At 35.0% G+C, this 72,089-nt stretch overlaps 3 protein-coding genes across 10 annotated transcripts; all 3 read left to right on the forward strand.

Moving 5' to 3' along the window:
• Positions 1-16,674: 16,674 nt before the first annotated feature.
• Positions 16,675-30,425, forward strand: LOC111914802 (uncharacterized). Of its 5 annotated transcripts, none has more exons than XR_008230082.1 (8): positions 16,675-16,830; positions 17,509-20,236; positions 20,312-20,851; positions 21,396-22,037; positions 25,246-25,941; positions 27,601-28,380; positions 28,489-28,562; positions 29,216-30,425. XR_008230082.1 is itself a non-coding variant. In XM_052768225.1 (7 exons), the coding sequence occupies exons 2-7, from the start codon at positions 17,537-17,539 to the stop codon at positions 28,501-28,503; spliced, it is 5,373 nt and encodes a 1,790-aa protein (XP_052624185.1). In that variant the 5' UTR covers positions 16,675-16,830; positions 17,509-17,536; the 3' UTR covers positions 28,504-28,846. The 5 variants fall into 5 exon arrangements, 2 of the variants coding, with proteins under 2 accessions (XP_052624185.1, XP_052624186.1); XR_008230081.1 differs by having other exon boundaries at positions 29,221-30,425; XR_008230080.1 differs by lacking the exon at positions 29,216-30,425 and adding an exon at positions 28,658-28,846.
• A 5,366-nt stretch (positions 30,426-35,791) lies between these two features.
• LOC128132144 (uncharacterized) lies at positions 35,792-49,563 on the forward strand. 4 transcript variants are annotated; one of them, XR_008230085.1, is made up of 8 exons: positions 35,792-35,969; positions 36,648-39,375; positions 39,451-39,990; positions 40,535-41,176; positions 44,385-45,080; positions 46,740-47,519; positions 47,628-47,701; positions 48,355-49,563. XR_008230085.1 is itself a non-coding variant. In XM_052768228.1 (7 exons), exons 2-7 carry the CDS (start codon positions 36,676-36,678, stop codon positions 47,640-47,642), a joined length of 5,373 nt encoding a protein of 1,790 aa, XP_052624188.1. In that variant the 5' UTR covers positions 35,792-35,969; positions 36,648-36,675; the 3' UTR covers positions 47,643-47,985. The 4 variants fall into 4 exon arrangements, 1 of the variants encoding a protein (XP_052624188.1); XR_008230084.1 differs by having other exon boundaries at positions 48,360-49,563; XR_008230083.1 differs by lacking the exon at positions 48,355-49,563 and adding an exon at positions 47,797-47,985.
• Positions 49,564-54,932: 5,369 nt separating this feature from the next.
• On the forward strand, positions 54,933-67,731 carry LOC111914800 (uncharacterized). Its single transcript, XM_052768227.1, has 9 exons — positions 54,933-55,108; positions 55,786-58,510; positions 58,586-59,125; positions 60,053-60,697; positions 63,397-64,107; positions 65,789-66,559; positions 66,664-66,726; positions 66,853-66,873; positions 67,399-67,731. Exons 2-7 carry the CDS (start codon positions 55,814-55,816, stop codon positions 66,676-66,678), a joined length of 5,379 nt encoding a protein of 1,792 aa, XP_052624187.1. The 5' UTR covers positions 54,933-55,108; positions 55,786-55,813; the 3' UTR covers positions 66,679-66,726; positions 66,853-66,873; positions 67,399-67,731.
• Positions 67,732-72,089: the final 4,358 nt, after the last annotated feature.

Below are 72,089 nucleotides of genomic sequence, written 5' to 3' on the forward strand. Positions count from 1 at the left end.
TTAGACACTATTCCAATAGTTACTTCGTTCAGAGAACCAAGTTCGATGTAGCATCTGACTTAAACCAAAAGATTAAAATGAAAGCTAAGGCGATCAGTAGAAGTACCGTGATGATTGTTAAAGAGGTTGGTAGCTTGAAACGATACATATTGAAATGTGATTGTATCACATTAGAACATGAAGGAAGGTATACTCTGTTTTGGAATTTGACTCTAAGAGACCTGAGTCTGAGCGTTGCAACATATGATGAGAGGTCATTAGAATATGACACATCGATCCATTATAGTAATAAGAGAACTTATCTTAAGTTAGTATCCAGTGAGGATCAAGATTGTGACTTGAAGATCATAATCTGAAGTCTAACGTGGGATATGGAGCAAATGCAAGATCGAGCACCGTCTGTAGTCAAGGAGTTTAAGAGTTGGATACTCGTTCGAAGAAACATCGAAGTTATGACTTAGGATGAATAGATAACGAATGGAGTCATCATGTGAGCCCTGTTTTGTTGATGACTCCGGGATGTAATCATCCTAAGGGGGAGATAATTGTGACGCCCGTAGATCCGAGCTAGTCAATTTAGAGGCAATAAGGGTCGAAAACGACTTTTCAACAAAAGATTATTTAGAATAAATAATCTTAACCAAGTCGTAGAATATTAAACAAGGTTTCCGTACATATAAAGAACGCCGAAATCCGAGTTATAACGAAGAAGTTATGGCCCGTCGAAGTTTTACGACAAAACCGGCACGACACCGGGAAACGTAAAAAGTGAATTTATGATAGAACGATATTTAGCCTTAGTTATCTAAACGAAAGTCATAGAGTATGTTAAAACAAGAAAATGCATAAAAAGAACACCCAAATCTGACTTCGTATGAGGAAGTTATGATTTTTCAAAGATTCGGCTTAGCAGTACACGGCCCGAAACTCGAATTTTAGTTCAAGCGGTTTTTGGCTTACGCGACCTAAATGAGAGTTGAAGATCTCATTAATAGGAACTCAACGGTAAAAAGATGGATGAAAACGGAGTCCGTATGAAGAAGTTACGAATTCTTCGCGGTCATTTAACAGTCTAAATGCCTCCTACTGTTAAATTTGAGATCGGTCGGGAACTAGCCGATGGAGTCTAAATGAAAGTTGTAGATCTTGTTTTTACCTATGCGTGGATATAAAGAACGTCAAAAATGGAGCTCGTATGCGAAAGTTACGGGGTTTAGAAGTCAGCAGGGTGCTGCTGCAAAAAAGGGTGACGTATGCTGAATATGGGCCAAAGCTTTCTCCCTAAGGAAAGCCATCAGGTGATGGCACGTGGCACTGACTCGGCGAGTCAGTATACCGAATCGGCGAGTCCGTCAGGATTTCACCCGATAAATAGAGGTGTCGGGTTCCCTCATTTCCTCACCCCTCATCCTTCTTCTTTCTCTCTCTAAACTCTCTCTCTCTCTCTCTCTCTAAGCCTCCCTAACCCCCAAAGCCTAGGGCCTAGCACGAGGCGGAAGCCCTGGAGCGCCCGAAGGCCCCAAGAAAAGAGGCTTTCGGCTCGGGAACGCTGCTCCAGCGAAGCCCGGTTTTCAAGAAAACCCGTTGTAAGTGAGCTATGCCTACCCTATCTTTAGTATAACTTATGTTTTAATATAGTAACGTTATTAGGAACTTATAATAAGTATCTGGGCTATTATTATGAGTTATATTGAGTGTTATTTAACGCTTATATAATAATAATAATAATAGTTAGACCATTAATTTGTCGCGGTTATCGTTAGACTAAACCCTAGTGGTATTGGTATTAGGTTTTATCGAAGGAAAATTGTTTTGAGAGTATCGAAGCACTGTCCGAGTGCTGAGTCACCACCTTTCAAGTGATTGCATAGTCCCTTTCATCTTACACATAGATATGAAGTATTTTAATATAAATTACGTGCTATGTGTGCATATTGTCTGAATACTTGCTGTCTATGCTGGGTGAAAGATTTTTATACATGTTTTAAATGATTTAAACTGTATATGTATTTTATATCTACAAAATGTGTTGGGTAGAACATGGGTAGATGAAATAGTTGTTGTGTGACAACACGATGAAAGACATCAATGTTGACAGTGATTCAGTCATCTAGTGGAGTATAGATGACGACCATGGACGATACTAGACAGTGCAGTGGAACGCTAGCAGGCTCGTAACCTGTGGGTGTTTTTGAACTAGGTGCTCATTAGATATTTTTGAACTGAGTGTGTTCACTAGGCATTTTGAACTAAGTGTGTTCACTAGCTACTTTTGAACTAAGTGTTTACCAGATGTTTTGGACTACGTGTTCACCACTTATAATCTATAAGCCTTAGTAACGATGGACTTCGTTCCGATTCCTTAGGATGATCCTTAGGAATAAATAAACGAGGAATACCTGATTTTTAGGGTAGATCCTTAAGACTAAAGAAGATAATGGGGATGGGTAATTGGGTTGATTGTTTGATTAATTAAACGTAATAATTATATTATTGTGGGTTGAAAACCCTATGTACTCACCAGGTTTCCCAACCTGACCCACTTAGTTTATTTATATCACAGGTGTTGATACGAAGTCACATTACACTGAGAGATTTAAAGAGATGTAGATCACTAGTATAAATAAATGTAAGTTCTGTTTATGCTTATGTTTCTGTATTAACGAATGACATCCCAAACGTTTTAAAATGAATAAAATACGTTTCTTCGAAAATGTTTTAATAACGTATTTATCGTGTTTTTCTGGGAACGAATTCCGCAACATTTTTATTAAAAGAAGAACTCTGATTTTTATAAAGGATAAACAAAAATCGGTCTTTTCTGGCCGTGAAAATGGCGATGTCACAGTTGATAGTTTATCAAGAGCATTAGTTTAAGCGAACTAGGAATTTGTAGGAAATTTCTAGACTTAAACTTAGAATGCTAAGCGATGATTGTGAGGTGTGAGCACTAGCTTATTTTAGGAAAGATGCCTAAAATGTTTTATGTGCTAAATGATTTATGTTATAGCTATAAATATGTCTTATATGCTGTTATTTGTTCGGATCTATGGTATGTTGCCGACCGGATCTGGAAACCTTATGTGTTCAGGATTCTAAGCGTATGATTACGATATTAGAACTAGCATGTAACGTTTCAGTGTGACAAAGAGATTTACACGTCGATCGTAAATAAAATCTTTCCTATCTTAAATTCTCGTCTCGGTATACCGAACGTCTGCTTAGGTGTACAAAACAAGAGGAAGATGACAACTTGAGCCTAAGAATGTGATGGGTCATGCATCGGTCGTCGCGCCTGCACCCGAACTTATCACAATGGCAGAAGTTCTGGAAGTGATGTGAATCATGATAAACTGAGAAAATAGAGGAAAATAAACGACTTATGATACTAAATAATACCTATCAGAAGATATAATAAGAGAGGTATCTTGCCTTTAGAACACGTCTGATAAAATAGGAGTACGTCTATAGAAGTAGGGTACATCTGAATGTACACATTTGATTGGCGGGATGATAGAACGATTGATGTAATTCCTAAAGTTTTCCTATCATCTGGAATGTCCATCACCAACCAAGTAGAAGCAGAATTGATGATTGAAGATATGCATGGAAGAAGTCCTTGTAGAGTCTAGGGAAATTTTTATGATTATTTGAACACAGTCGTATGTGTTAAATTGTTTCGTGATTTTAGGACTTGGGGACTGCGAGACAATACGTGGGCCGAGTATGAGTAGGTGTGAAAGGTAGTAGATGCATATACTACCGGAAGCACAGGACTCACGCTTGGATCAGGGAAAGTCACAAGGTTACCAAGAAACTAGTAAATGATTTCGTTTTATTCAAGCATATCGTTACCATCGTTTCGGTAATGACTAAGAAGATTGTTGTTAATCCGACCCTAGTGGTTATATCAAATTAAGTCCAACTATGATGAGTATGTTACGTCGTTCAGAGAACCAAGTTCGATGTAGCATCTGACTTAAACCAAAAGATTAAAATGAAAGCTAAGGCGATCAGTAGAAGTACCATGATGATTGTTAAAGAAGTTGGTAGCTTGAAATGCTACATATTGAAATGTGATTGTATCACATTAGAACATGAAGGAAGGCATACTCTGTTTTGGAATATGACTCTAAGAGACCTGAGTCTGAGCGTTGTAACATACGATGAGAGGTCATTAGAATATGACAAATCGGTCCATTGTAGTAATAAGAGAACTTGTCTTAAGTTCGTATCCAGTGAGGATCGAGATTGTGACTTGAAGATCATAATCTGAAGTCTAACGTGGGATATGGAGCAAATGCAAGATCGAGCACCGTCTGTAGTCAAGGAGTTTAAGAGTTGGATACTCGTTCGAAGAAACATCGAAGTTATGACTTAGGATGAATAGATAACGAATGGAGTCATCATGTGAGCCCTGTTTTATTGATGATTCCGGGACGTAATCATCCTAAGGGGAGATAATTGTAACGCGCGTAGATCCGGGCTAGTCAATTTAGAGGCAACAAGGGTCGAAAACGACTTTTCAACAAAAGATTATTTAGAATAAATAATTTTAACCAAGTTTTAGAATATTTCACAAGGTTTCCGTACATATAAAGAACGCCGAAATCCGAGTTATAACGAAGAAATTATGGCCCGTCGAAGTTTTACGGCAAAACCGGCACGGCACCGGGAAGCGTAAAAAGTGAATTTACGATAGAGCGAGATTTAGCCTTAGTGATCTAAATGAAAGTCATAGAGTATGTTAAAACAAGAAAATCCATAAAAAGAACGCCCAAATCTGACTTCGTATGAGGAAGTTATGATTTTTCAAAGATTCGGCTTAACAGTGCACGACCCGAAACTCGAATTTTAGTTCGAGCGGTTTTTGGCTTACGCGACCTAAATGAGAGTTGAAGATCTCATTAATAGGAACTCAACGGTAAGAAGATGGATGAAAACGGAGTCCGTATGAAGAAGTTACGAATTCTTCGCGGTCATTTAACAATCTAAGCGCCTCCTACTGTTAAATTTGAGATCGGTCGAGAATTAGCCGACGGAGTCTAAATGAAAATTGTAGATCTTGCTTTTACCTACGCGTGGATATAAAGAACGTCAAAAATGGAGCTCGTATGCGAAAGTTACGGGGTTTAGAAGTCAGCAGGGTGCTGCTGCAAAAAAGGGTGACGTGGCTGAATATGGGCCAAGGCTTTCTTCCCAAGGAAAGCCATCAGGTGATAGCTCGTGGCACTGACTCGGCGAGTCAGTAAACCGACTCGGCGAGTCTGTCAGGATTTCACCCTATAAATAGAGGTGTCGGGTTCCCTCATTTCCTCACCCCTCAACCTTCTTCTTTCTCTCTCTAAACTCTCTCTCTAAGCCTCCCTAACCCCCCCAAAGCCTAGGGTAACTCCCTAGCACGAGCCTGAAGCCTCGGAGCGCCCGACGGCCCTGAGAAAAGAGCCTTTCGGCTCGGGAACGCTGCTCCAGCGAAGCCCGGTTTTCAAGAAAACTGTTTTGAGAGTATCGAAGCGTTGTCCGAGTGCTGAGTCACCACCTTTCTAGTGAGTGCATAGTCCCTTTCATCTTACACATAGATATGAAGTATTTTAATATAAATTACGTGTTATGTGTGCATATTGTCTGAATACTTGCTGTCTATGCTGGGTGAAAGATTTTTATACATGTTTTAAATGATTTAAACTGTATATGTATTTTATATCTACAAAATGTGTTGGGTAGAACATGGGTAGATGAAATAGTTGTTGTGTGACAACACGATGAAAGACATCAATGTTGACAGTGATTCAGTCATCTAGTGGAGTATAGATGACGACCATGGACGATACTAGACAGTCCAACGGAACGCTAGCAGGCTCGTAACCTGTGGATGTTTTTGAACTAGGTGCTCATTAGATATTTTTGAACTGAGTGTGTTCACTAGGCATTTTGAACTAAGTGTGTTCACTAGCTACTTTTGAACTAAGTGTTTACCAGATGTTTTGGACTACGTGTTCACCACTTATAATCTATAAGCCTTGGTAACGATGGACTTCGTGCTGATTCCTTAGGATGATCCTTAGGAATAAATAAACGAGGAATACCTGATTTTTAGGGTAGATCCTTAAGACTAAAGAAGATAATGCGGATGGGTAATTGGGTTTATTGTTTGATTAATTAAACATAATAATTATATTATTGTGGGTTGAAAACCCTATGTACTCACCAAGTTTCCCAACCTAACCCACTCAGTTTATTTATATCACAGGTGTTGATACGAAGTCACATTACACTGAGAGATTTAAAGAGATGTAGATCACTAGTGTAAATAAATGTAGGTTCTGTTTATGCTTATGTTTCTGTATTAACGAATGCCATCCCAAACGTTTTAAAATGAATAAAATACGTTTCTTCGAAAATGTTTTAATAACGTATTTATCGTGTTTTTCTGGGAACAAATTCCGCAACATTTTTATTAAAAGAAGAACTCTGATTTTTATAAAGCATAAACAAAAACCGGTCTTTTCTGGCCGTGAAAATGGGGATGTCACAGTTGATAGTTTATCAGGAGCATTCAAGTCATAGGCTGTGGGCCTAGTGATCCTAGTAGTTTATTCTTCTGTTGGAGCGCTTTCGGAATGGAAACATTGTTGAGGTTCGGGCGAGCCGTAATCGGCTGCAAGGAATCACAAGATTTGTGCGAAATACAAGGGTAGGTCATTGAGCTTCAAGTTATGAGTTTCGACCAGAATTTCATATATAATGGTATTATGATCTCGAGGAAATGGTCCAGACATGCTGAAGGTTCTGAGAGTGGTCCAGGAAGGCTGAAGACCTGGAAAGGCGGTTCAGTCATGGTAAAGACTCGGTATGTGTTAGTGGATCAATATGTGGAGAATGAGTGAATATCTCGCCATGCAATGGTAATCGAGATGGTCTGGTCCCAAGTATTGATCATAATGATGGTGTTGGCTGGAGGTCGTGCATGGGCCTAGTTAGTATGTGATCGGATTCGGAGTATATGGGAGCTCAGGAATAATAGTTGCTCTACATAGATAGTGTATAGTGGAGTTTAGCTCAGTGGCACTTATAAGTGTGGTAAGGGTTGGGGAGTAGATTTCCTGGAAAGGGAAGGTATGTAGCTCCGGAAGGAGTGTGGTCCTCTGAAAGGAAAGCAATAATGTAAATGGATGATCGAAAGTACTTCAGTTATTGATAGTAAGCATTGAGGTTGGACCAGATATATGGAAGCACTTATGGGTAGGATGCCCGTTGAGGTTGTGGCAATGTTGGATGATACGCAAGCATGTTTTTAGTCTTCTTGGAAGAGGAGGAGTATAGTGGTCCCAGATTGGGGATTGGGACAGAGGAAGGTAAGACAGCAGGTTAAGGCCACTCGGCATGAGGACTTCCCAAGGGGTCACCCATCCTGGTACTACTCCCGCCCGAGCACGCTTAACTGCAGAGTTCTTATGGGATCTGCTGCCCTCACGGCTTTAAAACGCGTTGTGATAGAGAAGGTATCCATACCCCTTATATGGAATGCTTAGTTCTCCTTCCCAGCCGATGTGGGATCATATAAAATGTATGTATATTGTTTACGACTACCAGGTAACCATCAGCTTTTGTAACATCCCCCTCTGGCACGTATCACAATATTGTCCGCTTTGGGCCACTCGGCATGAGGACTTCCCAGGGGGTCACCCATCTTAGTACTACTTCCGCCCGAGCACGCTTAACTGCAGAGTTCTTATGGGATCTGCTGCCCTCACGGCTTTAAAACGCGTTGTGATAGAGAAGGTATCCACACCCCTTATATGGAATGCTTAGTTCTCCTTCCCAGCCGATGTGGGATCAGATCTAACACACTTTCACCCCCCAAGTATAGGGTTCGACGTCCCCGTCGAACACATCGACCCGTGCCCTAGCTCTGATACCATTTGTAACATCCCCCTCTGGCACGTATCACAATATTGTCCGCTTTGGACCACTCGGCACGAGGACTTCCTAGGGGGTCAACCATCCTGGTACTACTCCCGCCCGAGCACGCTTAACTGCAGAGTTCTTATGGGATCTGCTGCCCTCACGGCTTTAAAACGCGTTGTGATAGGGAAGGTATCCACACCCCTTATATGGAATGCTTAGTTCTCCTTCCCAGCCGATGTGGGATCAGATCTAACACGCTTTCACCCCCCCATTATAGGGTTCGACGTCCCCATCGAACACATCGACCCGTGCCCCCCAAATCGGAACGACGGAAACGTTTGGGGGCGGATGACTTCATGTGGTAACGTAACAAATGAATACATAGTGAAGAAAGCAATACAACCATCATATATATAATTGAAAGTTTACATTGTTAAAAGGTACATGTTCAAAACCAATTACAATATGATGCCAAAATATGAATTTAAACTGGTGCCGTAGCGTCTCTTCTTCAAAAGCTGTTTGTTACCTGTAATTACTGAATCCCTGGGACATATAAGTAGTTTTGAAAGAGTAGATCAGCATTTAAGCTGGTGAGTTTCATAAGTATTAAATGACAATGTTTGTATGAAATGAAATGTTTTGTTCTTGTTTGTTTGTTCCTAGAAAATCCTATATTTTCTACTAGCATAAATGTAGCCTTCTTTCAAGACCAATGTTTGTTTCTAGAAAATGTATGTACGTATAAAATTTCCAATACATCTGAAAAACCCCATAAATCAATGTGTTTTTAATACTCCATGTGAGTTTTATAACCATGCTATGACTAGAAATGTAAAGTGTGTTAGATCTGATCCCACATCGGCTGGGAAGGAGAACTAAGCATTCCATATAAGGGGTGTGGATACCTTCCCTATCACAACGCGTTTTAAAGCCGTGAGGGTAGCAGATCCCATAAGAACTCTGCAGTTAAGCGTGCTCGGGCGGGAGTAGTAGCAGGATGGGTGACCCCCTGGGAAGTCCTCGTGCCGAGTGGCCCAAAGCGGACAATATTGTGATACGTGCCAGAGGGGGATGTTACAAATGGTATCAGAGCTAGGGCACGGGTCGATGTGTTCGACGGGGACGTCGAACCCTATAATGGGGGTGAAAGTGTGTTAGATCTGATCCCAAATCGGCTGGGAAGGAGAACTAAGCATTCCATATAAGGGGTGTGGATACCTTCCCTATCACAACGCGTTTTAAAGCCGTGAGGGCAGCAGATCCCATAAGAACTCTGCAGTTAAGCGTGCTCGGGCGGGAGTAGTACCAAGATGGGTGACCACCTAGGAAGTCCTCGTGCCGAGTGGCCCAAAGCGAACAATATTGTGATACGTGCCAGAAGGGGATGTTACATCGGGTGATCAGTGGTTGATAAATGTTGTTATCGGAGAAAGAAACCGGTAGCCGGCTTGAGGCGGTGGTCAGGACACTGCAAGGGAAGAGTTGGGTTGTTAGGGTTTCGGTAGTAGTGGTTAGAAGAATCTGGGTCGGTTCGAGAACAGAAGTTGCATTGTGGGAGGGTTATCTAGATGGTGTGCCACAGCAGGCTTCGAGGATGAAGCCTAATTTAAGTGGGGGAGAATTGTAACACCCCCGAGTTCAGAAGTACAAGTTCAGGGTTTTAAGTGAAAGTACAGAAGGTCGACTCGGCGAGTCGATTGATAGACTCGGCGAGTCGGGTCGCGATTCTGGACGCATGTTAAGTGACCAACTCGGCGAGTCGGCAGCTGGACTCGGCGAGTTGGTGCTGAAGGGAGAAAAACCCTAATACGGGGTTTGTGCTATATATAAAGCACATTATAGCCACCCTCAGCCTCTTTACTACCCATTTGAGTTCCAGAAACCCTAGTTAGTGTGTGTGAGCCTCCATTGTTGAAGTTTGAGCTTGGAAGAAGAATTTAAGAGGAGAGAGTTAGAAGATCAAGAGGCTAGCATCGGGAGGCCATTGTAGATACGAAATCTACTCCTTCTTGGGCACATTTCTAAGGTAACAAGTCGTTACCTTGAGTTTCTCCTTCTAGATCCATTCTTGGTTGTTGTTTTGCGAATTTTAGCTTGATTGGAACCCATTTCGAGTTTAGAGATTAGATCTGAAGTTGCAACTTCAGATCTAGGTTAATAGTGGACTATGAAAGCTTAAAGCATCAGCCATGGGGTTTGATTTAGAGTATCTATGTCCCAAAAACCTCCTTATAGCTTGATTGGAGCTTGTGGAGCCTTGCATGCACGTAAAGTTGGAAACTTTACGTGTGAATCTGGCCCTAGGAGTCCAGATCTACATATTGGAAGTAATAAAATGGCCTGAAATCGTCTGAATGAAGATGTTACGTGTGGACTCGGCGAGTCTGGAAGATGACTCAGCGAGTTGGGCTTGATATCAGACTTGAGTCGCATAGTAACTCGGCGAGTCACATGGGTAGACTCGGTGAGTTGTATGAAGATGGGCAGGAACTCGATGAGTTGGAAGAACAACTCGGCGAGTCTGATGAAGATTATCTTGGACTCGGCGAGTCTGTTCTTGGACTCGGCGAGTCGGGTCGCAGAACGCCGACCCCTTTCAGTTAAAGCATTGGATTAGTGTTTTGGTTGGGGACTCAGTGAGTTGGTTAGGATGCAACTCGGAGATCGTTGGACTCGGCGAGTCTTAGGGCTACTCGGCGAGTTAAGTGTGTTATGAGAGTTTTCTAGATAAGGGAGCTCGGCGAGTCGACGGGGTGACTCGGCGAGTAGAGTCAACTAGGAATGTTGACTTCGGCTTTGACTTTGACCAAGGGTTGACTGGTTTGACTCCCAAAGGTATTTTGGTAATTATTAGTGTTTATTGGTTTGTTTATTTGGTGATGATCAGTGGTGAAGTTCGTGCTGGCGGTCAGAGTAGCGTGGTATTATTTCTTCAAGTCGGCAGTTGCAGGTGAGTTATCCTCACCATACTAAGGGGTCTAAGGCACCAAGGCCGACCCAATGGATTTCATATCCTACTAGTTATTGATATGTTGAGTTGAGTTAGTAATGTGTACCAGTTGATATGCTAGTCGGGTAGATCTGTAGGATTGCCTGTGATACTGATTGATTACATGTATGTGCATTTATTTGTTACATGTCGACATGTTATGTGGGGTGGGTTAAGGTTGTACTACTCCGTGCGATATCCAACAAACCCGAGAGTATTCCAGATATGAGCTGAGGGCCCGATAGGCATTCCAGACTCATACTGAGGACTCGAGAGCATTCCAGATACAAGCTAAGGGCCCGATAGGCATTTCAGACTCATACTGAGGGCTCGATGGCATTCCAGATACGAGCTGAGGGTCAGGTAGGCATTCCAGACTTGTATTGAGGGCCCAGGGATAGTCCAGCTTGTAAAGTTGTGGACCCGGTGCATGCTGTTCTGTGTTATTGATATGATATGCTAATGTTGATATTGCTATGTGGACTGTATGTGTATTGGTATTTTGGGGGTATCTCACTAAGCATTCGGGCTTACAGTTTCAGTTTATTGTTTCAGGTACCTCAGGGGATCGCGGCAAGGCTAAGGCGTGATCGTACTGCTCCTCCTATTATGTCATGTTTATGGGAAAAGACTCTGATAATCAATGTTTTGAAAACAAAGTTGTAATATATTGATGAACTTAACATGTTTTAAAAAGTTTAAATTTGTTTGAAATTTTGGATGTTACAATTTTAAACATTGATATTTTATCTAGGCATGTTGTTCTTTCAATCATTAAAATAAAAAGAGTTAGTTACATGAATGTTCATTGTGTTATACCCAAAGTTGCATATTCAATCCAACTTTTTTTTTTCTGTTTCATTTTGGTCCCTAACATTGGTTTTTGTTTCTGATTTGTCACTAGTCCTTTAAAATGATATGTAACAATAGTTTAAAAATAAACAAATTATAGAAAACTTAAATGCAAGAGTAAAGTTACATTTTTGTTTCCTTGAGTATGGCTGATTTTTGCAATTTTGGTCCTAAAATGTTTTCTTTTGCATTTTTGGTCCTTATTTGACATTCGTGTAATGTTTTTGGTCTCGGTTCCAAATTAAGTGACCATTTTTTCTCTATGGTTGTGATTTTTGCAACTTCGATCCCAAAATAGCCATTTTACTAGGAGCAGGGACAAAAAACGTTATAAAAAATCTTAAATAAGGACCAAATTAGCATGACAACCTTTTGGGACCAAAATTAAAAACCTCAGCTGTACTCAGGGACCAAAAATGAAATGTACTTTAGAAAGAAACATATGAGGGTAGAAAATTCATTTTATTATAGAAGTTGGACTAAACCTGAAATGTTGGGAATAACATAGAGATCATTCTTGTAATTACTCTAAAAAAGAATAGAAGTTGGTAACAGATGTCTGCCTTATGATGGGTGCAGGCTTCCATTGCCACCATCAATGAATATATCTCATGATGATAGTTTCGACTTAACCATTGTTCATGAAACCCTGATAAATGACTATAATGCCCTTGATCATGAGCCACCCATTGTGAAGGAAACACCAATCAAGAGTAGTTACCCTGCTACTCTTGAATCTGTCTCTGAGTCAACCATAATCCAATCAAAGTTTCCCACTCGTTCCTTTTTTTCCCCTTGTTCCACTCCAGCTTCTGAATGCATGAACACAACAACAACACCTAAAAAACAAAAAATCCCTCAAAACAATTCACCTCTAGATTCAAGTGTCAATTCCCATTTTCATAAAAGAAGAAAGTCTTCAGCTTTTGCATCAGTCAAGATGGACCACTTTGATTCCCCTGACCCTAAAACCAAATTTCTAGTGAAAGAAACCATGAATCTTGGTGATGAAACCAAGAAAGATCTAAAAACATCGTGTTCACTTTGTAAAAACCCACTGGGTCTTGCGGAAAATGACTACTTTGTCCAGGGCCCGTCCTAAGGATTCAAATGCCCAAGATGAGGTGGAAAAAAAGGCCTTAGGGATTAACGAGTAACGAATTAAATTACATAAACTGATTTTTTATGATGTATGATTTCATCATTCACTAACTATAATATGATGACATTTACATCCTGATTCAATTTCAATGGAACAATTTACAATCTAACTGTAATTCAATTTCTGATGAGTAATTCTGCTAAGTAAGCTAATTATCTAATATGATCCTGTGATATTGTGGTTCAACATTCAATATCTCAAAAATAAAACAAACAATTAAACATAACTGGAGTCTGAATAATTTATAACTGAATGATTTATGATCGACCGGAAATCTTGAATAAAATAAAACAAGAAAATTGTGGAATAATATCGTCGTTGCCCTTCTCAGTTCTCACCTTCTACTGAATCTGAATGATTATGAATGTCGTTGAATAAAAATCTGAAATCTGAATGTCCTGCACGCTGTGGAGTAGGGATGTTATTCGGGTCAGAACCGAACCGAACCGACCCGAACCCGAATAATCCGAGAACCGAATAAGGGTATTTGTATGAACCGAAAACCGAACCAAATAAGCAATACGGGGTCGGTTCGGTTCGGGTTTTATTCAGTTCGGTTCGGTTCCGGCCAGAATAACCCAAATAACATGTAAAATGACCTATTATTATTGTATAACTCGAATAATCCGAATAACCAAAATAACATGTACAATGTGATTATAACTATTGTATTTTATATGACTTTTGTATTTTATGATTTCATAACAAATTTTTTAAAGAAACAAATTTGTTAATTAAAAATAATACAAAGTATATATAACTGTTCCAAAGGTGCAAAAAGTGTTAGAATTTGTGAACTAAGAATATAAACACGGATAACATGGATTAACTTTTCTTGATTAAAATGTAAAATACAAACACCAAAATCTTAAGATATATTATGAAGCAACATATTAAACACTAAACATTAAACACCAAAACATCCAAAAATCTATATATAAGTATATAAGTACAAGACTGAATAAGCTATCGATCAAGGGAAAAAAATGTGAGTTATGTGACTTTTCTAATTCAGTTCGGTCTATTTGGCCCAAATAGGCCCTTATTTGGGTAACCCGAACCGAATAACCCGAAACCCGAATAAGCCTGATATAGATACCCGAAAACCGAATCGAATTGCTTATTCGGGCCTAATTCGGTTCGGGTTTCGGTTCGGTTCGGGTTTTCGGGCCAAATTCTCATCCCTACTGTGGAGTAATCGGATGTCCCAAATGTTGAATGATTGACTTCCATTCTGACGTTTCACGACCTCACGCTCACATAATGTCGGAAATCACAAAATCTTGACTTTCTCGACAAGTCGGCAAAATTTTGTCTATCTCTGGACTGCTGCATGCTTGATGGACTGTTGAAGCTAAGCATTCGGGCTTGGAATTTTAATTACACATAATATAAGTAAAAAAAATTGAGCCCCTGGAATATATGGGCACTGTGCAAATGTCCCTATTTCCCACCCTTATATCCGAAACTGACTCTGTCCCTTGTTCTTTGATGTCGTCATCTAAGGTGCAGTTGGTGTCAAGTTGGAAAGGGAGAGAAAAGGGCCTCACAAGTGTAGTTGTTGTGGTGTCTCATATTGCATATGTTGATGGGAGAATTTGGAAAAGAAGTGGTGATGAAGGAATTTGGAGCAAAGAAGATGGTTGTGTATTTAATACGACTTTCTGCCCTTTCTGTAGTGATCAAGAGTCAAGACAATTGCCTTGGGTTACATGTTGTGGCAACTGATTTCTCCAATGTGCAACTTTTAAACAAGGTATCATATCAATTCATACTATTATAATATCTTGTCGCATATCCAATTGATAATTATTGAGGGTATATTGGTCATTTTGTTGATTTATGTTTTGGGAGTTGGGATGTGTTGAATATGATCACAAAATCTCTTTGATCTTTCAGAGATATACAACCAACTTATATAACTTTTCTATATGCAGGTGGTCTTTTCTAGAAATCCAACATATCGATACATCAACAACAAATAAGGTAATTTTGCATACGTTTCAAATTGAAAGTGACTCCCTAAAAACATTTGCAACTTTTGTCTTATTGAAATCAGTCACACAGTCTCGGTCCAATACATACCAAATGCAATACAACCTGTTTTTTCATATACCATCATGTGTAACAAACTACATTTTAATTGTAGGAAGTCTCACCTTCTAGTGTTAAAGTTTGAGTAAAGGCGTCTTACAAAATTTGTTTGAGAAATTTGCCTACACATCTCCACAAACCAACTCGATAGGTTGGCGAACCACAAAATCTATGGTCAAAATTCTCTAATATTTTGTTATTTATAGATTCATTAAACGTATTTTAAATTCTAATTAAAGTAAAACTATGTTTATTGATCATGCAGATGAGATTACCAAAGAAAGTCTAAGTATCCACTACTAAATATTGATGCCTAACCTTACATGTAAATTCTTAATCATTGCTAAATTGGTTTTAAACCTATTTGGGAAATTTAGGATCTATGGTTATTATTATTAACTTAGTGATGCATTTGAGGTGTATGACCAATAAAATGTGACTATTGTAGTTGTAACATTCTTTATGACCGGCCATAGTTTTAATTTTGTTGTTTATAATGTTGTTTTCCTGCATTGGACATGTTAGATAATCAATTTTAATATGTTTTAATTAAAGAGATAATATTTTGATGTGGGCTGTTGGAATGATCAAATGATTAGTATTTAGTAGGTTAAGTGTTTTTAATGGTAAATAAAATATTTTTTACTATAAAATAGCCAACAAAACCATAAAAATAATATTTTGCTAAACATGAAATTATATTTCACTAATTCAACCATTTAAACCCTCGGTCCAAGAAAACCAATGGGACCATTATCGACTATGAAAAAGAGAATACAGAAAGGATAGATGTTTAACTAATAAAAGAAGTATCTTACTTAAATTTGTATAACTCTTTACTGTCTATTCATTTCTTATTTTCCTATTTGTTTTTTCATTTTTCATTAGGCTTCATGATTTTTGCAGATGGTGGTTTCTGATAGTGAGGCCACAGATTAAATTTATGTAAATTTGTGCGTTCAAATGTTAAAAGTCATTCGAACGTATTTGCTATTGATATTTGATTATTTTTGTTATCATTAATTTGGCTCAAACGGAAAAGGACAACTCTTTGCAGTTAGATAAAAAAATTTGTGATCGAATTTACTTTGACTGCATTGGTGAAATATGAAACAACTAAAGAAGTTTGCAATCATTTGGACATATTGTATACTCAGTCTAATTTTGATAAGTGGTACCGGTTCTAATCATATATTCAAACACTTCAATGTAATATTATGAGAATATGAGTGTCCAAGATTTTTTGTTAGGATGTTCATTTTGTTTGAACTATTTTTTTTCATCATTTTAAACCATTTAATTTAATATGATATGGTTTTTTTTAAAACACATGATTTAGTTGTTAAATTAAATTATTACATAAGCTTTTTCAAATATTAGACCAAGTAATAATCATCCCAATAAATACAATTATTTTGAAATTTTTTACTAATTCTCTTTTTCTTTTTTGCAAAGGGATGCCCAAAATTAGGGTGATATATATGTGATGTAAATGAAATATCACATATTAGGGTGGGGTAGGGATCCGACATTGTATGGTGCTTCAATAGAAACCGGTGGGACCTTGACTGTTAGTGTATTACTTGTGCTATACTCTGTAGTACGTTAGGCAATGCTCTTAGTACCTAGATTATGACTGTTGACTGCATTACTTCCATTCATCCAAATCCATGGTATTTGCAGGTCAACAGCAATAATTGAGGCTTGTTCATACTTCAATATATTGGCCTTCTTCTTCACAATTCCAACCAGTTGTACACATACGCACTTTACAAAGCAGCAAAAACAGCAAGCATTAGCACAGGCGCATATAGTAGAAGAGGTATGTTTTTGTTGAAAGTTTTTCTCTTTGTTTATGAATAATTTTTCTTAGTTGTTTTTAGTTTTCAATCTATCGATCCTTGACGAAATTATCTGAAAAAAATGTTTTGCTTTGTTACTTGTTGTGGATTGTTCGTGTATGCTCCACATATAAAATCAAGTCAATGTTTAAATGAATGACAATGCCTCCTCATTTTCCCTCTTTTGATTATTGAACAATGTTTTGGAGGAATGGTTTTCTTAGGACAGATGCTTCCACGTAGAGATCAGTTCTAGCCCTAATAAACCCCCTAACTGTATCACTGTAGGACTCTGTTTACAACTAATAAACCCCTAATTAAAAGGCACGGTATTTTGTTCCTCATCTCTCACAATTTTACACGATGATGAAGATGTTGAAATTAACAATCTATTCCCACTTTCAATCATTTCAAAGAAAACCAAGGTTAAGTTGACAAGGGAAGACAAACAGCAAAATTAACTATGAATTTACATACACATTAATTTACCAACTATCAATTCTATTCTAGCCAAACTTATTATGTGTCCTGAATCCTGAAGGAAACTTTTTATAACACTAATTATCTATGGATTGTATATGATAATTGAAAAAAGATAGCTAAGCAAGTTAATAAGTAATAAGTTTTAACAATTTCATTGCCTTTTTTATCTGTTACAGGTCTCTGTAAAAGCTAGAATATTGAAAGATGGAGCTTGTATCTGCAATCATTAGTCCTATTGTTGAATCTTTAATTGCTCCTGTCAAGAAACAACTGGGATATCTCTTTTCATCCACGAATCATGTTAGGAACATGAATACTAAAATAAAGCTACTGGATGATACAAGCCGTGATGTCAAAAAACACATGGAAACAAACAATAGAAGTAATCTGGAGATACCTACTCATGTAACGGGGTGGTTGGAAGAAGTTGAAAAGACTAAAGAAAAAGCTCAAAGCATTCCAAGTATTGGGAGCGGATGTTGTAACTTGAAAATGAGGTATCTAGTTGGAAAGAAGGCATTCAAGACTACGGAGGAGATGGAAAGTCTTATTGATGAAAATAGTAAGATAATTTGGACAAATGCTCAAAGACCTCTTGGGAAAGTGAACTCAGAAATCGCATCCAGTTCTGCACCTTCGGATGGTGATGCCCAAAATCACTTCAAATCAAGAGAGAAGTCTTTTAAGAACGCCTTGGAGTCCCTCCAACAAGATCACAAGAGCAAAGTGATAGCCCTATGTGGAATGGGTGGTGTGGGGAAAACCACCATGATGGAGCAACTGAAAAAGGCTGCAGAAGATAAGAAAATGTTTGATTATGTTGTGAAGGTGGTTATTGGGCAACAAATTAACATGCTTTCTATTCAGCAAGATGTGGCAGTGTATATGATGGGCCAGTCCCTCATTGAACTGAGTAAAGAAGCTAGAGCAGATCGTCTTCGTATAACATTTGGAAACCTTCTAGAAGGTAGAAGAAAGGTTTTACTAATACTAGATGATGTATGGGAAACGATTGACCTCAAAGATATTGGATTGAGTCCTTTGCCCAACGGCTTCAAGTTGTTGCTGACATCACGAAATGAAAATATTTGCAAACAAATTGCAGTAGAAGCCAATTCGGAGTCAACACTAGTTCGAGTGGATGTGATGGAAGAGCCTGAAGCATGTAGTTTCTTTTGGCAAATTATAGGTGTTTCAAAACAATATGATAAGGATCTCAAACAAATAGGAAGTGAGATCGTGAGAAGATGTGGTTTTTTGCCCCTTGCCATTAAACTCATCGCCAAAACCCTTCAATTTCAAGAAGTTTTTGTATGGAGAGATACTTTTCAACGGTTGAAGAAGAAGAATCTTGATGAGAATGTGCAAGAAGTTATTAAGATAAGCTATGATTATATAAAAACAGAGGAGGAAAAGGTGATTTTTCTTCTGTGTGGCTTGTTTCCTGATGACTTTAATATCCCAATTGAGGAACTCACAAGATATGCATGGGGCCTACAGTTATTAAGTGAAGTATCCACTTTGGGAGAGGCTAGAGACAGGACAAAAATGTGTGTGCAGAATCTTAGAAATGCAAATTTGTTGATGGATAGCGATTGCATTGGGTGTGTCAAAATGCATGATCTTGTGCTTGCTTTTGTCATAAATACAGTTTCTAAAGGTCATCATCCATGGATAATCAACCATGGTGATATTTCAAAGTGGAGTAGAGCTGAAGTGAGAGAGTCTTGCAAAAGACTTTCTATTACTTGCACAGGAATGTCTGAGTTTCCTGGTGACTCTAAGTACCCAAACCTATCACTTTTGAGACTTATGGATGGAGATAAGTCACTTAAGTTTCCTGAAGGTTTTTATGAAAAAATGGAAAATCTTGAAGTTGTAGCATATGAAAAAATGCAGTATCCGTTGCTTCCCAGATCACTTGAATGCTCCACCAAGCTCCAAACACTCATTCTCCATCAATGCCTATTGATGTTTGATTTCTCTGTTATTGGTGAACTCATGAATCTGGAAGTGCTCAGTTTTGCTCATTGTGGCATCAGAAAGTTACCATCCACAATTGGAAATTTGAAGAAGCTAAAGCTATTGGATTTGACGGGGTGTGTAAATCTTCGTATTGATGATGGTGTATTGTTAAATTTGGTCAAGCTTGAAGAGCTTTATATGAGAGTTGATGATAGAAAGGCAATTAGGTTCACAGACAGCAATCGTGTTGAATTAGCAGAGCTTTCAAATCATCTTTCTGCATTAGAAGTTGAGTTCTTTGACAACAATGGTACGCCCAAGAATATGCTGTTTACTGAACTTAAAAGGTTTAGAATCTCTATGGGATGTGGTTTAGGAGACAATACTCACAAAAATATGCACTCATTTGAAAACACATTGAGGTTGGTCACTAACAAAGATGAGCTGTTGGAATCTACAATGAATGAGTTGTTTGAGAAAACCGAGGTGCTTTATTTGGAGGTGGATGGTATGAACGATCTTGAAGAAGTTTTAATGGAATCAGTTCATCTCCCTCAGCAAGCGTTTAATAATCTAAGAGTCCTTGATGTGTTCAAGTGTGAAAACTTGAGGTACCTCTTCACAGTCCCTATTGCAAATGGTTTGGTGAAGCTTGAGCGCCTCACAGTTTCAGAGTGCTCTGTTCTTGAAGTACTTGCACATGGTGAAAATGGTGGAGCTGAGAAAATTAAGTTTCAGGGGCTAAAGTTTCTAGGATTGGATAGGCTACCAAAGCTGATAGGTCTTTGCAACACTGCTAATGTAATTGAGCTACCACAGCTGGTGGAGTTGGAACTTGATGGCCTTCCTAACTTCAATAGCATTTATCCAAAGAAAACATCTGCAACATCTTCTATGTCCAGTAATGACTCTGCAATTCAACCATTATTTAACAAACAGGTACCTCTATATTAGGATTTATGTTGACAGTTTCATAGATTGACTTATAATCAACAAGTCTTAATTGTTGTGCAGGTGCTGATTCCTAAGTTGGAGAAATTGAGGATTTGGAGGATGGATAAGCTGAAAGAGATATGGCCTTATCAAGTTATAAGTAGCAAAGACGTTGATGCCTGCGTGTTGAGAAAGATTGAAGTGAGGGGATGTGATAATCTTGTGAATCTGTTTCCAACCAATCCCATGTCTTTGCTGGGTTGTCTGGAAGTGCTTGATGTTTCTAATTGTGGAAACATTGAAGTGTTATTTAACATCGACATGAGTTGTGTTGGTGAAATTGAAGAACACAGTAGCAACTTGAGACAAATTGAAGTATCTAATTTGGAGAAGCTAAGAGAGTTGTGGAGGATGAAAGGTGAAAGTAGCTCTGATATCCTCATCCGTACCTTTCAAGCTGTTGAAAGTATAGAAATAGAAGAGTGCAAGAGGTTTGTAAACGTATTCACACCGACCGTCACCAATTCTGATGTGAAAACAGTTATGAATGTGAGTATAGATGGAAGGAGACCTTCTGAAGAAACCAGGAGCAACATTGAATTGGTTCAGAACAGCCAGGAGGTATGTGATGTCATTGAGCTTTCAATTTCTCTTTTGATGTTAACAACTTATGTATATGTGTCTCTATACATACATACACGTATATAACATATCACACTACAACAAATCAATCAATTCTACACAATTCTTTCGATGTGTTCTGCTAGATTCTCACTCTTGAATTTCAATCACACAAGGATGGAAAGGAGAAATACAAGAAATTATAGATCTCACACTGGAAATTGATGATCTAATGATCAATTTTACATACATGTGATAGAAATCTGGCGGTTTGAGTTGCCAAGATCTCCCAAAGCGACTAATCTCTAAAATAATTGATAAGATGTCTCTCCTAACTGATCTCTTACAATATAAAGGCATAACTGAAATAGTTAATTTACTTATTTACCCGTGCTGCCCACAATTGCTTACTCATGGTTTAAATCCTTTCTTGCCTCTTTGTGAATAAGTAAGAATTGGTTTATTTCCCTTCTTGCCCCTCCTTGAATATGTGAACATGAGTTATATTTATTTGTAATTATATTTGTTGTTGAGATATGTGCAGATTAATGTAATATCCAAGGAAGAGATCATTTCAGAGGTGGATGGTAATATTCCTGACGTTGAATCCTCAATTCATCCCAAACCTTTTAACGTTAATCACCTTCAAGTACTTGGCTGTAAGGATGTTGAAGTGGTGTTTGAGATAGAGAGTTCCAGTAACAGCAACAGCACCACAGATTTCACAACAAGTCTGCATAAATATAATCATCAACCACCACCACTACTACTTCCCCACCTCAAGTCTTTATATTTAATAAATATGGAGAGGATGAGTGATGTGTGGAAGTGCAATTGGAAGAAACTTGTAATTCATCAAAACCAATCACAATCCTACTCATTCCACAACCTCACAATCATACACATGGAAAAGTGTCATACCATAAAGTACTTATTTTCACCTGTCATGGGCAAACTTCTTCCCAACTTAAAGGATGTCTGGATACATGAGTGTGATGGTATTGAAGAAGTTGTTTCAAATAGAGATATTAATGATGAAAATGAAGAAATAATATCTTCTACTCACACAAACACCATCTCCTCCTTCCCTCTTCTTGATTCTCTCTACCTTTTTAATCTGCCAAGCCTAAAGAGTATCGATGGCGGTACTACAATCACAACTACTTCCATCCATGATCAGTTCCAGGTATATTTGATTTCTTTTAAGCGAATCCTTTACATATTTCAGTTATTTGTTTTATTTAAATATATATTTATTTTTAATATTCTATTTTCCATTAGCTGCTTTATATAACTCCCTAAGCTAATTCTTCTGAAGCTGGAAAGACAAAAATAAATAACTACATGCATAGTATTTAATAGTTTTTTCATTTGCGTAGGTCATTAAGTTGATTTAGGATAAGACCGGATTGTCAGGGAGAGAAAAAAATTGATTGATGGATGTATATAAGTCATATGAAAAATAGAAAAAAAATGATTTTATTGATGCTTTTTTTTGTTCTGTTTTTTTTTTTTTTTTTTTTTTTTTTTTGTTTTGTTTTGTTTTGTTTCCTAGCATGCTAGTTTGGCTTAGTAAAATTCGGTTTGTTGTTTAAGAGAAATATCTTTTTTGCTGACATTGAACAAAACAATATGAAACTTTATGTAGCTGTATCTAATGTGCCAACTGAAAATATATAAATACAATATGTGACAATAGGCTCCTGTTTACAATTTCTTTTGTACCAGAAAAGTGTGCTATTCAAAATATTAACTTTAAGACATTGAACTATTATAGAGTCAAATGTCAATGTTGTCAATTTTGGAAATATCTCTAGATCTTAATTTATCAAGTATAATTAGCCAACTTTTTACTGAAAAGGACTCCCTTGAAAAAAATCTTTGTTCTAAAAATGCTTTCGATCTATTTAGCATATTAGAATTAAGATAGATTTTATAAAAATACAATTAATGAAAATTTATAGATGTATAATAAATTAACATGAAGAAGATGATGCATGTATAATAATTTAACCGTTCATGTTAGTAAAATTATTTAAAACATGAAGAAGATGATGCATGTAATCAATGCAGGTATGGAAATATAAGCATATTGATTGCAAACTCATTTCCTAATAATAAATAAATTTAGAAGTACAATTATGTTTTCATTTTCTCACATTGAGGGGGTAATGGGTTATATAGTCCAATGATATTTGTTTTCTCTTCATAAATCATGGCACTATAATAATTTTGAATGGGGCCATATACAGAAAACCATTATATTTTAGTCATTTTTTTCTGTTCAACATATTTTCATTTACTTTCTTATTATAGCATCATACTTTCATTTCTTCCAGTTATAGCATCATACTTTGAAAAATATACCCAATTACACATGGCTACAATGGCTTGATAAGAAAAGTTGAAAGTAGAATGCTATAAATGGGTGGATTTTGAAAGTACCTATATGCTGGTCTTGGGTCATTTATTAAAGGCTAAAATGCTAGAAATAGCAATTTACTTTCATCGATTTGCTTATCAGAGCATCATACTTTCTCTTTTTCCTATTAAAGCATTGTAGTTTAAGAAACCCACCCAATTATAGCAGTGTCATCTAAATACAATGGATTTCTGTTGCTGTAATATATATATATATATATATATATATATATATATATATATATATATATATGTTGATTAATTGCTAATAAAAGTACTTCAAAGTCTGTTCATTTTCAAGTTTTAATTTGAATAAATGCTAATTAATTGTGTTAATTAGCACCCTGGCAGTTTTGTTTTTTCTTGTTTCTATTTTCTTTTTTGTAGCTGTTCAAAATCTCCTGTAAGCCTATATAATTAAGGCCCCTTTTATGATTGATTTAGTGTACCTTTTCTTTCATCCACCATCTACTTGTTCTCTCTTGCCAACAATATAAAGCATAGCATACAACTGTTTTCTTGTTTTTCGTTATTTGGCTATACATATAACAAGGGTATTTTGGTCATTTGACAAACCGTCTTCCTTAATGGAGTGGAGTCCAAACACCACAGTCTGATTTCTCTTAATTCAAATTTTCACCATAAAATCCAACATGAACTTTGTCTTTTAAACAATTTGAATCCTTCAAAAATAGGCCCAGATTTTGTGGCCTAGGTGGTCTTCTATAATAAACGAATAATTGGAAATGCGGTGCTATTTCTTGCATTTAGCCCTTCTTCAATACAAACAAGTAAAGTTCATAGTTACAAAATTTTGCATATTTTATGGTTTATATTATGCTTTTATGTGTTTATAGACGTGTTCCTGCAGACATGTGTGAAATATATATGTTGATTAATTACTAATCAAAGTACTTCAAAGTCTCTTCAGTTTCGAGTTTTAATTTGAATAAATGCTAATTAGTTGTGTTAATTAGCACCCTGGCAGTTTTGTTTTTTCTTGTTTCTATTTCCTTTTTTCTAGCTGTTCATATTCTCGTATTAGCCTGTATAAGGCCACTTTTATGATTGATTTAGTGTACCTTTTCTTTCATCCACCATCTACTTGTTCTCTCTTGCCAACAATATAAGGCATAGCATACAACTGATTTCTCGTTTTTAGTTATTCGGTTATATATAACAAGGGTATTTTGGTCATTTGACAAACCTTCTTCCTTAATGGAGTGTCCAAAAACCACGATCTGATTTCTCTTAATTCATTTTTTCACCATAAAATCTAACATGAACTTTGTCTTGTAAACCATTTGAATCTTTCACATGTAGGCCCAGATTTTGTGGCCTAGGTGGTCTTCTATGTTTATGCTGATTCTGTGTCTTTCAGAAGTATGCTTCTTATGATCCTTCCACTCTCTTCATGTCGTTGATTCTGTCTGTCACCATCAGAACCTCATAAAAGTTTCTGCTGAGGTGTCATGCCAGTGGTGACCTGGAATTTGTGAAAAGTCTAATGCCATTTATTTTCTCTTCATAAATCATGGCACTCTACTTCAGCTTGCCTTATGAAATCCACCCAAGTTTGGAGAAATGTTCTATGCTGACCACTTTGACCTGCTATAGCAGGTTAAAGTGGTCACAATAGAAAATTTTGTCAAAGTTGAGTGGCTTTAGTGAAATTAAGTGGACTAAACTTTGACAACCTTTTCAATTATGACCACTTTAACCTGCTATAGTAGGTCAAATTTGTCGATATAGAAAGAAATTTCAAACTTGGGTAGGTTTGATGAGCTAAAACTGAAATGGAATTGTTAAACTGCAAAAAAATGGCCGAGATATATTGCCCTTTTGTAGTTCAACTTACATTGTCGACGTTACTGAACTACCTTAGTTTTGGGAAGCACTTGTGCATGTACATAGCAAACAGCTAAGCTTTGTTAATTTAAATAGATCCATTGATTTTTCATGTGTTGTTGTAGTGTTCTCAAGTCGGTGTTGCTTCTTGGTTCTTATGCCAATACTCCAAACACATACATATATGGAATTGTCCTGCCCTATCAAGAGTGTTTCCATCCAATGTAGTGGGACAACTGAATAAGCTTGAAGTGTTGAGCATATCAGATTGCAAGTCAATGGTGGAGATATTTGAAAGTAAAGAAATAAACAAAGATGGTGTTGATAGTACTACGAATGTTGGTGATGGAAGTGATGATACTTGTACTGCAATCACCATCCCAAGGTCGGCTAATATGACTCTGCTTCAATTGTCCAACCTAACGATATTGAGAATCTATGACTGTGAAGTATTGGAATATATATTCACAAGTTCCACACTTGAAAGCCTCAAGCAACTCAAAGAACTGATGGTAGTTAAATGCAAGGCAATGAAAGTGATTGTGAAGGAAGACGGAGATTTACCAGAACTCAAGGGTTTCTTCCGTCGTCTCAAGTCCCTTACACTTGTAGATTTACCAGATCTGAAGGGTTTCTTCTTGGGGAAGAATGAGTTCAGGTGGAAAGCATTGGAAAAGGTTAAGATTTATGGCTGCCCACAAATGATGAATTTCACATCTGGTCACTCCATGACTCCGAAGCTCAACTACATACATACAGCCTACGGCAAGCATAGTCTTGAATGTGGCCTCAACTTCCATTTGACCAATGCTACACAAGAGGTATGTTGTTACTTTACTTCATCATTTAACCAGGTGATCAGCATGTCGTTTTATGATGTTCAACATATTATTTGCTTACAAATTTAGATGGTTCATATGCAAAACATAGTATTTGCTTACACTATGGGGGGGGGGGGGGGGGGGGGGGGTTCCAGGTCGGTTCATATGTGTATTCCGGAAGAAACACAAAACAAAACCAAATGAAGATACATATATAACCACTTCCCATCTTTTGTATCTATAAAAAGTTACGAAAATATGCAATTTTTTTTATTATAAGTTAATATTTCATTCCTAAGATATTAAGTGGTCTCTTATGTTATAAAAGATGTTATATTCACTAATTCATAAGTTAGCAATTTAATATTTTAATCAAGTTAGATGAAGTAAAGACAAAAGGCCCAATTGACATATTCACTGAGGGTGGTTTTTTCCATGTCTAAAGATTTTTGAACATATACTATACTAGTTTCCGTTTGATCAGAATCAGATCAACAACCCCTTCTTCTTTACAGTGTCCCTATTGTAACCACAAAAATCAACAAATACAGGGACCAAATTTGCAGTTTTCGCTAAAACGTATTTTAATTTGACAAAAAAATTGATCGGTTTGTAGAAAAACAAAGTATTCAATTAAAGGAATAACAAAATAAGCACCTAAGAAAAAGTGCTTCTAAAATTCACAAAATATTTACGTTCCTTAAAAATACAAGACTTAAGAATTTATATCAAATATATGAACATAAAAAATTATTTTCTTGTGTATTACAAATGATACTTGGCAAGTTCATTCTTATTCAAATCATTTGTAAATTTCATAGAATGTGATCGTTTGGTACCTGACATAAATCATTTATTAGGAACTTAGAACTAACATCTTCATTCGGTTAAGAAAAGAAAACACAAAATAGATGGAAATTGAAGCATTGCCTCATTTTACATATTTTCACTCATATCTGTTAACAAATAGATTTTTGTATGGAAGTATATATTGTAATTAAATCATTTATATCGTTTTCATCCAATTTAATTCAATTATCTAACATATTTTATAAATATTGTGATGCTAGTTGTTACTTAATCAAGTTCTTCTTTTCTCTCTCATCTTTTACAAGGTAAACATTTTTTTAGCGTTTATTACCTAAAATTGACGAAAATAGTATAGCTGAGATGATTGTAAAAGTGTAAGTATATCATCCATATATCATTTGTTGTATTTGACAATGCCATAAAAAATACAATAACATAATTATCTTTTTTCCTAAAAAAATTGGATGTAAATATTCAGTACATGAAAAATTACCCTTTTTGAAGTAGCCAAAACACTTAACTTTTACTTTTTATTTTATCCCCCCCACCCACCCACTCACCCACAAACTATCATTTTTACTTTTATTTAAAAAGACTCGACAATCATCGATAACAATCTAAATTATTTGAGCAAATGCAATATATAAAGCTGAAATTTTCTTCATGGTGCTCATCTTCACAAAATATAATGTAAGCAGTGTCATAAACTAGGTTGTTGATTGGAAATACATGTTGGCTCATTGAAGAATAACATAACTTGCAATCCTTATTATGTTTGTAATATTAAATGTATTTTTCTTTAATAATTGTCGTGTTTGTGATGATCTATCTATGTTTGATTTTTCTTAGCAGACTCAACTTCCTATGTGCTCTATTCCAGATATGATAATGCTAGTTCAGTTCCCATGGTCTTTTTCAAATTTAGTTGAAGTAGATGCACAAGGGAGTGACAAATTGTTGAAAAGCCACATAATTTTTCCATGCAAGGAGTTGCTGAATTTGAAGAATCTTGAAAAGCTTTCTATTATTACCAGCAAGTATGGTGAATCTAAAATAGAGGAGGTATTTGAAGTAGCAGAAGGGACAAATGAAGATGTGGATATTGAAACACAATCTGTTGTGGTATTTGAGAAGCTGAAAGAGGTGACTTTGGGTAGATTAAATAATCTGAAGCATATGTGGAAGAGCAATCGGTGGATAGTGTTGAACTTTCCAAACCTTACAAAGGTCTCAATTGAAAGTTGTAAGCTTCTTGGACACGTTTTCAGTAGTTGCATGGTTGGCAGTCTATTGCAGCTCCAAGAGCTACAAATAAGTAACTGCGAGAGTATGGATGTGATTGTGAAGCAAGTTGAAGATTCCAAAACCAGACCGACTACAAAGGTTGTGTTCCCTTGTCTAAAATCCATAACACTTGAAATGCTTCCAAATCTCAAGGGATTTTGCCTGGGGAAGGAGGCTTTTGAATGGCCAATATTAGATACTTTGGAAATCAAAGATTGTCCAAAAATAACAGTTTTCACAAATGGGCAATCAACTACTCCAAAGCTAAAACTAATAGATACAACTTTTGGATTGTGTCATGCAACGGAAGACCCAAACTCTTTCATAAAGACCAAACAAGAAGAGGTATATGGTGTCTCCTTTGGTTATTAGTAACAGATTAATATGTTTGATCCAACAAAACGTTTACTTTACTCTCGAATTTACAACTTATTGTAATCTCCTCTCCTACAGGGATGGGAGTTCTAGAGCAACATCAAATTCACACGTGCGGTTTGGTTCGTTTTGAAGTTAGCTATATAGCACAGGTAAGATTACATTGTACACTTATTTCCTTCTTCCCAATCATGTACATGTTTCTCCACCTTAGTTATCTGATCATTGAATTGACTTTTTGTCACAGTTGCTTGCTTACTACTCTTTCAATTCGGGTTATTGAACTTCTATTTTCAAGTAATCTTATCTATGATGTGTCCACTTCTTGTATTTAATTAAGCTGTGACCAACTTAGCAATAATTACACAAGTTTTTATTAATTGGTCTGTACATGTTCCACTATTTTAAATAGTAAATAAATTCAGTGGTTGAAGGTGCATAGAATGATAGTCCATCGTACATGAAACTTTCTTAGCTCACACCGGGTAAGAAAGAAAAAAAAAGTATGAAGCTAATTTGTTATAACATAAAACTTCTCTTAATTCAACAGATCTGTGCTCTTAATTTTTATGAACACCCGGTGTTTGATAAAATTCTTCAATGAAAAAAGACCCATAAACTTTTGGCTCCTCTTTTAAGTCAAGTGTATTAATGTTTGTTTTGTATATGAGCACTTAAATCTTGAGGAAGCGACTCCATTTCTCTCTTGTAAGTTGAGTGTGTCAGTGTCACCCATATAAAAGCTTTGTTTTTCAGTCTCTGAAATAAAAAGAATAAAATTTGGTTACAAATATCTTATGTTCAGTGCAGGTTTCCATCGCCACCTTCAATGAATCTGTCTCATGATGATTTTGAGTTAACAATTGTTCACTAAACCTAGATAAGTTACAATTATGCCCATGACTATGAGCCATCCATTGATTATTTTAAACCTATTTGAGAAACAGAACACTTATGCATATTATCTGATTTTTGATGCATCTGAGGTTTAACATTTTTTTTATAATCAAATTTAGTTTGATATTGGAGTTGTCATTATTTATAATCACGCTCAGATTTTGAAAATGCCACTTATGTAGAAATTATTTGATGAAAAAAACATTATATTTTCATTCATTGTTTAATTTGTCACTTTGTGCATGTTTTTGTCGACATACGGTTGTACCATATGATGACATGAAAATTTTTATGTGGTGGCTGGTTTAGTTGGATTAAAAGACGTTACCTGTCAAGTTGATTTTATGCAGTGGCGGGCTTAGTTAGAAATATTTGATGAAAAAACATTACATTTCCATTTCTTCACAATCTTCAAACCTTTGGTCATTTATTTAAAGTTGCGTAATGATCAATGTTGCATACTTTATGTCAGTTGCATAAATTTGTAATGAAAGTGAAACACTGTTGCAGAATTTGTCTAAAAAAAATAAAAAAAATTGGTGCATAAACTGGTCCTAGAATGAAACATAGTTGAATAATGAATATTATGTCTAAAAAAATATTTTGTTGCATAAATTGACTAACATGTGCAATCAATGTCCGTGGCTTAAACATGTTAAATCATATGGTTAAAAATGTAATTCACTCACTTTTCTTAGAAGCATATGGTTCCGAATACAAATAGAATCCTAATAGATAGATGAAAATAAAATCATATTCCTAACCATCAAACGGCTCCTAGGTGATTACTTCTTCCCTTTGCTCGACTCAAACGGCTCTAGCTTCGGCCGCAAAGAGTTGACGTTTGAGATTGGCTATTTCTTTCTCAAGAGAGTGTATGTAGTCTGTATCACTTTCCTTAATAGTGTGTGAGTCTGATAGGGCTTCCGATGGGTGGGGCTTACTAGGTGTATCCTTAACGTCCTTTCCTTCATCTGACTCCTGGTCAGATTCATCATATTCGTAATCAGTTACCACGTACTCTTCCGGTTCCACTCCGGGTCCCACCTCCCATTGTAGGGCCTCCTTCAGGCTTTTCTTCAGGATTGTCATCTAGACCCACCTCAATCTCCCTATAGACTACTAGAGCTTGATAGTAGGGGTCGTCTTGCTGCATTCCTGCCATATTGCCCGCGTGGGAAGTATAGGTGTGAAAAGTGTGTGCATTGGGGTGTATAAGGATAGTATTCTTAAAATACTCCTACAATGTTTATTTTTCTTAAGTTTAGTTCCTCTAACCTATTTGGATAGTTAGATGGTAAGCTTTCGGTTTATTGACCATCACGATTATTCCCAAACATATGTTGATCTTACTTTGAATGAATGTAGTTGATTAGGCTACATTGATCCCCAATACGATTACATAACTGCCCTGATTAAATCGCAATGTTCAAATCCCCCAAAAACTTTTATTGTATAGTATCATGCTATTATTCTAAAACACGCACATAGGTAAGTATTTTATTTACTCTGTTCAGAGTTATTTAGCCCCATTGTGTTTATAGTTGCATATCATGTATGCTTAGATATGTTAGTTCACTATAAACAAAGCTCTGATACCAACCTGTCACACCCCTGAACCAGACGACGGAAACGTCCGGGGGTTCGTGTGACTTAAATTGAAATATTATCACAATGAATATACAAGAAACATAACATAAACATGACCATGCAGTAATACATTACAACTGACCTTGTTCACATCAAGTACATTGTTTACATTACAATATCACAGAGCATAAATTGTTTAACGATTGACATTTGCACAAAAGAAAGAAAAAGGGAAGAGGGAAAAGGGAAGAGGGAAAGAAAGAATGGCATGGAAACATGAGATCATGCATAGTCACATGTTGTGTAATATGCTTAGATGACCACTGAACAATAATGAGGTGGCTAGCACTCATTAATCTTCTTAGTTTCTCCGTTTTTGTATTGGGCCGAAATGGGCTGAAGAAAGAGGAAAGGAATCACTTTGGCCCATTCTTGGTCTTGCTCGAAAGTGTGAAGTCTCTATACAAGTTTTCGGCCCATTGGGCCTTTAGGGTAGTTCATGGCCCAATGAAATCCAATTGGAGAGGGTTTACGGTCCAATAAGGAATTTAATTCACTTATGGCCCAATAAGGCCCATTAGTGTAAAATGATCCATTCTAGACCCATAAGGCCCAAAAGGTTAAGTTTCATGAAAGTGGGTCCAATTAGGGCCCATTTAAGGGTTCTAAGCCCAAAGTAGTCAAATTGAAAGCTTATTGGTCCATTAGGCCCAATAAGGAAATCCTAGTCCATAATGGATTTAGGTCGGGATTCTTAGGGTTTTCAAACCCTAACTTGACTTTGTAATGTTTTGCATGAAGTTTGGGCTTTATAATTGGATTTTTGATGAAAGTTTGTTGTTATTGAATAACATCATATGCATATCAAGTTATGGTTACAATTTGTTGTCATTGATATTGTTTACAAAAGTATAGAATTTCCTAGCAAATTTGCTAGTTGTGACAGATACGACCCGTATGGGTCGATTTGGTCAAGTCTACCGACGCAGGAGATAAGTTCAAGATTGATGTTGGAATAAGTTTTAAGATTCCTTTAGGATTCAAGTTTCCTTTTTTACAGTTTCTTTTTATTAATGTATTAGTTTTGGATATTGATTAGGTTTTTTGTTATTAAGGATTTGTTTAGGTTTAGCTGGACATTATAAATAAAGCACCTTAGGAACACATTTTTCTTTATGCATGGAATACAAGTCTTTGACTGTTTTTTTGGAGAATTCCCTGTTTCTCGAATCACAGGCGGGTCGACTAAGGTTCTTACCTCCGGGAAGGATCTTGATCTTATTAAAGATCTATGTCAGATGCTGTTATTTCACCACCTGAAATATTAACAAAAAAAATAATAAAAAAGTTTCCAATTACAACTAAAAAGTTTCACTGCCCCTCCCCCAAAACAGAATCTAGACATCAGACATCAGGTAGCAATGCGAGTGAAAAGAGTGACAACAATACTGGTATAACTTACACCGACTCCAAAGGTGATTTGGAGACACAAAATAGGTATTTTAAACTTCTTTCAATCATGGAAATAAAAAGAGTTAGTTACAAGAATTGTCCTTGTGTTATACCCAAAGTTGCATATTCAATCCAACTTTGTTTTTTCTGTTTCATTTTGGTCCCTAACATTGGTTTTTGTTTCCGATTTATCACTGGTCCTGTAAAATGACATGTAAAAATAGTTTAAAAATAAACAAATTATAGAAAACTTTACATTTTTGTTCCTTAAGTATGGCTGCTTTTTTGCAATTTTGGTCCTAAAACGTTTTCTTTTGCATTTTTTGTCCTTAGTTGACATTCGTGTAATGTTTTTGGTCCCGGTTCCAAATTAAGTGACAATTTTTTCTCTATGGGTGTGATTTTGCAATTTCGATCCCAAAAATAGCCATTTTACTAGGAACAAGGGAAAAAAAAACGTTATAAAAATCTTAAATAAGGACCAAATTAGCATGACAACCTTTTGGGACCAAAATTAAAAACATCAGCTATACTCAGGGACCAAAAATGCAATGTACTTTAAAAAGAAACATATGAGGGTAGAAAATTCATTTTATTGTAGAAGTTGGACTAAACCTGAAATGTTGGGAATAACATAGAGACCATTCTTGTAATTACTCTAAAAAAGAATAAAACTTGGTAACAAATGTCTACCTTATAATGGGTGCAGTCTTTCATCGCCACCATTATGACGGTTTCGACTTTACCATTGTTCATGAAACCCTGAGAAATGACTATAATGCCCTTGATCATGAGCCACCCATTGTGAAGGAAACACCAATCAAGAGCAGTTACCCTACTACTCTTGAATCTGTCTCCGAGTCAATCATAATCTAATCAAAGTTTCCCACTCGTTCCTTTTCTTCCCCTTGTTCCACATTAGCTTCTGAATGCATGAACACAACAACACCGCCTAAAAAACAACAAATCCCTCAAAACAATTCACATATAGATTCAAGCGTCAATTCCCATTTTCATAAAAGAAGAAAGTCTTCAGCTTTAGCATCAGTCAAGATGGCCCACTTTGATTCCCCTGACCCTAAAACCAAATTTCCAGTTAAAGAAACCATGAATCTTGATGATGAAACCAAGAATGATCTAAAAATATCGTGTTCACTATGTGCAAAACCCACTGGGTCTTGCGGAAAATGACTATTATGTCCCTTGTTCTTTGATGTCGTTATCTAAGGTGCAGTTGGTGTCAAGTTGGAAAGGGAGAGAAAAGGGTCTCACATGTGTAGCTGTTGTGGTGTCTGATATTACATGTGTTGATGGGAGAATTTGGAGCAAAGAAGATGGATGTGTATTAAATACGGCTTTCTACCCTTTCTGTAGTGATCAAGTCAATTGCCTTGGGTTACATGTTGTGGCAACTGATTCCTCTAATGTGTAGCTTTTAAACAAGGTATCATATCAATTCATACTATTATAATATCTTGTCGCATATCCAACTGATAATTATTGAGGGCATATTGGTTATTTTGTTGATTTATGTTTTGGGAGTTGGGAGTTGGGATGTGATGAATATGATCACAAAATATCTTTGATCCTTCAGAGATATACAACCAACTTATATAACTTTTCTATATGCAGGTGCTCTTTTATTCTGAAAGACTAGAAATCCAACATATCGATACATCAACAACAAATAACGTAATTTTGCATACGTTTCAAATCGAAAGTGACTCCCTTAAAACATTTGCAACTTTTGTCTTATTGAAATCAGGCACACAGTCCCAATCCAATACATACCAAATGCAGTACAACCTGTTTTTTCATATACCGTCATGTGTAACAAACTGGATTTTAATTGTAGGAAGTCTCACCTTCTAGTGTTACAAGTTTGAGTAAAGGCGTCTCACAAAATCCGTTTGAGAAATTTGCCTACACATCTCCACAAACCAACTTGATAGGTTGAAGAACCACAAAATCTAAGGTCAAAAATCTATAATATCTTGTTATTTATAGATTCATTAAACGTATTTTAAATTCTAGTTAAAGTTAAACTATGTTTGTTGATCATGCAGATGAGATTACCAAAGAAAGTCCAAGTATCCACTTCTGAATATTAATGCCTAACCTTACATGTAAATTCTCAATCATTGCTAAATTGGTTTTAAACCTATTTGGGAAATTTAGGATCTATGGTTATTATATTAATTTCATGATACATTTGAGGTGTATGACCAATAAAATGTGACTATTGTAGTTGTAACATTCTTTATGACCAGCCATAGTTTTAATTTTGTTGTTTATAATGTTATTTTCCTGCTTTTGGACATGTTAAATAATCAACTCTAATACGTTTTAATTAAAGATATAATATTTTGATGTAGAAAGTTGGAATGATCAAATGATTAGTATTTAGTAGGTTAAGTGTTTTTAATGATAAATAAAATATTTTTTACTATAAAATAGCCAACAAGACCATAAAAGTAATATTTTGCTAAACATGAAATTATATTTCACTAATTCAACCATTTAAACCCTCGTCCAAGAAAACCAATGGGACCATTATGGACTATGAAAAAGAGAATACGGAAATGATAGATGTTGAAATGATGAAAGAAATATCTTACTTAAATTTGTATCACTCTTTATTGTCTAATCATTTCCCATTTTCCTATTTGTTTTTCATTTTTCATTAGGCTTCATGATTTTTGTAGATGGTGGTTTCCTGATAGTGAGGTCATAGATTAAATTTATGTAAATTTGTGCGTTCAAATGTTAAAGGTCATTCGAACGTATTTGCTATTGATATTTGATTATTTTTGCTATCATTAATTTGGCTCAAACGGAAAAGTACAACTCTTTGCAGTTAGATAAAAAAAATTGTGATCGAATTTACTTTGACTGCATTGATAAAATATGAAACAATTAAAGAAGTTTGCAATCACGTGGACATATTGCGTACTCAGTCTAATTTTGATAAGTGGTACCGGTTAGAGTCATATATTCAAACACTTCAATCTAATACTATGAGTGTCCAAGATTTTTTGTTAGGACGTTTTGTTATTAAAAGTTTTGAACTATTTTTTCTCATTATTTTAAACCATTTAATTTAATATGATATGGTTTTTTAAAACACATGTTTTAGTTGTTAAATTAAATTATTACATAAGCTTTTTCAAATATTAGACCAACTAATAATCATCCCACTAAATACAATTATTTTGAAATTTTTTACAAATTCTCTTTTTCTTTTTTGCAAAGGGATGCCCAAAATTAGGGTGATATATATGTGGTGTAAATGAAATATCACATATTAAGGTGGGGTAGGGATCCGACATTGTATCGTGCTTCAATAGAAACCGGTGGGACCTTTGACTGTTAGTATATTACTTGTGCTATACTCTGTAGTATGTTAGGCAATGCTCTTAGTACCTAGATTATGACTGTTGACTGCATTATTTCCATCCATCCAATACCATGGTATTTGCAGGTCAACAGCAATAATTGAGGCTTGTTCATACTTCAATATATTGGCCTTCTTCTTCACAATTCCAACCAGTTGTACACATACGCACTTTACAAAGCAGCAAAAACAGCAAGCATTAGCACAGGCGCATATAGTAGAAGAGGTATGTTTTTGTTGAAAGTTTTTCTCTTTGTTTATGAATAATTTTTCTTAGTTGTTTTTAGTTTTCAATCTATCGATCCTTGACGAAATTATCTGAAAAAAATGTTTTGCTTTGTTACTTGTTGTGGATTGTTCGTGTATGCTCCACATATAAAATCAAGTCAATGTTTAAATGAATGACAATGCCTCCTCATTTTCCCTCTTTTGATTATTGAACAATGTTTTGGAGGAATGGTTTTCTTAGGACAGATGCTTCCACGTAGAGATCAGTTCTAGCCCTAATAAACCCCCTAACTGTATCACTGTAGGACTCTGTTTACAACTAATAAACCCCTAATTAAAAGGCACGGTATTTTGTTCCTCATCTCTCACAATTTTACACGATGATGAAGATGTTGAAATTAACAATCTATTCCCACTTTCAATCATTTCAAAGAAAACCAAGGTTAAGTTGACAAGGGAAGACAAACAGCAAAATTAACTATGAATTTACATACACATTAATTTACCAACTATCAATTCTATTCTAGCCAAACTTATTATGTGTCCTGAATCCTGAAGGAAACTTTTTATAACACTAATTATCTATGGATTGTATATGATAATTGAAAAAAGATAGCTAAGCAAGTTAATAAGTAATAAGTTTTAACAATTTCATTGCCTTTTTTATCTGTTACAGGTCTCTGTAAAAGCTAGAATATTGAAAGATGGAGCTTGTATCTGCAATCATTAGTCCTATTGTTGAATCTTTAATTGCTCCTGTCAAGAAACAACTGGGATATCTCTTTTCATCCACGAATCATGTTAGGAACATGAATACTAAAATAAAGCTACTGGATGATACAAGCCGTGATGTCAAAAAACACATGGAAACAAACAATAGAAGTAATCTGGAGATACCTACTCATGTAACGGGGTGGTTGGAAGAAGTTGAAAAGACTAAAGAAAAAGCTCAAAGCATTCCAAGTATTGGGAGCGGATGTTGTAACTTGAAAATGAGGTATCTAGTTGGAAAGAAGGCATTCAAGACTACGGAGGAGATGGAAAGTCTTATTGATGAAAATAGTAAGATAATTTGGACAAATGCTCAAAGACCTCTTGGGAAAGTGAACTCAGAAATCGCATCCAGTTCTGCACCTTCGGATGGTGATGCCCAAAATCACTTCAAATCAAGAGAGAAGTCTTTTAAGAACGCCTTGGAGTCCCTCCAACAAGATCACAAGAGCAAAGTGATAGCCCTATGTGGAATGGGTGGTGTGGGGAAAACCACCATGATGGAGCAACTGAAAAAGGCTGCAGAAGATAAGAAAATGTTTGATTATGTTGTGAAGGTGGTTATTGGGCAACAAATTAACATGCTTTCTATTCAGCAAGATGTGGCAGTGTATATGATGGGCCAGTCCCTCATTGAACTGAGTAAAGAAGCTAGAGCAGATCGTCTTCGTATAACATTTGGAAACCTTCTAGAAGGTAGAAGAAAGGTTTTACTAATACTAGATGATGTATGGGAAACGATTGACCTCAAAGATATTGGATTGAGTCCTTTGCCCAACGGCTTCAAGTTGTTGCTGACATCACGAAATGAAAATATTTGCAAACAAATTGCAGTAGAAGCCAATTCGGAGTCAACACTAGTTCGAGTGGATGTGATGGAAGAGCCTGAAGCATGTAGTTTCTTTTGGCAAATTATAGGTGTTTCAAAACAATATGATAAGGATCTCAAACAAATAGGAAGTGAGATCGTGAGAAGATGTGGTTTTTTGCCCCTTGCCATTAAACTCATCGCCAAAACCCTTCAATTTCAAGAAGTTTTTGTATGGAGAGATACTTTTCAACGGTTGAAGAAGAAGAATCTTGATGAGAATGTGCAAGAAGTTATTAAGATAAGCTATGATTATATAAAAACAGAGGAGGAAAAGGTGATTTTTCTTCTGTGTGGCTTGTTTCCTGATGACTTTAATATCCCAATTGAGGAACTCACAAGATATGCATGGGGCCTACAGTTATTAAGTGAAGTATCCACTTTGGGAGAGGCTAGAGACAGGACAAAAATGTGTGTGCAGAATCTTAGAAATGCAAATTTGTTGATGGATAGCGATTGCATTGGGTGTGTCAAAATGCATGATCTTGTGCTTGCTTTTGTCATAAATACAGTTTCTAAAGGTCATCATCCATGGATAATCAACCATGGTGATATTTCAAAGTGGAGTAGAGCTGAAGTGAGAGAGTCTTGCAAAAGACTTTCTATTACTTGCACAGGAATGTCTGAGTTTCCTGGTGACTCTAAGTACCCAAACCTATCACTTTTGAGACTTATGGATGGAGATAAGTCACTTAAGTTTCCTGAAGGTTTTTATGAAAAAATGGAAAATCTTGAAGTTGTAGCATATGAAAAAATGCAGTATCCGTTGCTTCCCAGATCACTTGAATGCTCCACCAAGCTCCAAACACTCATTCTCCATCAATGCCTATTGATGTTTGATTTCTCTGTTATTGGTGAACTCATGAATCTGGAAGTGCTCAGTTTTGCTCATTGTGGCATCAGAAAGTTACCATCCACAATTGGAAATTTGAAGAAGCTAAAGCTATTGGATTTGACGGGGTGTGTAAATCTTCGTATTGATGATGGTGTATTGTTAAATTTGGTCAAGCTTGAAGAGCTTTATATGAGAGTTGATGATAGAAAGGCAATTAGGTTCACAGACAGCAATCGTGTTGAATTAGCAGAGCTTTCAAATCATCTTTCTGCATTAGAAGTTGAGTTCTTTGACAACAATGGTACGCCCAAGAATATGCTGTTTACTGAACTTAAAAGGTTTAGAATCTCTATGGGATGTGGTTTAGGAGACAATACTCACAAAAATATGCACTCATTTGAAAACACATTGAGGTTGGTCACTAACAAAGATGAGCTGTTGGAATCTACAATGAATGAGTTGTTTGAGAAAACCGAGGTGCTTTATTTGGAGGTGGATGGTATGAACGATCTTGAAGAAGTTTTAATGGAATCAGTTCATCTCCCTCAGCAAGCGTTTAATAATCTAAGAGTCCTTGATGTGTTCAAGTGTGAAAACTTGAGGTACCTCTTCACAGTCCCTATTGCAAATGGTTTGGTGAAGCTTGAGCGCCTCACAGTTTCAGAGTGCTCTGTTCTTGAAGTACTTGCACATGGTGAAAATGGTGGAGCTGAGAAAATTAAGTTTCAGGGGCTAAAGTTTCTAGGATTGGATAGGCTACCAAAGCTGATAGGTCTTTGCAACACTGCTAATGTAATTGAGCTACCACAGCTGGTGGAGTTGGAACTTGATGGCCTTCCTAACTTCAATAGCATTTATCCAAAGAAAACATCTGCAACATCTTCTATGTCCAGTAATGACTCTGCAATTCAACCATTATTTAACAAACAGGTACCTCTATATTAGGATTTATGTTGACAGTTTCATAGATTGACTTATAATCAACAAGTCTTAATTGTTGTGCAGGTGCTGATTCCTAAGTTGGAGAAATTGAGGATTTGGAGGATGGATAAGCTGAAAGAGATATGGCCTTATCAAGTTATAAGTAGCAAAGACGTTGATGCCTGCGTGTTGAGAAAGATTGAAGTGAGGGGATGTGATAATCTTGTGAATCTGTTTCCAACCAATCCCATGTCTTTGCTGGGTTGTCTGGAAGTGCTTGATGTTTCTAATTGTGGAAACATTGAAGTGTTATTTAACATCGACATGAGTTGTGTTGGTGAAATTGAAGAACACAGTAGCAACTTGAGACAAATTGAAGTATCTAATTTGGAGAAGCTAAGAGAGTTGTGGAGGATGAAAGGTGAAAGTAGCTCTGATATCCTCATCCGTACCTTTCAAGCTGTTGAAAGTATAGAAATAGAAGAGTGCAAGAGGTTTGTAAACGTATTCACACCGACCGTCACCAATTCTGATGTGAAAACAGTTATGAATGTGAGTATAGATGGAAGGAGACCTTCTGAAGAAACCAGGAGCAACATTGAATTGGTTCAGAACAGCCAGGAGGTATGTGATGTCATTGAGCTTTCAATTTCTCTTTTGATGTTAACAACTTATGTATATGTGTCTCTATACATACATACACGTATATAACATATCACACTACAACAAATCAATCAATTCTACACAATTCTTTCGATGTGTTCTGCTAGATTCTCACTCTTGAATTTCAATCACACAAGGATGGAAAGGAGAAATACAAGAAATTATAGATCTCACACTGGAAATTGATGATCTAATGATCAATTTTACATACATGTGATAGAAATCTGGCGGTTTGAGTTGCCAAGATCTCCCAAAGCGACTAATCTCTAAAATAATTGATAAGATGTCTCTCCTAACTGATCTCTTACAATATAAAGGCATAACTGAAATAGTTAATTTACTTATTTACCCGTGCTGCCCACAATTGCTTACTCATGGTTTAAATCCTTTCTTGCCTCTTTGTGAATAAGTAAGAATTGGTTTATTTCCCTTCTTGCCCCTCCTTGAATATGTGAACATGAGTTATATTTATTTGTAATTATATTTGTTGTTGAGATATGTGCAGATTAATGTAATATCCAAGGAAGAGATCATTTCAGAGGTGGATGGTAATATTCCTGACGTTGAATCCTCAATTCATCCCAAACCTTTTAACGTTAATCACCTTCAAGTACTTGGCTGTAAGGATGTTGAAGTGGTGTTTGAGATAGAGAGTTCCAGTAACAGCAACAGCACCACAGATTTCACAACAAGTCTGCATAAATATAATCATCAACCACCACCACTACTACTTCCCCACCTCAAGTCTTTATATTTAATAAATATGGAGAGGATGAGTGATGTGTGGAAGTGCAATTGGAAGAAACTTGTAATTCATCAAAACCAATCACAATCCTACTCATTCCACAACCTCACAATCATACACATGGAAAAGTGTCATACCATAAAGTACTTATTTTCACCTGTCATGGGCAAACTTCTTCCCAACTTAAAGGATGTCTGGATACATGAGTGTGATGGTATTGAAGAAGTTGTTTCAAATAGAGATATTAATGATGAAAATGAAGAAATAATATCTTCTACTCACACAAACACCATCTCCTCCTTCCCTCTTCTTGATTCTCTCTACCTTTTTAATCTGCCAAGCCTAAAGAGTATCGATGGCGGTACTACAATCACAACTACTTCCATCCATGATCAGTTCCAGGTATATTTGATTTCTTTTAAGCGAATCCTTTACATATTTCAGTTATTTGTTTTATTTAAATATATATTTATTTTTAATATTCTATTTTCCATTAGCTGCTTTATATAACTCCCTAAGCTAATTCTTCTGAAGCTGGAAAGACAAAAATAAATAACTACATGCATAGTATTTAATAGTTTTTTCATTTGCGTAGGTCATTAAGTTGATTTAGGATAAGACCGGATTGTCAGGGAGAGAAAAAAATTGATTGATGGATGTATATAAGTCATATGAAAAATAGAAAAAAAATGATTTTATTGATGCTTTTTTTTGTTCTGTTTTTTTTTTTTTTTTTTTTTTTTTTTTGTTTTGTTTTGTTTTGTTTCCTAGCATGCTAGTTTGGCTTAGTAAAATTCGGTTTGTTGTTTAAGAGAAATATCTTTTTTGCTGACATTGAACAAAACAATATGAAACTTTATGTAGCTGTATCTAATGTGCCAACTGAAAATATATAAATACAATATGTGACAATAGGCTCCTGTTTACAATTTCTTTTGTACCAGAAAAGTGTGCTATTCAAAATATTAACTTTAAGACATTGAACTATTATAGAGTCAAATGTCAATGTTGTCAATTTTGGAAATATCTCTAGATCTTAATTTATCAAGTATAATTAGCCAACTTTTTACTGAAAAGGACTCCCTTGAAAAAAATCTTTGTTCTAAAAATGCTTTCGATCTATTTAGCATATTAGAATTAAGATAGATTTTATAAAAATACAATTAATGAAAATTTATAGATGTATAATAAATTAACATGAAGAAGATGATGCATGTATAATAATTTAACCGTTCATGTTAGTAAAATTATTTAAAACATGAAGAAGATGATGCATGTAATCAATGCAGGTATGGAAATATAAGCATATTGATTGCAAACTCATTTCCTAATAATAAATAAATTTAGAAGTACAATTATGTTTTCATTTTCTCACATTGAGGGGGTAATGGGTTATATAGTCCAATGATATTTGTTTTCTCTTCATAAATCATGGCACTATAATAATTTTGAATGGGGCCATATACAGAAAACCATTATATTTTAGTCATTTTTTTCTGTTCAACATATTTTCATTTACTTTCTTATTATAGCATCATACTTTCATTTCTTCCAGTTATAGCATCATACTTTGAAAAATATACCCAATTACACATGGCTACAATGGCTTGATAAGAAAAGTTGAAAGTAGAATGCTATAAATGGGTGGATTTTGAAAGTACCTATATGCTGGTCTTGGGTCATTTATTAAAGGCTAAAATGCTAGAAATAGCAATTTACTTTCATCGATTTGCTTATCAGAGCATCATACTTTCTCTTTTTCCTATTAAAGCATTGTAGTTTAAGAAACCCACCCAATTATAGCAGTGTCATCTAAATACAATGGATTTCTGTTGCTGTAATATATATATATATATATATATATATATATATATATATATATATATATATGTTGATTAATTGCTAATAAAAGTACTTCAAAGTCTGTTCATTTTCAAGTTTTAATTTGAATAAATGCTAATTAATTGTGTTAATTAGCACCCTGGCAGTTTTGTTTTTTCTTGTTTCTATTTTCTTTTTTGTAGCTGTTCAAAATCTCCTGTAAGCCTATATAATTAAGGCCCCTTTTATGATTGATTTAGTGTACCTTTTCTTTCATCCACCATCTACTTGTTCTCTCTTGCCAACAATATAAAGCATAGCATACAACTGTTTTCTTGTTTTTCGTTATTTGGCTATACATATAACAAGGGTATTTTGGTCATTTGACAAACCGTCTTCCTTAATGGAGTGGAGTCCAAACACCACAGTCTGATTTCTCTTAATTCAAATTTTCACCATAAAATCCAACATGAACTTTGTCTTTTAAACAATTTGAATCCTTCAAAAATAGGCCCAGATTTTGTGGCCTAGGTGGTCTTCTATAATAAACGAATAATTGGAAATGCGGTGCTATTTCTTGCATTTAGCCCTTCTTCAATACAAACAAGTAAAGTTCATAGTTACAAAATTTTGCATATTTTATGGTTTATATTATGCTTTTATGTGTTTATAGACGTGTTCCTGCAGACATGTGTGAAATATATATGTTGATTAATTACTAATCAAAGTACTTCAAAGTCTCTTCAGTTTCGAGTTTTAATTTGAATAAATGCTAATTAGTTGTGTTAATTAGCACCCTGGCAGTTTTGTTTTTTCTTGTTTCTATTTCCTTTTTTCTAGCTGTTCATATTCTCGTATTAGCCTGTATAAGGCCACTTTTATGATTGATTTAGTGTACCTTTTCTTTCATCCACCATCTACTTGTTCTCTCTTGCCAACAATATAAGGCATAGCATACAACTGATTTCTCGTTTTTAGTTATTCGGTTATATATAACAAGGGTATTTTGGTCATTTGACAAACCTTCTTCCTTAATGGAGTGTCCAAAAACCACGATCTGATTTCTCTTAATTCATTTTTTCACCATAAAATCTAACATGAACTTTGTCTTGTAAACCATTTGAATCTTTCACATGTAGGCCCAGATTTTGTGGCCTAGGTGGTCTTCTATGTTTATGCTGATTCTGTGTCTTTCAGAAGTATGCTTCTTATGATCCTTCCACTCTCTTCATGTCGTTGATTCTGTCTGTCACCATCAGAACCTCATAAAAGTTTCTGCTGAGGTGTCATGCCAGTGGTGACCTGGAATTTGTGAAAAGTCTAATGCCATTTATTTTCTCTTCATAAATCATGGCACTCTACTTCAGCTTGCCTTATGAAATCCACCCAAGTTTGGAGAAATGTTCTATGCTGACCACTTTGACCTGCTATAGCAGGTTAAAGTGGTCACAATAGAAAATTTTGTCAAAGTTGAGTGGCTTTAGTGAAATTAAGTGGACTAAACTTTGACAACCTTTTCAATTATGACCACTTTAACCTGCTATAGTAGGTCAAATTTGTCGATATAGAAAGAAATTTCAAACTTGGGTAGGTTTGATGAGCTAAAACTGAAATGGAATTGTTAAACTGCAAAAAAATGGCCGAGATATATTGCCCTTTTGTAGTTCAACTTACATTGTCGACGTTACTGAACTACCTTAGTTTTGGGAAGCACTTGTGCATGTACATAGCAAACAGCTAAGCTTTGTTAATTTAAATAGATCCATTGATTTTTCATGTGTTGTTGTAGTGTTCTCAAGTCGGTGTTGCTTCTTGGTTCTTATGCCAATACTCCAAACACATACATATATGGAATTGTCCTGCCCTATCAAGAGTGTTTCCATCCAATGTAGTGGGACAACTGAATAAGCTTGAAGTGTTGAGCATATCAGATTGCAAGTCAATGGTGGAGATATTTGAAAGTAAAGAAATAAACAAAGATGGTGTTGATAGTACTACGAATGTTGGTGATGGAAGTGATGATACTTGTACTGCAATCACCATCCCAAGGTCGGCTAATATGACTCTGCTTCAATTGTCCAACCTAACGATATTGAGAATCTATGACTGTGAAGTATTGGAATATATATTCACAAGTTCCACACTTGAAAGCCTCAAGCAACTCAAAGAACTGATGGTAGTTAAATGCAAGGCAATGAAAGTGATTGTGAAGGAAGACGGAGATTTACCAGAACTCAAGGGTTTCTTCCGTCGTCTCAAGTCCCTTACACTTGTAGATTTACCAGATCTGAAGGGTTTCTTCTTGGGGAAGAATGAGTTCAGGTGGAAAGCATTGGAAAAGGTTAAGATTTATGGCTGCCCACAAATGATGAATTTCACATCTGGTCACTCCATGACTCCGAAGCTCAACTACATACATACAGCCTACGGCAAGCATAGTCTTGAATGTGGCCTCAACTTCCATTTGACCAATGCTACACAAGAGGTATGTTGTTACTTTACTTCATCATTTAACCAGGTGATCAGCATGTCGTTTTATGATGTTCAACATATTATTTGCTTACAAATTTAGATGGTTCATATGCAAAACATAGTATTTGCTTACACTATGGGGGGGGGGGGGGGGGGGGGGGGTTCCAGGTCGGTTCATATGTGTATTCCGGAAGAAACACAAAACAAAACCAAATGAAGATACATATATAACCACTTCCCATCTTTTGTATCTATAAAAAGTTACGAAAATATGCAATTTTTTTTATTATAAGTTAATATTTCATTCCTAAGATATTAAGTGGTCTCTTATGTTATAAAAGATGTTATATTCACTAATTCATAAGTTAGCAATTTAATATTTTAATCAAGTTAGATGAAGTAAAGACAAAAGGCCCAATTGACATATTCACTGAGGGTGGTTTTTTCCATGTCTAAAGATTTTTGAACATATACTATACTAGTTTCCGTTTGATCAGAATCAGATCAACAACCCCTTCTTCTTTACAGTGTCCCTATTGTAACCACAAAAATCAACAAATACAGGGACCAAATTTGCAGTTTTCGCTAAAACGTATTTTAATTTGACAAAAAAATTGATCGGTTTGTAGAAAAACAAAGTATTCAATTAAAGGAATAACAAAATAAGCACCTAAGAAAAAGTGCTTCTAAAATTCACAAAATATTTACGTTCCTTAAAAATACAAGACTTAAGAATTTATATCAAATATATGAACATAAAAAATTATTTTCTTGTGTATTACAAATGATACTTGGCAAGTTCATTCTTATTCAAATCATTTGTAAATTTCATAGAATGTGATCGTTTGGTACCTGACATAAATCATTTATTAGGAACTTAGAACTAACATCTTCATTCGGTTAAGAAAAGAAAACACAAAATAGATGGAAATTGAAGCATTGCCTCATTTTACATATTTTCACTCATATCTGTTAACAAATAGATTTTTGTATGGAAGTATATATTGTAATTAAATCATTTATATCGTTTTCATCCAATTTAATTCAATTATCTAACATATTTTATAAATATTGTGATGCTAGTTGTTACTTAATCAAGTTCTTCTTTTCTCTCTCATCTTTTACAAGGTAAACATTTTTTTAGCGTTTATTACCTAAAATTGACGAAAATAGTATAGCTGAGATGATTGTAAAAGTGTAAGTATATCATCCATATATCATTTGTTGTATTTGACAATGCCATAAAAAATACAATAACATAATTATCTTTTTTCCTAAAAAAATTGGATGTAAATATTCAGTACATGAAAAATTACCCTTTTTGAAGTAGCCAAAACACTTAACTTTTACTTTTTATTTTATCCCCCCCACCCACCCACTCACCCACAAACTATCATTTTTACTTTTATTTAAAAAGACTCGACAATCATCGATAACAATCTAAATTATTTGAGCAAATGCAATATATAAAGCTGAAATTTTCTTCATGGTGCTCATCTTCACAAAATATAATGTAAGCAGTGTCATAAACTAGGTTGTTGATTGGAAATACATGTTGGCTCATTGAAGAATAACATAACTTGCAATCCTTATTATGTTTGTAATATTAAATGTATTTTTCTTTAATAATTGTCGTGTTTGTGATGATCTATCTATGTTTGATTTTTCTTAGCAGACTCAACTTCCTATGTGCTCTATTCCAGATATGATAATGCTAGTTCAGTTCCCATGGTCTTTTTCAAATTTAGTTGAAGTAGATGCACAAGGGAGTGACAAATTGTTGAAAAGCCACATAATTTTTCCATGCAAGGAGTTGCTGAATTTGAAGAATCTTGAAAAGCTTTCTATTATTACCAGCAAGTATGGTGAATCTAAAATAGAGGAGGTATTTGAAGTAGCAGAAGGGACAAATGAAGATGTGGATATTGAAACACAATCTGTTGTGGTATTTGAGAAGCTGAAAGAGGTGACTTTGGGTAGATTAAATAATCTGAAGCATATGTGGAAGAGCAATCGGTGGATAGTGTTGAACTTTCCAAACCTTACAAAGGTCTCAATTGAAAGTTGTAAGCTTCTTGGACACGTTTTCAGTAGTTGCATGGTTGGCAGTCTATTGCAGCTCCAAGAGCTACAAATAAGTAACTGCGAGAGTATGGATGTGATTGTGAAGCAAGTTGAAGATTCCAAAACCAGACCGACTACAAAGGTTGTGTTCCCTTGTCTAAAATCCATAACACTTGAAATGCTTCCAAATCTCAAGGGATTTTGCCTGGGGAAGGAGGCTTTTGAATGGCCAATATTAGATACTTTGGAAATCAAAGATTGTCCAAAAATAACAGTTTTCACAAATGGGCAATCAACTACTCCAAAGCTAAAACTAATAGATACAACTTTTGGATTGTGTCATGCAACGGAAGACCCAAACTCTTTCATAAAGACCAAACAAGAAGAGGTATATGGTGTCTCCTTTGGTTATTAGTAACAGATTAATATGTTTGATCCAACAAAACGTTTACTTTACTCTCGAATTTACAACTTATTGTAATCTCCTCTCCTACAGGGATGGGAGTTCTAGAGCAACATCAAATTCACACGTGCGGTTTGGTTCGTTTTGAAGTTAGCTATATAGCACAGGTAAGATTACATTGTACACTTATTTCCTTCTTCCCAATCATGTACATGTTTCTCCACCTTAGTTATCTGATCATTGAATTGACTTTTTGTCACAGTTGCTTGCTTACTACTCTTTCAATTCGGGTTATTGAACTTCTATTTTCAAGTAATCTTATCTATGATGTGTCCACTTCTTGTATTTAATTAAGCTGTGACCAACTTAGCAATAATTACACAAGTTTTTATTAATTGGTCTGTACATGTTCCACTATTTTAAATAGTAAATAAATTCAGTGGTTGAAGGTGCATAGAATGATAGTCCATCGTACATGAAACTTTCTTAGCTCACACCGGGTAAGAAAGAAAAAAAAAGTATGAAGCTAATTTGTTATAACATAAAACTTCTCTTAATTCAACAGATCTGTGCTCTTAATTTTTATGAACACCCGGTGTTTGATAAAATTCTTCAATGAAAAAAGACCCATAAACTTTTGGCTCCTCTTTTAAGTCAAGTGTATTAATGTTTGTTTTGTATATGAGCACTTAAATCTTGAGGAAGCGACTCCATTTCTCTCTTGTAAGTTGAGTGTGTCAGTGTCACCCATATAAAAGCTTTGTTTTTCAGTCTCTGAAATAAAAAGAATAAAATTTGGTTACAAATATCTTATGTTCAGTGCAGGTTTCCATCGCCACCTTCAATGAATCTGTCTCATGATGATTTTGAGTTAACAATTGTTCACTAAACCTAGATAAGTTACAATTATGCCCATGACTATGAGCCATCCATTGATTATTTTAAACCTATTTGAGAAACAGAACACTTATGCATATTATCTGATTTTTGATGCATCTGAGGTTTAACATTTTTTTTATAATCAAATTTAGTTTGATATTGGAGTTGTCATTATTTATAATCACGCTCAGATTTTGAAAATGCCACTTATGTAGAAATTATTTGATGAAAAAAACATTATATTTTCATTCATTGTTTAATTTGTCACTTTGTGCATGTTTTTGTCGACATACGGTTGTACCATATGATGACATGAAAATTTTTATGTGGTGGCTGGTTTAGTTGGATTAAAAGACGTTACCTGTCAAGTTGATTTTATGCAGTGGCGGGCTTAGTTAGAAATATTTGATGAAAAAACATTACATTTCCATTTCTTCACAATCTTCAAACCTTTGGTCATTTATTTAAAGTTGCGTAATGATCAATGTTGCATACTTTATGTCAGTTGCATAAATTTGTAATGAAAGTGAAACACTGTTGCAGAATTTGTCTAAAAAAAATAAAAAAAATTGGTGCATAAACTGGTCCTAGAATGAAACATAGTTGAATAATGAATATTATGTCTAAAAAAATATTTTGTTGCATAAATTGACTAACATGTGCAATCAATGTCCGTGGCTTAAACATGTTAAATCATATGGTTAAAAATGTAATTCACTCACTTTTCTTAGAAGCATATGGTTCCGAATACAAATAGAATCCTAATAGATAGATGAAAATAAAATCATATTCCTAACCATCAAACGGCTCCTAGGTGATTACTTCTTCCCTTTGCTCGACTCAAACGGCTCTAGCTTCGGCCGCAAAGAGTTGACGTTTGAGATTGGCTATTTCTTTCTCAAGAGAGTGTATGTAGTCTGTATCACTTTCCTTAATAGTGTGTGAGTCTGATAGGGCTTCCGATGGGTGGGGCTTACTAGGTGTATCCTTAACGTCCTTTCCTTCATCTGACTCCTGGTCAGATTCATCATATTCGTAATCAGTTACCACGTACTCTTCCGGTTCCACTCCGGGTCCCACCTCCCATTGTAGGGCCTCCTTCAGGCTTTTCTTCAGGATTGTCATCTAGACCCACCTCAATCTCCCTATAGACTACTAGAGCTTGATAGTAGGGGTCGTCTTGCTGCATTCCTGCCATATTGCCCGCGTGGGAAGTATAGGTGTGAAAAGTGTGTGCATTGGGGTGTATAAGGATAGTATTCTTAAAATACTCCTACAATGTTTATTTTTCTTAAGTTTAGTTCCTCTAACCTATTTGGATAGTTAGATGGTAAGCTTTCGGTTTATTGACCATCACGATTATTCCCAAACATATGTTGATCTTACTTTGAATGAATGTAGTTGATTAGGCTACATTGATCCCCAATACGATTACATAACTGCCCTGATTAAATCGCAATGTTCAAATCCCCCAAAAACTTTTATTGTATAGTATCATGCTATTATTCTAAAACACGCACATAGGTAAGTATTTTATTTACTCTGTTCAGAGTTATTTAGCCCCATTGTGTTTATAGTTGCATATCATGTATGCTTAGATATGTTAGTTCACTATAAACAAAGCTCTGATACCAACCTGTCACACCCCTGAACCAGACGACGGAAACGTCCGGGGGTTCGTGTGACTTAAATTGAAATATTATCACAATGAATATACAAGAAACATAACATAAACATGACCATGCAGTAATACATTACAACTGACCTTGTTCACATCAAGTACATTGTTTACATTACAATATCACAGAGCATAAATTGTTTAACGATTGACATTTGCACAAAAGAAAGAAAAAGGGAAGAGGGAAAAGGGAAGAGGGAAAGAAAGAATGGCATGGAAACATGAGATCATGCATAGTCACATGTTGTGTAATATGCTTAGATGACCACTGAACAATAATGAGGTGGCTAGCACTCATTAATCTTCTTAGTTTCTCCGTTTTTGTATTGGGCCGAAATGGGCTGAAGAAAGAGGAAAGGAATCACTTTGGCCCATTCTTGGTCTTGCTCGAAAGTGTGAAGTCTCTATACAAGTTTTCGGCCCATTGGGCCTTTAGGGTAGTTCATGGCCCAATGAAATCCAATTGGAGAGGGTTTACGGTCCAATAAGGAATTTAATTCACTTATGGCCCAATAAGGCCCATTAGTGTAAAATGATCCATTCTAGACCCATAAGGCCCAAAAGGTTAAGTTTCATGAAAGTGGGTCCAATTAGGGCCCATTTAAGGGTTCTAAGCCCAAAGTAGTCAAATTGAAAGCTTATTGGTCCATTAGGCCCAATAAGGAAATCCTAGTCCATAATGGATTTAGGTCGGGATTCTTAGGGTTTTCAAACCCTAACTTGACTTTGTAATGTTTTGCATGAAGTTTGGGCTTTATAATTGGATTTTTGATGAAAGTTTGTTGTTATTGAATAACATCATATGCATATCAAGTTATGGTTACAATTTGTTGTCATTGATATTGTTTACAAAAGTATAGAATTTCCTAGCAAATTTGCTAGTTGTGACAGATACGACCCGTATGGGTCGATTTGGTCAAGTCTACCGACGCAGGAGATAAGTTCAAGATTGATGTTGGAATAAGTTTTAAGATTCCTTTAGGATTCAAGTTTCCTTTTTTACAGTTTCTTTTTATTAATGTATTAGTTTTGGATATTGATTAGGTTTTTTGTTATTAAGGATTTGTTTAGGTTTAGCTGGACATTATAAATAAAGCACCTTAGGAACACATTTTTCTTTATGCATGGAATACAAGTCTTTGACTGTTTTTTTGGAGAATTCCCTGTTTCTCGAATCACAGGCGGGTCGACTAAGGTTCTTACCTCCGGGAAGGATCTTGATCTTATTAAAGATCTATGTCAGATGCTGTTATTTCACCACCTGAAATATTAACAAAAAAAATAATAAAAAAGTTTCCAATTACAACTAAAAAGTTTCACTGCCCCTCCCCCAAAACAGAATCTAGACATCAGACATCAGGTAGCAATGCGAGTGAAAAGAGTGACAACAATACTGGTATAACTTACACCGACTCCAAAGGTGATTTGGAGACACAAAATAGGTATTTTAAACTTCTTTCAATCATGGAAATAAAAAGAGTTAGTTACAAGAATTGTCCTTGTGTTATACCCAAAGTTGCATATTCAATCCAACTTTGTTTTTTCTGTTTCATTTTGGTCCCTAACATTGGTTTTTGTTTCCGATTTATCACTGGTCCTGTAAAATGACATGTAAAAATAGTTTAAAAATAAACAAATTATAGAAAACTTTACATTTTTGTTCCTTAAGTATGGCTGCTTTTTTGCAATTTTGGTCCTAAAACGTTTTCTTTTGCATTTTTTGTCCTTAGTTGACATTCGTGTAATGTTTTTGGTCCCGGTTCCAAATTAAGTGACAATTTTTTCTCTATGGGTGTGATTTTGCAATTTCGATCCCAAAAATAGCCATTTTACTAGGAACAAGGGAAAAAAAAACGTTATAAAAATCTTAAATAAGGACCAAATTAGCATGACAACCTTTTGGGACCAAAATTAAAAACATCAGCTATACTCAGGGACCAAAAATGCAATGTACTTTAAAAAGAAACATATGAGGGTAGAAAATTCATTTTATTGTAGAAGTTGGACTAAACCTGAAATGTTGGGAATAACATAGAGACCATTCTTGTAATTACTCTAAAAAAGAATAAAACTTGGTAACAAATGTCTACCTTATAATGGGTGCAGTCTTTCATCGCCACCATTATGACGGTTTCGACTTTACCATTGTTCATGAAACCCTGAGAAATGACTATAATGCCCTTGATCATGAGCCACCCATTGTGAAGGAAACACCAATCAAGAGCAGTTACCCTACTACTCTTGAATCTGTCTCCGAGTCAATCATAATCTAATCAAAGTTTCCCACTCGTTCCTTTTCTTCCCCTTGTTCCACATTAGCTTCTGAATGCATGAACACAACAACACCGCCTAAAAAACAACAAATCCCTCAAAACAATTCACATATAGATTCAAGCGTCAATTCCCATTTTCATAAAAGAAGAAAGTCTTCAGCTTTAGCATCAGTCAAGATGGCCCACTTTGATTCCCCTGACCCTAAAACCAAATTTCCAGTTAAAGAAACCATGAATCTTGATGATGAAACCAAGAATGATCTAAAAATATCGTGTTCACTATGTGCAAAACCCACTGGGTCTTGCGGAAAATGACTATTATGTCCCTTGTTCTTTGATGTCGTTATCTAAGGTGCAGTTGGTGTCAAGTTGGAAAGGGAGAGAAAAGGGTCTCACATGTGTAGCTGTTGTGGTGTCTGATATTACATGTGTTGATGGGAGAATTTGGAGCAAAGAAGATGGATGTGTATTAAATACGGCTTTCTACCCTTTCTGTAGTGATCAAGTCAATTGCCTTGGGTTACATGTTGTGGCAACTGATTCCTCTAATGTGTAGCTTTTAAACAAGGTATCATATCAATTCATACTATTATAATATCTTGTCGCATATCCAACTGATAATTATTGAGGGCATATTGGTTATTTTGTTGATTTATGTTTTGGGAGTTGGGAGTTGGGATGTGATGAATATGATCACAAAATATCTTTGATCCTTCAGAGATATACAACCAACTTATATAACTTTTCTATATGCAGGTGCTCTTTTATTCTGAAAGACTAGAAATCCAACATATCGATACATCAACAACAAATAACGTAATTTTGCATACGTTTCAAATCGAAAGTGACTCCCTTAAAACATTTGCAACTTTTGTCTTATTGAAATCAGGCACACAGTCCCAATCCAATACATACCAAATGCAGTACAACCTGTTTTTTCATATACCGTCATGTGTAACAAACTGGATTTTAATTGTAGGAAGTCTCACCTTCTAGTGTTACAAGTTTGAGTAAAGGCGTCTCACAAAATCCGTTTGAGAAATTTGCCTACACATCTCCACAAACCAACTTGATAGGTTGAAGAACCACAAAATCTAAGGTCAAAAATCTATAATATCTTGTTATTTATAGATTCATTAAACGTATTTTAAATTCTAGTTAAAGTTAAACTATGTTTGTTGATCATGCAGATGAGATTACCAAAGAAAGTCCAAGTATCCACTTCTGAATATTAATGCCTAACCTTACATGTAAATTCTCAATCATTGCTAAATTGGTTTTAAACCTATTTGGGAAATTTAGGATCTATGGTTATTATATTAATTTCATGATACATTTGAGGTGTATGACCAATAAAATGTGACTATTGTAGTTGTAACATTCTTTATGACCAGCCATAGTTTTAATTTTGTTGTTTATAATGTTATTTTCCTGCTTTTGGACATGTTAAATAATCAACTCTAATACGTTTTAATTAAAGATATAATATTTTGATGTAGAAAGTTGGAATGATCAAATGATTAGTATTTAGTAGGTTAAGTGTTTTTAATGATAAATAAAATATTTTTTACTATAAAATAGCCAACAAGACCATAAAAGTAATATTTTGCTAAACATGAAATTATATTTCACTAATTCAACCATTTAAACCCTCGTCCAAGAAAACCAATGGGACCATTATGGACTATGAAAAAGAGAATACGGAAATGATAGATGTTGAAATGATGAAAGAAATATCTTACTTAAATTTGTATCACTCTTTATTGTCTAATCATTTCCCATTTTCCTATTTGTTTTTCATTTTTCATTAGGCTTCATGATTTTTGTAGATGGTGGTTTCCTGATAGTGAGGTCATAGATTAAATTTATGTAAATTTGTGCGTTCAAATGTTAAAGGTCATTCGAACGTATTTGCTATTGATATTTGATTATTTTTGCTATCATTAATTTGGCTCAAACGGAAAAGTACAACTCTTTGCAGTTAGATAAAAAAAATTGTGATCGAATTTACTTTGACTGCATTGATAAAATATGAAACAATTAAAGAAGTTTGCAATCACGTGGACATATTGCGTACTCAGTCTAATTTTGATAAGTGGTACCGGTTAGAGTCATATATTCAAACACTTCAATCTAATACTATGAGTGTCCAAGATTTTTTGTTAGGACGTTTTGTTATTAAAAGTTTTGAACTATTTTTTCTCATTATTTTAAACCATTTAATTTAATATGATATGGTTTTTTAAAACACATGTTTTAGTTGTTAAATTAAATTATTACATAAGCTTTTTCAAATATTAGACCAACTAATAATCATCCCACTAAATACAATTATTTTGAAATTTTTTACAAATTCTCTTTTTCTTTTTTGCAAAGGGATGCCCAAAATTAGGGTGATATATATGTGGTGTAAATGAAATATCACATATTAAGGTGGGGTAGGGATCCGACATTGTATCGTGCTTCAATAGAAACCGGTGGGACCTTTGACTGTTAGTATATTACTTGTGCTATACTCTGTAGTATGTTAGGCAATGCTCTTAGTACCTAGATTATGACTGTTGACTGCATTATTTCCATCCATCCAATACCATGGTATTTGCAGGTCAACAGCAATAATTGAGGCTTGTTCATACTTCAATATATTGGCCTTCTTCTTCACAATTCCAACCAGTTGTACACATACGCACTTTACAAAGCAGCAAAAACAGCAAGCATTAGCACAGGCGCATATAGTAGAAGAGGTATGTTTTTGTTGAAAGTTTTTCTCTTTGTTTATGAATAATTTTTCTTAGTTGTTTTTAGTTTTCAATCTATCGATCCTTGACGAAATTATCTGAAAAAAATGTTTTGCTTTGTTACTTGTTGTGGATTGTTCGTGTATGCTCCACATATAAAATCAAGTCAATGTTTAAATGAATGACAATGCCTCCTCATTTTCCCTCTTTTGATTATTGAACAATGTTTTGGAGGAATGGTTTTCTTAGGACAGATGCTTCCACGTAGAGATCAGTTCTAGCCCTAATAAACCCCCTAACTGTATCACTGTAGGACTCTGTTTACAACTAATAAACCCCTAATTAAAAGGCACGGTATTTTGTTCCTCATCTCTCACAATTTTACACGATGATGAAGATGTTGAAATTAACAATCTATTCCCACTTTCAATCATTTCAAAGAAAACCAAGGTTAAGTTGACAAGGGAAGACAAACAGCAAAATTAACTATGAATTTACATACACATTATTTACTAACTACCAATTCTTTTCTAGCCAAACGTGTCATGTGTCCTAAATCCTGAAGGAAACTTTTTATAACACTAATTATCTATGGATTGTATATGATAATTGAAAAAAGATAGCTAAGCAAGTTAATAAGTAATAAGTTTTAACAATTTCATTGCCTTTTTTATCTGTTACAGGTCTCTGTAAAAGCTAGAATATTGAAAGATGGAGCTTGTATCTGCAATCATTAGTCCTATTGTTGAATCTTTAATTGCTCCTGTCAAGAAACAACTGGGATATCTCTTTTCATCCACGAATCATGTTAGGAACATGAATACTAAAATAAAGCTACTGGATGATACAAGCCGTGATGTCAAAAAACACATGGAAACAAACAATAGAAGAAATTTGGAGATACCTACTCATGTAACGGGGTGGTTGGAAGAAGTTGAAAAGACTAAAGAAAAAGCTCAAAGCATTCCAAGTATTGGGAGCGGATGTTGTAACTTGAAAATGAGGTATCGAGTTGGAAAGAAGGCATTCAAGACTACGGAGGAGATGGAAAGTCTCATTGATGAAAATAGTAAGATTATTTGGTCAAATGCTCAAAAACCTCTTGGGAAAGTGAACTCAAAAATCGCATCCGGTTCTGCACCATCAGATGGTGAATCCCAAAATCATTTCAAATCCAGAGAGAAGTCTTTTAAGGATGCCTTTAAGTCCCTTCAACAAGACGACACGAACAAAGTGATAGCCTTATGTGGAATGGGTGGTGTGGGGAAAACCACTATGATGGAAGAACTGAAGAAGACTGCAGAAGATAAGAAAATTTTTGACTGGATTGTGAAGGTGGTCATTGGGCAAAAGACTAACATGCTTTCTATTCAGCAAGATGTAGCAGAATACATGGGCGCATCTCTAACTGAAACGAGTGTAGCAGCAAGGGCAGATCGTCTTCGTATAACATTTGGGAACCTTCCAGAAGGTAGAAGAAAGGTTTTAGTGATATTGGATGATGTATGGGAGACGATTGACCTCAAAGATATTGGACTGAGTCCTTTGCCCAACAGCTTCAAGTTGTTGTTGACATCGCGGAATGAAAGTATTTGCAAACAAATTGCAGTAGAAGCTGATTCGGAGTCGACACTAGTTCGAGTGGATGTGATGGAGGAGCCTGAAGCACAAAATTTCTTTTGGCAAATCACAGGAGTTTCAAAACAACATGATATGGAGCTCAATCAAACAGGAAGTGAAATTGTAAGAAGATGTGGTTTTTTGCCCCTTGCCATTAAACTCATCGCCAAAACCCTTCAATTTCAAGAAGTTTTTGTATGGAGAGATACTTTTCAACGGTTGAAGAAGAAGAATCTTGATGAGAATGTGCAAGAAGTTATTAAGATAAGCTATAATTATATAAAAACAGAGGAGGAAAAGGTGATTTTTCTTCTGTGTGGCTTGTTTCCTGATGACTTTAATATTCCAATTGAGGAACTCACAAGATATGCATGGGGCCTACAGTTATTAAGTGAAGTATCCACTTTGGGAGAGGCTAGAGACAGGACAAAAACGTGTGTACAGAATCTTAGAAATGCAAATTTGTTGATGGATAGCGATTACATTGGGTGTGTCAAAATGCATGATCTTGTGCTTGCTTTTGTCATAAATACAGTTTCTAAAGGTCATCATCCATGGATAATCAACCATGGTGATATTTCAAAGTGGACTAGAGCTGAAGTGAAAGAGTCTTGCAACAGAATCTCTATTACTTGCAAAGGTATGTCTGAGTTTCCTGGTGACTCTAAGTACCCAAACCTATCACTTTTGAGACTTATGGATGGAGATAAGTCACTTAAGTTTCCTGAAGGTTTTTATGAAAGAATGGAAAATCTTGAAGTTATAGCGTATGAAAAAATGCAGTATCCGTTGCTTCCCAGATCACTTGAATGCTCCACCAAACTACGAACACTCATTCTCCATAAATGCTTATTGATGTTTGATTTCTCTGTTATTGGAGAACTCTTGAATCTGGAAGTGCTCAGTTTTGCTCATTGTGGCATCACACATTTACCATCCACAATCGGAAATTTGAAGAAGCTAAAGCTACTGGATTTGACAGGGTGTGTAAATCTTCGTATTGATGATGGTGTCTTGTTAAATTTGGTCGAGCTTGAAGAGCTTTATATGAGAGTTGCTGATGAAGAGGCAATTAGGTTCACAGACAGCAATTGTGTTGAATTAGCAGAGCTTTCAAATCATCTTTCTGCATTAGAAGTTGAGTTCTTTGACAACAACGGTACGCCCATGAATATGCTGTTTACTGAACTTAAAAGGTTCAGGATCTCTATGGGATGTGGTTTAGTAGAGAATACTGACAAAAATATGCACTCATTTAAAAACACATTGAGGTTGGTCACTAACAAAAATGAGCTATTGGAATCTAGCATCAATGAGTTGTTTGAGAAAATTGAGGTGCTTTATTTGGAGGTGGATGGTATGAACAATCTTGAAGAAGTTTTAATGGAATCAGTTCATCTTCCTCAGCAGACGTTTAATAATCTAAGAGTCCTTGATGTTTTCAACTGTGCAAACTTAAGATACCTCTTTACAGTCCCTATTGCAAATTGTTTGATGAAGCTTGAGCGCCTCACAGTTTCACAGTGCCCTGTTCTGGAAGTACTTGCACAGAGTGAGAATGGTGAAGCTGGGGCAATTAAGTTTCAGGGGCTAAAGTTTCTAAGATTGGATAGGCTACCAAAGTTGATAGGTCTTTGCAACACTGCTAATGTAATTGAGCTACCACAGCTGGTGGAGTTGGAACTTGATGGCCTTCCTAATTTCAGTAGCATTTATCCTGAGAAAACATCTGCAACATCTTCTATGTCCAGTAATGCCTCTGCAATTCAACCATTATTTAACAAACAGGTACCTCTATACTAGGATTTATGTTGACAGTTTCATAGATTGACTTGTAATCAACAAGTCTTAATTGTTGTGCAGGTGCTGATTCCTAAGCTGGAGATATTGGGGATTTGGAGGATGGATAAGCTGAAAGAGATATGGCCTTATCAATTTAGTAGTAGTGACGATATCAATGCCTGCTTGTTGAGAGAGATTACAGTGAGAGAATGTGATAATATTGTGAATCTATTTCCAACCAATCCCATGTCTTTGCTGGGTCGTCTGGAAGAGCTTGTTGTTTTTGAATGTGGAAGCATTGAAGTGTTATTTAACATCGACATGAGTTGTGTTGGTGATATTGAAGAATACAACAGCAACATGAGATACATCCGTGTATATAAATTGGGGAAGCTAAGAGAGTTGTGGAGGATGAAAGGTGAAAGTAGCTCAGATATCCTCATCCGTACCTTTCAAGCTGTTGAAAGGATAGAAATAGAAGAGTGTGAGAGGTTTGTAAACGTATTCACACCGACCGTGACCAATTCTGATGTGAGGACACTTATGAAAGTGAGTATAGATGGTAGGAGAACGTGGGAAGAAACCAGGGGAAACATTGAATTGGTTCAGAACAACCAAGAGGTATGTGATGTCATTGAGCTTTCAATTTCTATTTTGATGTTTATAACTTATTTATATGTGTCTCTATACATACATACACATATATAATATATCACACTATAACAAATCAATCAATTCTACACAATTCTTTCGATGTGTTCTGCTAGATTCTCACTCTTGAATTTCGATCACACAAGGATGGAAAAGAGAAATACAAGAAATGATAGATCTCACACTGGAAATTGATGATCTAATGATCAATTTTACATACATGTGATAGAAATCTGGCGGTTTGAGTAGCCAGGATCTCCCAAAGAGACTAATCTCTAAAATAATTGATAAGATGTCTCTCCTAACTGATCTCTTACAATATAAAGGCATAACTGAAATAGTTAATTTACTTATTTACCCGTGCTGCCCACAATTGCTTACTCATGGTTTAAATCCTTTCTTGCCTCTTTGTGAATAAGTAAGAATTGGTTTATTTCCCTTCTTGCCCCTCCTTGAATATGTGAACATGAGTGGTGGTCTAGCATGTTCACACTTTAAAGTGCAATAAGATTATCAACCTGCGTGAAGATATGTATCCTATCAAATTATTTATAAATCTTTACACTTCAACTTGTGATAAAAACAAAGTTAAAACTCGGAATTTAAAAACATGGACAAATTATCTATATCACTACTACGCTTTTAAGAATAGAAAAGTAGGCTATATTTCTGCGTTGCTAAGTGTGGATCTGTTTCAACCTTCATATTATTATTAACATATTTATAATCAAGTTAATGGGGACCAAAATTTGTAAACACTTTAATGGACCTAAACCATAAAAAAAACAGATAAACACAGGGACCAATTTTTTAATTTAGTGTGAAAAATATCATTGTGTAAGTGCATGTATTTTACATATTTATTTCTAATTATATTTGTTGTTGAGATATGTGCAGATTAATGTTATATCCAAGGAAGAGATCATTTCAGAGGTGGATGGTAATATTCCTGACGTTGAATCCTCAATTCATCCCAAACCTTTTCACGTTAATCACCTTCAAACACTTGATGTAAATGGCGGCTGTAAGGATGTTGAAGTGGTGTTTGAGATAGAGAGTTTCAGTAGCAACAGCACAGATTTCACAACTCTGCATAAATATAATCATCAACCACCACCACTACTACTTCCCCACCTCAAGGAATTGTGGTTACAAAATATGGAGAGGATGAGTGATGTGTGGAAGTGCAATTGGAAGAAACTTGTAATTCCTCAAAACCAATCACAATCCTACTCATTCCACAACCTCACAACCATACACATGTGGAATTGCAAAAGCATGAAGTACTTATTTTCACCTCTCATGGGCAAACTTCTTCCCAACTTAAAGGATGTCAGGATAAGGAATTGTGATGGTATTGAAGAAGTTGTTTCAAAAAGAGATATTAATGATGAAAATGAAGAAATAATATCTTCTACTCACACAAACACCTTCTCCTCCTTCCCTCTTCTTGATTCTCTCTACCTTTTTAATCTGCCAAGCCTAAAGAGTATCGATGGCGGTACTACAATCACAACTACTTCCATCCATGATCAGTTCCAGGTATCATTTCTCTTAACTAGTGGATCCTTTACACATTCAGTTATTTGTTTTATTTATTTATTTATTTATAATATTTTCTTCTCCATTAGCTGCTTTATATAACTCAATAAGCTAATTCTTCTGAATCTGGAAAGACAAAATAACTAACTGAATACCTAATTTTTTTTACAGTTTATTCGTTTGCATAGGTCATTAAAGTTATTTCTCTTAAGCATGGTTATAAATCATATGAAATGCATTTTTTTATCCAGTTTCAGTTAAGTTAACTAAAACAGATGGTGGATTTAGATCGGATTGTGAGGGAGAGAAAAAAATTGATTGATAAATATATATAAGTCATATCAACATTACTCTTGATTGTTAAGTAATATGAAAACTGGAACAAAAATGGTTTTTTTTTTTTTTTTCCTAGCTTGCAATTTTAGCTTAATAAAGTTCAGTTTGTTGTTTAAAAGAAATATCTTTTTTTTTTTTTTTTTTTTTTTTTTTTTTTTTTTTTTTTTTTTTAAATCTTTCAAAAAAAAATCTTTTTTTTTTCTGACATGGAACTGAAAAATATCAAACTTTACCTATAAGTATATCTAGTGTTCCGACTGAAAATATATAAATACAATATATGGCAAAAGACTCCTGTTCACAACTTTTTTTTAAAAGTATTAAATTTAAGACATTGATCGATCATCGAGCCAAACGACAAGATTGTCAGTTATGGGAAGTCTCAAGATCTTCATTTATCTAGTATAATTTCCCAAGTCTATATTGAAAATGACTCCCTTGAAAAGAAAATTTGTTTTAAAAATGCTTTCTATTATGAATATTAGGATCAAGATAGATTTTGCAATATACAATCTATTGAACAATCATAGATGTATAATAAACGCACCTTTATTTTCACTATAGACACTGATATTGATAAGAGTCATTATCTGTTTCTTGGATTTGGCCTTGTCAATAATTCTATATTCACAAATGCAAAAATATAAACTTTTTTGAGAATTCTATATTCATAAATGCTAAAATATAAACTTTCTTTTCTAAAGATCAGATTATCTAGACCAAAATATGTGGGTTTAGATGTAGCACACACATGATGGAAGACTTGGAATAAATTAATTATTGATAACGGCTGATTAGATGCTAACATTCTCCATATTAAATTTTTCTTCCTTTTGTCACTGTGTCCTAAATTAACCCTTCATGTTAGTAAAATTATTTAAAACATGAAGAAGATGATGCATGTAATCAATGCAGGTACGGAAATATAAGCATATTGATTTCAAACTCATTTCCTAATAATAAATAAATTTAGGAGTAAAGTTATGTTTTCATTTTCCCACATTGAGGAGGTAATGGGTTATAGAGTCCAATGCCTTTTATTTTCTCTTGATAAACCATATACAGAAAAACCACTATATTTTTAGTCATTTTCTCTGTTCAACATGCTTTTCTTTATTTTATTATTACATCATCCTACTTTCATTTATTCCAGTTATAGCATTATACTTTGAAAAAATATACCCAATTATATGTGGCTACGACGGCCTGATAAGAAAAGTCGAAAGTACAATGCTATAGCTGGGTGGATTTTCAAAGTACCTTTATGGTAGTCTTGGGTCATTTATTAAAGTCTAAAATTATAGAAATAACATTTTACTTTCACTGATATGATTATAAGAGCATCTTACTTTCATTTTTTCCTATTAAAGCATTGTAATTTAAGTAACTCACCCATTTATTGCAATTTCATTCAAATACAAAGGATTTCCGTTACTGCAATATAAAGAAATGAAAGTAGGATGCTATAATAAACGAATAAATGGAAATGCGTTGTTATTTCTTTCATTTAGACCTTCTTCAGTACAGATAAGTAAATTTCATAGCTATAAGTCTAGGTGAAATATTTGTATATTTTATGGTTTATATCATGCTTTCATGTGTTTATATCTCATATTTATTCTTTTTTTTAGTTTCAAAAATGAGACTAACCATTATCATGACCACCATGTCCACTTCCAGTGTCATACACTTTGCTTCTGGACGAGTAATATATGTTGATTAATTGCTAATCAAAGTACTTCAAGGTCTCTTCATTTTCAAGTTTTAATTCGAATAAATGCTAATTAGTTGTGTTAATTAGCACGTAGCAGTTTTATTTTTCTTGTGTCAGTTTCCTATTTGTAGGTTGTCATAATCTCTTCTAAGCCTATATAATTAAGGCCACTTTTATGATTGATTTAGTGTGCCTTTTCTTTCATCCACCATCTACTTGTTCTCTCCTGCCAACAATATAAGCATAGCATACAACTGATTAGTTTCTTGTTTTTACTTATTTTGTCTATGTATAACGAGGGTATTTTGGTCATTTGACAAACCTTCTTCCTCAAGGAGTCCAAACACCACGATTTGGTTTCTCTTTATTCCTAGACCTTTTATCCATTTTTTCTGTATATTGCCCTTTTGGATTTCAACTTCCATTGTCCACATTGTTACTTAATTACCTTAGTTGTGTGAAGCACTCACGATTTTTTTTTTTTTTTTGGAAGAGACCGAAGTCTCGGCAAACTAAAGGGAAGCACTCATGTTTGTAACCACACTTCTAGAAACAAATGATATGTTAAATTGTAGTGTGTATGTGTGTATCAAACAACTAAGCTTTGTTAATTTAAATAGATCCATTGATTTTTCATGTGTTGTTGTAGTGTTCTCAAGTCGGTGTTGCTTCTTGGTTCTTATGCCAATACTCCAAAAAGATTTATATAGAGAACTGTCCTGCCCTATCAAGAGTGTTTCCATGGTATGTAGTGGGACAACTGAATAAGCTTGAAGAGTTGAGAATATCAAAATGTAAGTCAATGGTGGAGATATTTGAAAGTGAAAGAGTCAACAATGATGGTGTTGATAGTACTACGAATGTTGGTGATGGAAGTGATGATACTTGTACTGCAATCACCATCCCAAGGTCGGCAAATATGACTCTGCTTCAATTGCCCAACCTAACAATATTGGTCATCAGTAAATGTGAAGTTTTGGAATATATTTTCACAAGTTCCACACTTGAAAGCCTCGAGCAAATCAAAGAACTGATTGTAAAACAATGCAAGGCAATGAAAGTGATTGTGAAGGATGACACAGAGCACACAGAAACATCTAAATCTATAATAGTCTTCCCACGTCTCAAGTCCCTTACACTTGTAGATTTACCAGATCTCAAGGGTTTCTTCTTGGGGAAGAATGAGTTCAGGTGGCCAGTATTGGAAAAGGTTAAGATTTATGGCTGCCCACAAATGATGAATTTCACATCTGGTCACTCCATGACTCCGAAGCTCAACTACATACATACAGCCTACGGCAAGCATAGTCTTGAATGTGGCCTCAACTTACATTTGACCAATGCTACACATGAGGATGAGGTATGTTATCACTTTATTTCATCATTTAACCAGGTGATCAGCATGTCGTTTTATGATGTTCAACATATTATTTGCTTACAAAAATTAGGTGGCAGGTTCATATTTTTATTCCAGAAGGAAACATAAAACAAAAAACCAAATGAAGATCCATATATAACCACTTCCCTTTTTTATATCCATAAAAAGTTTTGAAAATATGCAATCTTATTTTTTATTATAAATTAATATTTCATTCCTAAGATATTAAGTTATCCCTTATGTTATGAAAGATGTTATATTCACTAATTCATAAGTTAGCAATTTAATATTTTAATCAAGTTAGATGAACTAAAGACAAAAGGCCCAATTGACGCATTCATTGTGGGTGGTTTTTTCCATGTCCAAAGATTTTTGAACATATACAATACTAGGTTCCGTTTGATTAATATTAAAGAAAATCTAAAAAAAGAAATTAAAACAATAAATCAGTCTTTTCAATTTTGATACAAACCTAGTGAGAAGGACCAACTTTGTAATTTTGGAACCACAGGGACCGTAACCGCAAAAATCGACAAACGCATGGACCAAATTTGCAGTTTTTGCTAAAAAAAACAAACAAATCTAACTAGTGGCTTGGAGGTTTGGAGTCTGGGCAAGTATTCGACTAAAGGCATAACAAAATAAGCACCTAAGAAAAAGGGCTTCTAAAATTCACATAATAGTTTCTTTCCTTGAAAACAGAAGATTTAAGAATTTATATCAAATATATGAATATAAAAAATTATTTTCTTGTGTATTACAAATGATACTTGGCAAGTTCATTCTTATTCAAATCATTTGAAAGTTTATAAATCATTAATTAGGAACTTAGAACCAACAACTTCATTCGGTTAAGAAAAAAACACAAAATAGATGGAAATAAAAGCATTAGCTTATTTTACATATTTTCACTCATATCTATTAACAAATAGATTTTTGTATGGAGCTATATTTTGTAATTGAATCATTTATATCGTTTTCATCCAGTTTAATCCAATTATCTAACATATTTTATAATAATGTGATGTTAGTAGTTAATCAAGTTGTTCTTTTCTCTCTCATCTTCTACAAGCTTGATATTTATGTAGCGTTTATTACCTAAATTTGACAAAAATAGTATTGCTGAGATGATTGTAAAAGTATAAGTATATCATCCATATATCATTTGTTGTATTTGACAATGCAATAAAAATACAATAACATAGTTATCTTTTTTCCTAAAAAAGTTGGATGTAAACATTCAGTACATGAAAAACTACCTATTTGAAGTAGCCAAAACACTTGACTTTTACAGTTTTACTTTTTATTTTATCTGCCCACCCCACACACACACAAACACAAATATTTAATTTTTTTACTTTTATTTAAAAAGACTCATCATTGATAAAATCTAAATTGTTTAAACAAATCGACATTCATTAATAAAATCTAAATTGTTTAAACAAATGCAATGTATAAATCAGAATTTTTCTTCACAGTGCTCATCTTCTCAGAAAATAATGTAAGCAGTGCCATAAACTAGGTTGTTGATTGGAAATACATGTTGCCTCGTTTAAAAATAATAGAACTTGCAATCCTTTACTATGTTTATATACTAAATGTGTTTGTCCTTTATATATAATTGTAGTGTTTGAGATGATCTATGTTTGATTTTTCTTTGCAGACTCAACTCCCTATGTGCTCTACTCCAGATTTGATAAAGCTAGTTCAATTCCCGTGGTCTTTTTCAAATTTAGTTGAAGTAGATGCACAGTATGGTGACAAATTGTTGAAAAGCCGCATAATTTTTCCATGCAAGGAGTTGCTTAATCTGAAGAATCTTGAAAAGCTTTCTATTACCAATGCCCTTGGATCTGTAACACAGGAGGTATTTGAAGTAGCAGAAGGGACAAATGAAGATGTGGATATTGAAACACAATCTGTTGTGGTATTTGAGAAGCTGAAAGAGGTGACTTTGGATACATTAAATAATCTGAAGCATGTGTGGAGGAGCAATCGGTGGATAGTGTTGAACTTTCCAAACCTTACAAAGGTCTCAATTGAAAGTTGTAAGCTTCTTGGGCACGTGTTCACTTGTTGCATGGTTGGTAGTCTATTGCATCTCCAAGAGCTAAAAATAAGTTACTGCCAGAGTATGAATGTGATTGTGAAGCAAGTTGAAGATTCCGAGACCAGACCGACTACTGAGGTTGTGTTCCCTTGTCTGAAATCCATAACACTTGAATGGCTTCCAAATCTCAAGGGATTTTGCCTGGGGAAGGAGGCTTTTGAATGGCCATCATTAGATACTTTGGAAATCAAATATTGTCCAAAAATAACAGTTTTCACAAAGGGGCAATCAACTACTCCGGAGCTGAAGTTAATAGATACAACTTTTGGATTGTGTCATGCAACGGAAGATCCAAACTCTTTCATAAAGACCAAACAAGAAGAGGTATATGGTGTCTCCTTTGGTTATTAGTAACAGATTAATATGTTTGATCAAACAAAAACTTTACATTACTCTCTAATTTACCACTTTCTTGTAATCTCCTACAGGGATGGCAGTTCTAGAGGAACATTTGAATTCGCATGTGCAGTTTTTCTCATTTTGAAGTCAGCTATATATATATATATATATATATATATATATATATATATATATATATATATATATATATATATATATATATATATATATATATATATATATATATATATATATATATATATATATATATATATATATATATATATATAGCATAATAGGTAAGATTACAACATTGTACCATGGTTTATGCCTTAGGATTTCTTCTAGCACTCATTTGTTTCCTGTGTCCATCATCATTTAAGTGTTTCTCTACTTTATTTGATTGAACTGACTTAATGACCAACTCTTCTGCTTCAAGGTTATTGAAACCCTGTTCCTAAGTAATCTCATAAATCCCTTTTGTTAAAAGATTTAATTCACAAGAAATTGATACTTTAGACTAAAGTCTTTAGTTAATCTTATATTAAATCTATTCTTTGGATTGATCGGCGAGTGCAAATCAAGAATTCTAGACGAAAGACATATTCTTTTGTTCAAAGTTCGGCCTCTTTCATGAGGGCATTCTATTTTGACTTTTTCACAGTAGTCAAACTTAATGCTTTTAAAATTCAAATTATAGGCATTTTTCTGTTTGATTATTGGTCATGTGAAACCTTTTTTTTTTTTTTTTTTTTTTTTTTTTTTTTTTTTTATATATATTTCCATGTGTAACCTTTTATTTTTTTCATGATTTTGTTTTTCAGGCATCTTCTGATTTCAAACAGCCCCGCTGCCACCACATGTCCCTGAGTACTCCCTGGAACTTGTGTCTTGTGGTGGCTGGCGGTTGTTTCTGGTGGTGGATTTGGCCAGAGAAATTTCCATGTGTAACCTTTTTTTCCTTGTGTACATACTTAAAGAAAAATTACCTGTTTTCAAAAGAAAAACACAAACTGGGTTGCCTTCTTGATGAATTATATTTCGTCCTTCACTCACAACTTTACCCTGCAAATAACATAAACATACTTTTCTTTACTATATTTTAGTCCCCTGTTTTAGGCTAAACTTAGCTTCAATATACTCTATTTTATACTTAACGCTATGTTACCTGTTAGTTTTAAAATAACATTACATTGTAGGCATCACGATGTGAAGTAAAACAAAAAGATGAAAAGTTAGGATGAAGTGATATTACTTGAGATCATCCTCTAGTAACATCTGACTTTGTTTATGTTTCAAAGAATTAGTTTATTTTAAATTTTCATCTTTTTACAAAACTTAACTTTACCCCAATTATATACTTTAATCCGTTGGATTTCAAGGTTCTATATTTCAAGTTTAAGACAGGTTTACAAAATCTTCTTTAAAGGCAGTGAAAATCATCAATTTTCATAACTTTCATTTTTTTTTTAATTACAAAACAAAACACATTGTTAAAAAATTCACTAATAATATTAAAAAAACACAAATATGGCTACAATATTACAAAACAACTAATTTAAAAAAAAAAAAAAATACTTCTCTTGCTTTTTTAGATACAAAATCATTAAAAATACTATCAAGATCGATTTAATGTAATATATTTTTCTCTCTACATAATATTGTCAAACCATTCAACATTTTTTGCGACATCGATGACTTTAGTAACTCTTCAATAACTTTGGTTTTGAAAAAATTCATTTTGCAATGTAACAGTGACATGAATGGTTTAATAAGATGCTATATGCAATAAAAATATTTCGATAACAATCAACAACTTTAACAAAGTCCAAAATTTCAATAGTGTACATTATATTATTTGGCAAAGTCATTTGCAACACCTTTAATTTTGAAAGTACATAGCAAATCCTAATTTCTAGGTTTAAAAATATCTACAAATGATTTTTTGATTTCTTCTGAAAAGTGTTCCTCAAGAAAATCCAATATTTTCTTATGAAAGTAGAGTATTTACTGGTAGAGAATATGCCGTCAGTTTTAGAGATACTAGTGTTATCTTTAGAAAATCCCAAGTTTTCCTGAAACAGGTTATCCATTCTAGAGGTAGAGATGTAAGACTAGAGATTCTTGATTTCTGATCAGTATAAATATGAAAATAGTTTTATTATTCAAAATGAAACATTTTCAAAGTAGAGTCTGTAAACTAAGTTAGCTTATACTTATTTGTGAGTCGTATAACCATACTTGATACGACCTAGAGACCTTTATAACGTTCTTAAGGCATTAACGTTAAATGACATTTGTACACCCCAGACATGCCTACCTAACTGTAGCTAGCAGTTCAGGTGCCGGATTGTCAGTCCTGAATAGATCTATCCACAAATCTCACGCTCTCCCTCCAGGAGACTCTGGTTATACTAGAAGGATTTATCCATGTACACCTAAGGGTACATTAATGAAGTAGCGCCTCACAATTCTATATAATCCAGTTTACAAGCTAGAGACCATAGAGAACAAGCTAGTGACCATAGAAAACAGTAATTATCCTTAGATAATATACTTTATGCTTTTGAGAAAATATATTACATAACTATAGTTGTCATAGTTATAATACATTTATCCCTGAAATCTGATTCAGTAGAGACTGTCTAGAGATTATCCCAAACTATACCCATTATAGTTTGTTAGAGTTGATATAGAAAACACTTGTTAAACCTTTCTGTGATTAGTTAGATTTCCAAAATAATAGTTTTCCCTTATGCTCAACATAGTACAAAAAGGGATAAAATCTGAGTATGTTATAAAAAATTGGAAATAATTGGACTGGATTAACAAGTTTAAAACTTGATAAAATACTTTAGAGTTATGGCTTGTATTCCCCCCTTGAAAACATTAAAACACGGAAAATATAGGGGTATAAACTCACCTGTAGTGAGTGACTTGAATGAAAGATCGATATAGGATTGTAGAGTGTTAAGTGAAGTCTTTGGCACAAACGAATCCTATTAACCATATAATGACACATATATGTATATAATTAGTGTATAAACAAATAATCATGAAAGGTAACACCCCTTGGGACTAGGAACACTTATACTGAAGTGCTACAATCACATATGATTGCATAAAAGGGGGTGTATGACCACTAAATGGGGTTTTCGGTCCAAGTGGTATGATTCTAATAGTTTTCGGTCCATATGGTTTTTGGTTCATATGGATTTCAATCCATATGGTTCTCGGATTCATATGATTTTCGGCCCATATGGTTCTCGGTTTCATATGATTTTCGGTCCATATGGTTCTCGGTCACGGGAGATGCACTTGACCGAAAACACCAATTGTTCCAAAAAAAAAAAACGGATATGTTCAAGCCCCTAATTCGATATCCAAACTAATAACATGTAAAGGATGCAAGGACTTACAAATTTGAAGGCTAAGAATAGAGGTTTTTGGCCCAAAACACTTTCGTGTTCTTGAAGATCTAGTACAAAAGATGGAAATTTGTGGATGGATGCAAAGATGATTCAAGAAGAAGAAGTGATGTAGCAACATATATATGGAAGGATCTACTTACATTTATGAAGATTGGAAGAAAACTTGAAGATCCTTAGGAGAGATGTAACGATCGTCTTTCGAGGTATAAATTTATTTAGATTCTCAAGTTTTATTTTGGGCTATAATAGAATTGTATATGGGATTGGGCCTCTTTGTTTTGGGTCGAGACATAGTCTGCCCATAAGCCGTACGCGGGGCGTAAACCCGTTGTATGCTGGGTGTAATGATTAAATGAAACGCGAGGAGGAAAAGCGTACGCGCAGCGTACCATATGGTACGCCCGGCGTACGCGGTCAGAGGAAAAACCCTAATTTTAGGGGTTTAAGGCTATATAAACCCCATTATAGCCTCCTTCCCTGTTTTCCCATCAGCCTCCTCACTCTCAAGAAAACCCTAAGTCGTTCTTATCCTCTCTTTGTGTGTGAAGAAGCTTTTGTGAGTGATTTAAGGAAAGGAAGTGGTGAAGAAGGAAGGGAAGAAGTTGGAGAAGAAGCTTGAGTTCAGGGATCTGGATTTAGCACCCTCTTGGTCAGCAAAGGAAGGTATAAAGTTCTGAACTTTCTTCCTCTTTCCTTCTAGATCTAGGTTATGAAAGTTTGGACATTTTTAAGTCCAAAGGTTGAGTCTTGATCTTGAAAGTCGGTTTTGGAGCTTGGATTGCCATCCTTAAGGCTCAGAAACATCTTCCTATCAATAAAGTTACAATCTTTGTGGCTTATATGGAACCATGCATGAGATCTAGTTAGCTCTGTGGAAGTAGAATGTTATTTATGGAAGTTTGAGCCTTTATGAGACTTGTAAGCCATCAAGTAAGCAACTTTATGGCTTAAGACGTGGAACAAGCTTAGGATCTGGATTTGTAGCTTCTGGATCAGATTATTAAGCATTTAATGAGATTTTGGCTTAACAGGGATGTACGGTGGGCGTACAAGCCAGTAGCCAGTACGCTCAGCGTACCTTGGTGTACGCCCCGCGTACGCTGCCAGTTTGGGCTTCGAGTGTTTTGGGACTCAATGTGGGATGAGTTTTAGACTTAGGGTCTTTGGGCCTTAGTGGCCATCAGAATTCAGTTGCTTTGGGACCAAGGACTAATATTGGGCTTGAGTAAGGCCCAATAAAAGGTTTTGGGCCCAATATAGAAAATTGGGCCATTAGTGGGCCTATAGTGGGGCCATTGATGGACTTAGAAGGAATTGAGGGTTTGGGCCATATTGTGACCCATGCCATAGTAGGGGTAAAAGGGTCATTTTACCCATAGGAGAATCCCTATTCTGATTTAGTGTTTTATTTCCCATGATAGCCAGGAAGCAGCCGAAGCAGCAGTCAGGGATTTCTCATTCAGCAGTTCAGCAGTCAGCATCACGAGGTGAGTTTCCTTCTAGTAGGAACGGGTCTACGGCCACAATGACGGCCCGTTTAGTTAGCAGTAGTTCCGGATTCGGTCTAATGTAGTAGTTTAGGATGCTTGGTGTCTTTGTGATTCAAGCATGTCTATGTGTTATGTGTTCCGGGATTCGGTCCTATGCAGTTAGTTCCGGACTCCGGTCCGATGCAGTTAGTTCCGGACTTAGGTCCGATGTAGTCAGTTTCGGCTTCTGTCACACCCCCGAACCAGACGGCGGAAACGTCCGGGGGCTGTCGTGACTCAATTGAATACCATAACATTGAATATATATGAAACAAAACAACATTCGTCACCATTCATCAACATGATACAACCAGTAGTGTTTACATGTCATACATTGTGTGAGATATTACATTTCCAAAAATTAATATTGTTTGGTTCATTCAAAAATAAACTGCAACCGTCACTGAGCATGATTTCCCTTGACTCACTGGTTTCCTGAGAATACAAGTATTTTGAAAAACGTCAACATATGAAATGTTGGTGAGTTCATAAGTAGTGTTTGAAATCGAATGTTTATATTGTTTGAAAAACACCAGAAAATCCGATATTTTCTGA

This window comes from Lactuca sativa, chromosome 2 (genome assembly GCF_002870075.4).
Source record: "Lactuca sativa cultivar Salinas chromosome 2, Lsat_Salinas_v11, whole genome shotgun sequence".
NCBI lineage: Eukaryota > Viridiplantae > Streptophyta > Magnoliopsida > Asterales > Asteraceae > Lactuca > Lactuca sativa.

Bases quoted from the DNA above. Each gene is read 5' to 3' on its own strand.
- LOC111914802 (XM_052768225.1), top strand. From the start codon at position 17,537: ATGGAGCTTGTATCTGCAATCATTAGTCCTATTGTTGAATCTTTAATT. The intron at 20,237-20,311 runs GTACCTCTATAT...ATTGTTGTGCAG, and splicing joins AACCATTATTTAACAAACAG to GTGCTGATTCCTAAGTTGGA. The intron at 22,038-25,245 runs GTATATTTGATT...GTGTTGTTGTAG, and splicing joins CCATCCATGATCAGTTCCAG to TGTTCTCAAGTCGGTGTTGC.
- LOC128132144 (XM_052768228.1), top strand. From the start codon at position 36,676: ATGGAGCTTGTATCTGCAATCATTAGTCCTATTGTTGAATCTTTAATT. The intron at 41,177-44,384 runs GTATATTTGATT...GTGTTGTTGTAG, and splicing joins CCATCCATGATCAGTTCCAG to TGTTCTCAAGTCGGTGTTGC. The intron at 45,081-46,739 runs GTATGTTGTTAC...GATTTTTCTTAG, and splicing joins TGACCAATGCTACACAAGAG to CAGACTCAACTTCCTATGTG.
- LOC111914800 (XM_052768227.1), top strand. From the start codon at position 55,814: ATGGAGCTTGTATCTGCAATCATTAGTCCTATTGTTGAATCTTTAATT. The intron at 58,511-58,585 runs GTACCTCTATAC...ATTGTTGTGCAG, and splicing joins AACCATTATTTAACAAACAG to GTGCTGATTCCTAAGCTGGA. The intron at 64,108-65,788 runs GTATGTTATCAC...TTTTCTTTGCAG, and splicing joins ATGCTACACATGAGGATGAG to ACTCAACTCCCTATGTGCTC.